Source organism: Ananas comosus, linkage group 4 (genome assembly GCF_001540865.1).
Source record: "Ananas comosus cultivar F153 linkage group 4, ASM154086v1, whole genome shotgun sequence".
Lineage (NCBI taxonomy): Eukaryota > Viridiplantae > Streptophyta > Magnoliopsida > Poales > Bromeliaceae > Ananas > Ananas comosus.
Window position 1 is genome coordinate 9,203,771 of NC_033624.1, and position 66,975 is coordinate 9,270,745.

A 66,975-nucleotide genomic window follows, 5' to 3' on the forward strand; every position below is an offset into this window, starting at 1 on the left:
AAAATTAAGATGACTACTTGAAATTGGAAGAAAGTTCTTCTAGTACAATAATGTCGATTTGAAAAATAAATTTGCGGGCCATTTTAGAATTTTATCAAACAGTCGCCTAGGTCCCTTTTCTTTTATTATTATTATTAGGCTAAATTATAAATTTTTTTAAAAAATATCTATTTTTTTACTTTTCATTCTTGATCTTTAAAAATCTATATTTTATTTCCTTAAAATTTTTAAAAATATTTTTAGAAGAGTACGACATTAATGGAGAGGATAAAATGACCAAATTACCCTTATTATTTCTATAAGAAATTTTTTTGAAATATATTTATATCATTTTGAAAAATATTTTTGATATAAATTATAAAAAATAGACGGAATTGTGATTAAATTCTGATGGTGGAAGACTAGATACAACAACTTAAAATATTTAGGTGGTTGTTTGGTTCGAAATCGGAATCGGTATCGAAATCGGAATGAGAATAAGCTGGAAATAGAATCGGAATGATTTATTATCTCATTCTATTTGGTTCACCAACTGAATCGGAATCGGAATGAGCCATTCTCGTTGTCGATGTTTGGTTTAGATAGATATCAGAAACATAATCAAATTAATATGTCAATTTTATCTTTATAATATATTAGTTTAAAATCAAACTGAAAATTAAATATTCAAAATTTATATACAAATTTTAAAATGATGTCAAAAAATATTCAATTTCAAATTTGAAATTGAATGTATAATTCAAAATATAAAACTAAATTTTAATTTATTCAAATTCAAACTTAAAATTATAATTTCAATTTCAATTTGAATTCATAAATTTAATTTAAAATTTAAATAAAATTTGAATAAAACTTTAGATTTTAAATTAAATTTAAATTTATAAATTAGATTTGAAATGCTTGATTGAATTTTTAATTTTTATTTTAAGTTCAAATTAAATTTAAATTTATAAATATAATTTTTAAATTTAAACTTATGTTTTAATTAAAAAATAAGATTGAAAAAGTTAAATTTAATCCAAATAAATTTATTCCGCCCGGATTAAATTTCCAATCCGACGTCCTAAGCCTGATTTAAAAAAGAGATAATTAGGGGATTTCTATTCACCTCGGAATCAGAATCGAAATGAGAATTACGCATACCAAATACGAACAAATAAATTCGTCTATTCCGATTTCAACTAAACACCTTTTAAAGTTTCTAAAAGTTAGGATAAGAATTTCTTTAATTTATCATTATTATTATTATTATTATTATTTAACTGAATCATGAAGAGCATGATTGTCAATTCGCCATGGGTAGAAACTAGAAAGAACAGGACAAAATTATTGCATGCACGCCATGTGTCATGCACTGGCGCTCTGAAGCCTTACCGAAGAAAAAACAAGCCTTAAAATTAGAATTTAGCGTTTCGTAACATCTAGAAAATCTATAGATTAAAAGTCACAAGTTTGAATATATATATATATATATATACACTATTTATAAGGGGCAATTACTTATATACCTCTAAAAAATTTCTAACTTTCGAATTTACTCCTTTTAGAAAGTTAATATTGAAAATACCTTTTTTACGTTCCAACCTATTTCAAATATACCCCTAGGGCATATTTGGTTCATGATTGGAATAGGAATGGAAAATTAAATTGAATTGCTTAGAAATGAAAAATGGAATGACGAATCATCCAAAAATATTTCGTTTATTATTGGAATGGAAATCAGAATGAAAATTTAAAATTTTTTAGAGAGAATTTTGATTAAGAGACAGAAAAGTGATAAAGAAAGAGGAGGTAGGTGTTGATGAAAAAGAATTTTGAATAGTTTACTTTGGAATGAGCCAATCTGTGATTCAAAGCCGGATTAGATCATAAATGGATTTGGTCATTCTCATTCCGGAGTGGAATGGATCGAAATCGGAATCTGATTTCTATAAAACAAACGGTAACTATTGAAATCAATGAATTCCAATCCGATTTCATAGTCTAAAATAGGTGAACCAAACATGCCTTAATAAACTCTGTTATCTATATAAAATTACTATTTTACCCTTTCCAATATACCCTTCCACCATCTCCAAATTTTCTTATTTGCCCTCCAACCTATTTCAAATATACCCCTATAGTTAAAATTTGTTAATGAACTCTATTATCTGTATAAAATTACTATTTTACCCTTTCAAATATACCCTTCTACCATCACCGACTTTTCTTATTTGCCCTTAAATTAGGGGGCACAAAAAATATTTTGACTTTTTGTCTTTTCAAATATACTCCTCTACCATCACCAACATTTCTTATTTACCCTTAGGGCCCGTTTGGTTCGAGTTATGTAATATTACAAAGTATCTCGACATATTCAGGTATCTTGGATTTCTGCGTGAGATTACTACTAATGCTGCATTAGCGCGTTTGGTTTAATGCAGTAATGTAATACTAGATTACAGTGTTTATAGCATTAATACGTTTGGTTCAGTTTATAAAATTTAGTAATCCTAACATAAAAATATTATTTCTCCAAAATTGCCCTTATTATGGTCATTTGAATATTATTTTTTGCGAAAATGACGAGTGGAGGGAAGGAGATCATGATGATTACTTGGGAGGACGACGCAATAGAAGATGATAGGTGTTCGTGCGCGAGAGAGAGAGAGAGAGAGAGAGAGCGAGAGAAAGTGGCGTGCGAAAGAGAGGGGGAAGGCGAGAGAGAGATGAAAATAATGCTGTTAATTAGATTTGGAGTTGTTAGAGGATAAAATTGTCATTTTACATAATATGTAATATTAACGGGTTTCAGTAATGCAAGATACACGACCCCCCTCCCGTTAATATTTTCGATGTAATCCTGCTCGATTTGTAATGCTACATTAACGACTAGATTACATAGCGGATTAACCAAACACAGTTATCCTGGCAGGATTGTCTGCAATCCTGCCATGATAACTCGAACCAAACGCACCCTTAAGTTAAGGACAAAATTGATATTTTAATTATTTTTAATTGTGGTAAATATTTAACCACGTTTAACCGAAGTTAACTTAACGAGTGGTAACTGTAGCGGTATTTTGGAATAACGGAGGAACATATTAGGGGTATATTGGAAAGAAAAAAAAAGTATGGATAAATGAGATATTTTCAATATTTTGAGGGGTATATAGGCAATTATCCCTATTTATAAATTTGATTAGATTTAAATGTAAAAGGATAGATAATTAGGGAATAATTTTTCCATTATTCTTCGGAAGTCAGTAATAATCTTACACCCACTCCATCCTAAGGTTATTCTTGTCACATTAATTTTTTAAATTTTACTAAAAACTAATTTATTTTTTATGGCAAATTTGCATAAAAAATTTATAAATTTTGAGCTTTTGCAAAACTGTGCCACCTTTTTCTATTTTGCAGATTCGGTCCGAATTTTCAGCGAACTGACCAAAATACCCTCATTGCTTTTTCTCTCTCCTCTTTCTCTCTTCTCTTCTTTTCTCTCATTCATTTTTTTTCTATAGGCAGAGGCGGAGGCGGAAACGGCCCGCCTCGCCTCTCACCCTCATACTCTCGCCCTCGCCCTCGCCCTCGCCCTCGCCCTCGCCCTCGCCCTCGCCGAGGCTACGTTGTGACTCTTTTTNTTTTTTTTTTTTTTCCCTCTCCGACTCTCCTCCACCGTCTCCGACGACCAACGCCTCTCTCACCCTTCCCCGCCCTTCTCGTCCTCTCCTCTACTGCCTCCGACGACGACGCACCTTTGCCGACGCTGACACCGTGGAGGTCGCTGTGGCGCTGCAACCTCGGAGTGGGGGTTCCTGAGCGGCATCGTTCCGGCGCCGTGGCCGTTGGCAAAGAGGAATGACCAAAAAAATTGTAGAAGAAGGAAAAAAAAAATAAAGACAAAAATTATAGAAAAAAAGAGATGAAGATGAAATTGCACCGTTAAAATAAAATTGCATTGTTTTAAAAAAATGTTGTACTATTATGGACATAAGTTGCACTACTTAGATGTAAACTGCACCCTTTAAGATGAAAATTATACTCTTTAAACGAAAATTGCACTCTTTCAGAGATATTTACACTCTTTTTTCTCTTATTGCACTCTTTTAGATGTAAATCGTATCCTTTAATATGAAAGTTACACTCTTTAAACGAAAGTTGCACTCTTTGAGAGATATTTACACTGTTTCTCCTCTTCTTGCACTCTTTGATATATAAACTGCACCCATTTAAGAGATATTTATACTGTTGCTCCACTTGTTGCACTATTTCTCCTTTTGTTATAATATTTTTCTCTTAAAGGGTATAATTTAAGAGGAGCAACAGTGTAACAAGAAAAGAAACAGTGCAACAAGAGAAAAAATAGTGTAACAAGAGTAGAAACAGTGTAATAAGAGAAAAAACATATAAATATCTCTTAAAGGGGTACAGTTTACATCTCAAAGAGTGTAAGAAGAGAAGAAACAGTGTAAATATCTCCCAAAGAGTGCTATTTTTGTTTAAAAAGTATAATTTTCATCTTAAAGGGTGCAGTTTACATCTTAAGTAGTGCAACTTATGTCCATGAAAGTGCAACGCTCTTTTAAAATAGTGCAATTTTATTTTAGCGGTGCAATTTCATCTTCATCTGTATTTTTCTATATTTTTTTGTCTTTATTTTTTTTCTTCCATTTTCTACAATTTTTGTTTGTCATCCCTCTCTACCAACGGCCACGGCGCTGGCGACGACGACGCTAAGGACCCCCCGCTCCAAGGCTGCAGCGTCGCAGCGACCTCCACGGTATCGGCGTCGGCGAAAATGCATCGTCGTCGGAGGCGGCAGAGGAGGATAAAGAGGGAGAGGACGAGAAGGGCGGGAAAGGACGAGAGAGGGCGAGAAAAATATCGTCGTCGAAGATGGTGGAGGAGAATCGGAGAAGGAAAAAAAAAAGAGTCGCGGCGCGGCCTCGGCAGGGTCAGAGGCAAGGAAGGTAGGGGCTGCGCGGGCGAGGGCAAGGACGAGGGCGAGAGCAAGAGGGTGAGAGGCGAGGCGGCCGTTTTCGCCTCCGCATTTGCCTCCGCTGCCTTCTTCGGCGAGAGAAAAAAAAATGAACGAGAGAAAAAAAAAAAAAAAAAAAAAAAAGAGAGAAAAAAGAGAGAGAGAAAGTAATAAGTGTATTTTAGTCAGTTTGCTGAAAATTTGGTTCGAATCTGCAAAATCGAAAAAAGTGGCTCACTTTTGCAAAAGCACAAAACTGGTGGATTTTTTTGCAAATTGGCCATTTTTTATCAACCCTGAAATTACGGGTGTAAAATATACACTTTTTTTGAACTAGTGAAGGCCCGCGCTTCGCGGCGAAAAATTTACGCAATTTCTAAAATATTTTGAATAAACTAATATATTCCTATGTTTCCGTTGTTAGCATTCATTTTTTTTACTTTTTTAATTTTCAAATCTAATTTTAAATTTTAAATTTCAAAAAATTGAAGAGAGAGAAAAAGTAAAAAATTATTTAAATAGCGAGGAATAAAAAAAATTTGAAGATTGAAGTGCAATTTATATGTATTATTAATAAATTAATTAATTATATAATATATAACTAATTATTAATAAATTTAATTAATTAATTAATTTTATAGAGTTTAGAGATTTAAAATTTTAAACTCTGAAGCTTAAAATTGAAATATATATTATAAGTTAACATTAAAATTTAAAAGTGAAATATTTAAATATAAATTGAAATTTAAAATTTTTTATAATTTCTCTTCGCCTCTCCTTCTCTCTCTCTCTCTTTCTCTCATTGGCTCCCTCCTCTCTCTTTTCTCTCTCTACCTCTTCTCTATCTTTCTGCTCTCTCCCCGCATGCCTGCCCCCCCCTCCCCGGTCTCTCTCTCTCTCCCCCCTCTTTCCGCTCTTACTCCCTCTCCCACCCCCTGGGCTTGCGCCGTGCCACCACCTCGCGCGTGCCATCCACACCGTGCACCCGCGCCCGCCCGGCGCGCAACCGCCGCCGGCCCCCGCACACCGCGCCTTGTGCCCTGCCCGCTCCCGCAGCCTCCTTAGCAGAGTACCGCGCGCGTGCTAAGCACGAGATGAGTGCACGGGAAAAGAGGGGGGCTCCGCGCAGATGGGCGCGCGCGGCGTTGCCGCGCCCCGCCCCCGACTGCTGGCGACCGACGCACCGTGCCATGCCGTGGGAGACGCCCTCAGCCCGCCGTGTCCGCCGCAGCGGTCAAAATCCCATATCAATAATATTAGTTATTTCAACAAATGGATCACTTTTAACTTTTAGTTTTAATATTTATCTCCCCATGTCGGATTTGCTGTAAATTTTATACATTTATATAATAAGTTAATGATTTATCAAAAGAAATTTCTATAATATAATAGTGTTGATTCAAGATACATCATATACCTTTTACTACTGAATATGAAACAAAAATTTTTACGTTCTCGAATTTGTTTGTATGAGAGGGTCTATCTATGTGAATATCTTTTCCGATCATACCAAACTGCCTTTCCACCAAAGGTCAGAACATAGTATCGGTGTAGCATCAATACATTTTGCCTAACCCCTTCTCCACTTGACAGCTCAGTTACTCTATATTGATAAACCAATATATCTATATTATAAGGAGATATATTATATATATATATATATATATATATATTTGATGTACATAAAGTTTAAAATTTCAAATTCTGATCTAAACTGCTTCAAGACTAAATTAATGACTAGATTACGTAGCGGATAAACCAAGCATAGTAATTTTGACAGGATTGCCTGTAATCCTACCAGGATAACTTAAACCAAACCCACCCTAAAAATTTATTTTACCGCTTATCAGTGATAGAATAAATTTATGCCGTTCACATATTATGGTAGAATTAACACCACGAATTGTTTCTGTGTGCAGTGCATGTTAACTGGGTATCTAATGAGATACAAGATCAATCCTTGATGAGTGCATTATTTTCTACTAAATTTATATCGAGTACCCAGTTTACGGTATGGACTAGATTTATATGTTACGGACTTAGCAAAATCAGTTGTCAAGTCTGTGCGGTGCTCACCTTCTTTTGCCAATACGATTAAGTGCAAGAGAGAGAGTTTTGAGAAAAATAGTATTATTTTACTTAAAAGTAGAGAACTATAACTAATTTATTCTGAGAGGGTGGAGGCCACAAGTATATAGAGACCATTTGCGGACCAAGAGAGCAAATAGAAAGACCCAAAATGACGCAAAACTACAAGTAAAAAAAAAAAAGATTGCGAGCTCTTAAGAGCCTACATTTATTACATCTCACTTGGTTCCTCGACTTCCACGTCTGCAGTCTCGATATCCGTAGAGATGCTTCTAGTAAATTCTAACAAAACCTCTGGTAACAATCTTCTCCGAAGTAGTTTGGGTGATTACAAAGATGAAAACTGGAGAAAAATTGTACTCTGCTTCATAGCATATACCAGGTCTATGGAACGCATTCTCTCTTTCTCTCTCTAAACCACTTGCTCCTTCCATTGGAAGCACCTTTTTTTCTCAGAGAAGGAACCAAAACTCCGCTCCCTCCCTCTCTCTCCGTACATTATAAAACCTCTTCCCTTTCCCCCGCCATTTTCCTCGTCGTCGTCTCTCTCTCTCTCTCTCTCTCTCTCTTTCTCTCTCATACTACCCAATTGCCATTAATGTCGTCTTCCAAGCTCAAGGTCGACGAGCTCCGCGCCGAGCTCTCTCGCCGCGGCCTCGACACTTCCGGAACCAAACCCACCCTCGTAAATCCCCACTTTCTCTCTCTCTCTCTCTCTCTCTCTCTCTATGATCGAAAACCCTAACCCCGTTCCCCTCTTTCCTGCTTCTTTCTCAGGTGCGGCGCCTCGAGTCGGCGCTCCGCAAGGAGAAGAAAGCGGAGGCGGCGGCGGCAGCGGTGAGTGACGGTGCCGCTGCAAATGCTGGGAAGAAGAGGAAGCGGGACGAGTTAGCGGGGGACGGGGACGTGGACGGGGAAGGGGATGGAGATAGGAATGGGGTGATCGGCGATGTNGAGAGAGGGGGAGCCGAGGAGGGGGTGGGGAGAGAGAGAGAGAAAGACGAAAAAAAGGGGGGGCCCCACCGAAGCCCCCCGCCAAACGCGGGGAGGCTTTGGCAGGAACCCATGATTTAATATATGTATAGATGTGCAAGAAACATTTTTCTTTTTTTATTGCATAGAGACCCATTCAATTATCATTTATTTTGGTTTAAATAATTCATTAAATTAAATTAATTATTTTGTTAAAAATCGAAATGTTCCATTAGCTACTAACTATAAAGTAAATCTATATGATTTCTATTGCCATGTGGTGTGTCCACATTGATGGGTCTTAATCTAACCCAATCCATATAAGATATGGATTGGGATTTATTCTAATAAGTTAAGGATAAGAATGAATTATACGTTTCTTATTAGTTAAGAAACTATCTTCTAGTGGATATCTATTAAGGATATTATAGTGTCTATGGGGTTTAGCTATTGGGGCGGCTGCAGCATCAGTGGTTTATCGACACATCTGTAGAGTGTCGGGACTAGTCAGAGACATTTTGGTGCGAAATAGATGCGAAAACGGACTCAAAGCTGTGAGAGTTGGAGTTCGAACACTGAAATTTGCAAAAGCAGGATTTTGAGTGCTATATACCGGTACCTGAGAGGTGTATCGCTACCCCAGAAGGATTACGCAAAGGGGTGGCACGGGGTCGTGCCGAAAGCTTGCCGGCATGGTACGACACAATACGTGCCGAGCTGTGCCGATGCGTGCCGGTCAAAAAAATTCTTGTGTGCCGACATATAATAGCATGAAATATTTATTTTCTTCAGCAACAAAATTTCTAACTATTTATTATGTAATATACCGAACTCCTAACATTATGAAGTTTTGGTGGGAACAAGTTTAAAAAGCTAGCAGATAAGTTCCGGTGAAATTTGGAGAGCATTTGAGTACTTTCGGCGCAAACCGGATGCGAAAAAGGGCTCCAAAAGCTAAATCTGCCTAAGTTGCAAAATTTGTACTAGGTACCGATACTGGAAACTGGGTATCGATATGCAGTGGTAAAATGAGAAATCTTGCTCTCGGGTTTTGAGGTACTGGAATCGGGTATCGGTACTGGATTGGCCGGGTACCGGTACGCGAACCTGAGTACCGATACTTAGCCTCCCAGAATGCTTGTTTTGAGGGGTATAAGTGTAATTTCAGTTGGGGGCTTATATAAGGGGTCCCCAGCCCCTTCCCTAAGCACAGAACACACAAACGCACACGCGTACACAGTGAGGGAGCGGGAAGAGCTCATCTCTCTCTCTCTCGTTCTTCTTCTTCTTCTTCGACTCGGAGATCGCGGTGGAGATCGAGTTCGGAGAGCTTGGAGGAGCGGTAGATCGAGCTCTCCAGCGCTTAGTGGCTTAGAATGCCTTCGACTCGAGGTTCGTAATTGGGTTGGAAGTTTAGGGTTTGGATTAAATCCCTAGAAATGAGGTTCTAGTGAACCTTAGATAATTCTAAACTAGTATTATCATGATTTCTCCATATATTTTGGGTATTTTGGAGAAATAGAAAACCTAGGGTTATGATTTGGGGGTTTTGGGGTTTTAAGGTTTTGAACCAAGTTGATCTCTTAATTCTCTAATTGAATGATAGGGGAGAGCCCCAAGCAACCATAGGCTGGAAATCGACGAGCGTTCGGTGGTCGATTGCGGGTAGCGAGCCAAACCGGGCGACGTTGGTCGCGGGAGTCTAATTGCAAGTGTCTACAAGCAATTAGAAAGCATTGTGAGATGAGTTGTGCTTCACCGAAGTGACTAGGTCACTTCCTGTCTAAAGAGTGAAGTTTAATATTTACTACTCGTTGATGCATGTATATAATGGTAGGTTTTTTATGTTGTATATATGGATGCATAAAACATATATTGCTAGATGGAATTACCTACAATTGAATGACAAGAACATAGAGATGTGGAACATATAAGATGTATGTATATATAGATATATATATATATATATATATATATATATATATATATAATATTATATATATATATATATATATATATGCCTAGATGTGGCACAAAAGACTAGATGGCACGAAAACTATGAATCCTAGATGTAGACAACTAGGATAGAAAATAATTGATTGGACATTAAACCTAATGTCATTGAACATATGTTGGACATTGAACCTAGAGTCGGGTGAACCTAGGTGGAAGAACATAGGACCTAGTGTTGTTGAACCTAGGTTATGAACATAGTGGTATTGAACCTAGTGTGTGCATGTGGAATGACCACTAGGATATGAATGGCTTGAACCTAGAGAGATTGACATTATAGGATATGTGACCAATCCTTAAGACTTGGAAAGTGGATTCCGAAATCCCAGGACTTGTGAATATCGACAGTTTTTTGCCGTGGGTGCATGTGGCATGTTCCTCTCCCACTGCAAGAACTTCAAGGATTGTGATTAAGGAAGATTCTTGGCCGTGGGTGCATGTGGCATGCTCCTCTCCTACCGGAAAAATCTTCGAGCGCTAGGGTGTATGTGGCATATTCCTCTCCCTATCGGAGATCCCGGCTGCGGGTGCATGTGGCATGTTCCTCTCCCACTGAGAGATCCCTGACCATGAGTGTACGCAGTTCTTCGCTGCCCGTCGGGCGACTTGGTATATAGACTGAAGGCTGAGGTGTATGTGGCATGTTCCTCTCCTCAGGCCTAAATGTGAGCGGTAGTCCGTTGGTGATTGACTCGAGACCGAGTCGGGTGGTACAGCTTGGCTAAGATAAAAAAACCTTAGGAGCGAATGGTAAATAATATGGATTGTGAAATAGTAAGTAGAAACGGTAGATCTACTTGTATTACATTATGTTGCATTATTGCATGTTGTGAGGCACAAGCATAAATTTATTTCTCGCATAAAAACTATATGTTTAATTATTGGACTAACTTGCTTTTGATGCCTCCTTTGGACCTGGTGGGTCGAGCTCTTCCCTTGAGTGGCCGTACGCACTGGGAACTATGTATATAGTTCTCACCTCACGTTTTTTAGGTCCACAAATGTAAGGACTGAGATTTTTTGCAGTGCAACTAAACTCTCTGTTGATGATGTTTATGTGTGTAATTTAATTACATAAGTACTCGTCAAGTTTCAGGAGAAAATGAGCTAAAATGGAGAAGTTACGCGATTATTAGTTTTCACTTAAGTGAATAGTAACTCTGGTTTTTCGGTGAAGCCATGGAGTAGAGTTGGCTTTCTACGCGTATTGGACTCCGTTCATAGCGATCCAATAGCTCGTTTTGATCGGTTCAGCTATTCTGGAACCAATGGCACTGACAGATTTCAGATCTGATGCACGGTTTTCGAGAAAAAGGAATTTTATCGAAAAGAGGATTTTCGCTCTTTGCTGTTCTTGCATAATGAGACTCCTCGTGCTCTACGTTTGTGACCTGGGGTTAGGTGAGAGTTGTTTCTGGTACCTACTGGTGGTAGGGAATTCAAATTTGAATTTGGATTAAAGGTTTTAGGGTTTATACATAGGTCTATGTGTAATTTGTGGATTAGTTGGAGAGCAGTTGGGTTTGGTCGCAAATCGGCAAGTAAATCGGATGAAACGAAATCGTAGTGGTTCGAGGTGCCGTTCGGTCGTAGCTGAACGCGAGATGGTGCAATCCGTTCGGAAATCCGATGAACGGATTGCCGGATATTGCATGAAGTTCGCTAAGGGGTCGAGAGTGGAAAATCGGGAAATTCGCAAAAGTCGTAATATTTTATGCTGCCGAATTGCGTGAGTCGGACATGGAGGTGGTGTATGTGTAAAATACGGCATGCTGTGAGGGACTTGACTGAGAATATTATCCCTGGAGGACTATCTTGCAAATGTGCATATGTAAATGTAGTTGCACTAGGGTTTCGTGAGGAAACCCTAGCTTTTGGCCTTCTCCTCAGCCGAACCGAGCCCTAGCCGCCCCACCTTCTCCCTGCCCAACCCGTGCGCACGCCCCCCGCCGGAAGAGCCACCCGCGACCTCTTCTCTTGCTCTCTCGGCCACCCTCTCCTCCGACTTCGCGAAGTTGCGAAGGAAGCTTCTTTCACCCGAGCTCACCATCCCTGGCCGAGACCATCTCCGGCATCTTCCCCGCCGACTCGGCCATCCGCTGTGCCTGCCGGAGCCCCACGAGTCCCCTGCGGCGATCTGCGGTCAGCCCAGGCGAGCTTGAGTGACCTCGGTCTAGGCGCGCCGCGCGCTCCCATCAGCCGCGCCGCCTTCCGGTGACCCCGGCAACCTCCGCTTGCCGTCCCGCCGTCCCTGCACACTGCGGCCGCCGCTGGAACCTCCTGCGGCCGCCCAGACCCGTGCGGCCCGAGGTCGGGCCCGCTCGCTCCCAGCGCCGCCACTGCCCACCGAGGGGTGCACACCTCCCCTCGGTCTTCGCCGCGGATCCTTGCCGCCCCGACCTCCTCCGACCGCCGCCGCGCCCGCCAGGAAGCTCGAACCCGAGAGGAACTCGGCGCTTTGAGTTGAGCCGCCGCGACGGCCACCTCCGCCGCCGGCCAGCAGGTGCTCGAACCCACCGACCGCGCACCCTTCCCTGCCGGGCCGCCGCCTCCGCGTCGCCGACGACCAACCCTAGCCCTCCTCGATCCGTAAGGCCGTTTTGTGTTCCAGCGCACAGTAGTTTAGCTCCGGCCACCTTCCGGTGATCAATGAACTCCCGACACCCGGGAAGTGAGCACGATGATCTAGGGTTCGTGCTGAACATCGTGCTCACCTCCGACAGCGGCAATGATGCCCTGGTTAGCGAGTTAATCGCAATCTTTGCGCGTGTGCGCGCAGTCTCGCAGAGTTTCGCATTGCTCGTGCGCTTCCCTCTGTGGCCGGAATTGCTCCGAAAGGTGAGCACGGTTTCCGGCATGCCGAGACCTGTCACAGGTGTCTCGGCTTCGCTGTTTCACTTCTGGTTTGTGCAGACGGCACTATAAAAGCGCCGAAATCGCATGAAATAATGCGATTTCGGGTATTCGGACGGGCTTTTATGCAACCTTGTTCGTCGCGGCTGCTGTTGGCAGCATGGATGAGTTGTGGGTGACCTCTGGACTGATTGTCCAAGGCCCGGACCTTTCCGAAGATCGAAAAGGGGCATTCCGGTGCGTTTGTCGGCAAAATCCGCCGACGGAACGCGGTTTCGGTTCGGAATTATTCCGACGGTGTCTCGGATGATTTATTGTGTTGCTGAGCCTAGTTGGCTGGTCACCCGTGTCATTCGAGGGTTCGGAAATGACGGGTTGAGCGACGGTGGGTTCCGGTGTCGAAATAGACACTTCCGGGAACCCGGTTCGGAACGATTATCGACGATAATCGTTTTGGAGTGAGTTAGGTCTTTGCGCCAAGTCACATGTAAATTGTATTTAGTGGAGCGGGTGACTCGTAGTGCGAGTGTCGGTGAGTTCCGGGACTAGTCCGTGGGTCCCGCAGAGTCTCGGTGGGGTTTTCGGGACTTCCGGTTTGTTCGGTAATTGGTTTCGGGAACCGATTCCGAGGGCTATGACTTTGGAATTGTGAGTTAACGATACGGTTTGAGGGTTGTGGATTTAGTGGTTATTAGTTGTGGGTTACATACTAACCCAGTGGACCCTCTGTAGATCCGTTGTCATTCTTTCGCAGTTGGAGAGCAGGCGACATCCTTAAAGGTGGGTACTTCGATCCGACGTTGGTACAGTGGTGCACGCTCGGTGATGGTTTCTTACCCTTGCTCTTTGTAATTATCCATGCATATATTATATGTTGAGCTTTGCACCTCTATCGTTTACATTACACCCACGTTGTTTGATTATACTCTACTCAGACGTTTCCATGCTTAGTATCATGTGTAGGAGTATAATCTATCTGTATGTGATACCATGTTTTCTTGTTACTCTACTTAGCTATTCTGCATACGCTGTTTCATATTTATAGTAGAGCGATTCTGTGATTATCTGTGAGATTAGCGATCTAGTCGGTCGATTCTAGTATCAGTATTTTGACTATTCGGTGAGTTCCTCGACCTTTGTTGTCTGATGACCGTTGAGGTCGGTATACCCTAAGGGGTGGATTGTCGGTTAGTTGCGCGACGGATGATTATACTTTACTCAAATCCTATACTTGTGATCATGATTGGTCGAGTTTCATATCCTATACTTTATGACGTGATTGGTCGAGTTTCATATCTAGTTGATCTGAGTGGTCAGTCCTTGTGGTTCATTGAGCAGTATTTGCATATGTTGTGAGAGGATGTCGATGTTGTCCATCCTAGTTGATTTGAGTGGTCGGTTCTTGTGCTTCTTTACAGTTGACGACTATGCGGTCGATGGGCCTTGTGGGGCAGGATTGTCGGCTGGTTGCCGACGTTTGATCATTGAGCATATTGCATTGATCGCCCGATACTGCGCATTTCACGAACATTGGCGGTCTGATCACCGCAAGGAGTGTTCTTTTCCGGAAAAAGTGGTTTGAATGGTGACAACCGTGAGCCCTAGAGGGGTATATGCACTGGAGAGTAGTAGTGGCACTAGCTTGAGGTCTGCGGTGCTGACCAAAGAGAGCATTGGTTTCAGATTGGGTACTTTGGACTTCTTGACCGGTTTGACGCATATGTCTATAGTAGCAGTCGTTGTATGCATATTTACAGTTCTTACTTTATAGTTATCTTGCTACTATAGTAGATATTCATGTATGTTTTCGGTTCCAGTTACAGTAGCGGTAGCCGTTATTCAGTCTAGTTCTTACTTTCTTCAGTTTATTGCTACTATATTCGGTATATCTGCTCTTTACCTTATTATTGTTGCTACTGTATTCGGTATATCTGCTCTTTACCTTATTATTGTTGCTACTGTATTCGGTATATCTGCTCTTTACCTTATTATTGTTGCTACTGTATTCGTATATCTGCTCTTTACCTTATTATTGTTGCTACTGTATTCGGTATATCTGCTCTTTACCTTATTATTGTTGCTACTATATTTCACTGACCCTTGTTGTTATTTAGCTCTTCCTGATCCGGTGAGTATCCTCGCCTTGCGGTACCCACTGGGAGGGGAGACATGTTTACATGTTCTCACCTCCCACCATTTTTTAGGTATCGCGGGCGATGAATAGGTGGGACGAGATGTGAGGATACGTGTGTAGCGGTCGATAGCGCTTCCTGACTCAGGTTATTTCGATTTAGTTATTACCCTTATTATTTCTGTTGATTTATAGTTTAGTCGGTTTACATGGTTCAGTTTTGTGTTATTATCTGAATATCTGAGTTTTCAGTTGGTTTTGGAATGTAATAAAGGATTTGTGTTTTCTTGAAATAAAAGATTTTCTACCCCTCGTGGTAGCGTTTTTAAAGAATAAAGGTTTCCGTGTAGGAAACAGTTTTCAAAAGGTTTCTGTGGATTTTGCATCTTAGTATTTCAAAACCTATTTCTGTGGTTGGAAATATTTTAACTGATAGGTGTGGATTTATGCATAAATGTGAATCTGTAGTGAATGGTGTATGAATATATATAACGGTTGGTTATTTGTATGTTCGTTTGTTGTGGTTGTGCCTGGATGACTTCTTGTACTTGTGCGACACCGTGCAAATACAGGAGAGACTCTGTCCGTGTGAACAGTGGATTCCCTGTATTTGTGGCGAATCTGGCATACTCTGGGGTCAGGTTTTCAAAAAAAAAATTCAGACGCTTTTCCGCTTTGTTTTAAACTGAAAAGGGACCCCGGGGCGTGACAACACGTGAGCGGAGCGGCAGCGCGAGGAAAGAGCGTAGCTTGGTAGATAGCTCTTCCCTTGGATCTACTCCTTGATTACTAATAGCCCTTGGATTAAACACTATTCCACCTACCACCATCATACCAACCTTATATTTCTCCATCCAAGGGTTAAAAACTCAAAAGCACTAACCTCTTGATGTTTTTGAGAGTATTCTAGCTCAACTCTATATATATGTAGAGAGTTATATATATATATAGAGTTGAGCTGGAATGCTATCGGTAGCAAATGGGCTCCGTTGTCACCCATTTGTTTTTGATTATGGAGCCTCCAAATCGACGATTGGTACCGTTAAATATGATCTATACAACTTGAAGTGTTTAGAAATCAAATTTCATGTATATTCGATATTGTTTTCTTATCCATCAAGTAGACACAAAAATGAACAGCTAAAAATGAATAATCTTTAGAAAGTGATAATAGGAGTCTTGTAATCAAGATCAGGAGTATAGATCTTGTTTTAAATAGTTTAAAGAATTTTCTAACAAAAATTTATTTGATTTGGATATCTTTGCATCGTTAAACGAGAAAATGCATCATATCGACTATTAAAATTATGAATATTGAAACCCTTTGATTATTAGGCAAATGATGTCGAAAGGATTTGAAATTTATTTCTAAACACCTCAAGTGGTATAGATCATATCAAACAGTGCCGATCGTCGATTTGAAGGTTCCATCATCGATAACAAATGGGTGGCAACGGAGCCCGTTTGCTACCGGTAGCATTCCAGCTCAACTATATATATATATATTATAAGATATTATAGAGTGAGGCTACTATGCTATCGAAAGTACGGAGCCTTCGTGCTTCCAGCTCGTTTTCGTATGTGCGACTTTCGAATCGTCGATCGGCCCGTTAAACTTGATCTAGAGTATTTGAAATACTAGAAAATAAATTTTAAGATTTTTCGATATCATTTGCCTAGTGAACGAAGGGGCTCAAAATCAACGGCTGAAAATAAAAATCTTACAAAACGTAATAATATGACATTAAAATTTTAAATCAAAGATATTGATCTTGTTTTATATAATATAAAGAATTTTCTATCAAAATTTCACGTGATTTGGATATTTCTACACCGTTAAACTTGCAAACGGCTCACTACGGCCATTGAAATTTGTTGATTTTGAACCCCTTCGATCACTAAGCAAATGATATCGAAAAATAACAAAATTTATTTTCTAGGTACTCCAAATACTCTAGATCAAGTTTAACGGAGCCGATCGACGATTCGAAAATCGCAACATCGAAAATAAGCTGGAAGCATGGAAGGCACCGTGCTTCCGATAGCATAGTAGCCTCACTCTATATATATATATATATATATTCGAGGGTATAAAAATCGTTAAAATGCTTGAGCAAATTAAGCCCAATTGATTTAAGCAGTAATATTGGGTAATAGTGGTACAATCCATATTTTAATTTTATTAGTAACTTAAAATTAATAATAGTTTAAAAAATTATTAAAATTTATTCGATTTTTTCAAATAAGTGTGACGTGCATTGCTCATGTATACGACTATTTTATATATTATAATAAAGTATTTATTTTATACATTATTATTGAAGCATTTTATATAACAATATTGAAGTATTTTTTATAATAATATGATTATTACAATATTATATAATATATTAATTATTTAATATTTATATAATTTATTAATTTATATGTGCATTATTATTTGTATATTAAAAATATTTTATATATAAGAGATATAGATAAAAACAATCTTGACATTTTATATTTTTTTCACTATCCAAACATTCTCTTAATATTCTAGAAATTTTAAAAAAATTAATCCAAATATAAAATTTTTTATTTTCGCTCTATTCTAAAATAATAAATTATCCTAAAAAATAAAAAATTTATTTTAAAAATATTATTTTATTATCCAACGCAGCCTAAAAATCAGTTATATGGAAACTAACAGCCAGCGTACTTCTCCGTTTTGGCTTACGTTAGCTAAACTATCTGTTCATCATTATATGCATGCTCCCAAATAAGCCGCGTTTAAATTTGCGCTCCACGTCCCAAGGCAGAGACCATACTCTCAACCACATTAAATGTTCTCAACCTCCTAAGATTAAAGTGGTGCTCCATTGCACAATAAATGAACAATTGCTGCAGAGTAAATGCGCTACAACCATTTAAATTTTCGTCCTGTCCTCCATGCCCATCCTGTCTCAACATTAGTCACCTTTAAAAAAAAATGTAGCTAGCTAGCTGCTTCATTCATTAAAAAAATAAACTAGACTTACAAAATGAAAGCAGTCAGGACTTCCGAAAGAAAAAAGAGACGGAAAATGTGAACAAAAGAACAAAAATAAAATAATAAAAGACAACAACAGAACAAGTCAGCAAAGAACAAAACAAAAAGAGTAGGAAGCGGCCAAAAAGGCCGAAAAAGGAGATGAGCCAGTCAGAGGCCGGCACGTGTTCCAGGCTAATGTAAGGAGTAGGCCGAAAAAGGAGACGAGCCAGTCAGAGGCACGTGTTCCAGGCTAATGTAATGAGTCTGACGCGATCAAGAGCTCGGGTAGGGTTGGGGAGCTTCTCTCGGAAAAGAATATCGTTCCTCTCAGTCCATACGACCCACCAAATAGCTGTCAGTAGAGTTAAGGCTTCTAATCTCCTCTGGGCATCTAGTAAACTAAGGAGTCTTGTCCACAGATCTTTCGCCTCCTCCGAGGGCGCCATCAAGTCTTTCGGACCTTCCACGCAGAAGAGTAGATATCGAACGAACACGCAGAAGGTCATAAGGTGAACACAACTTTCCGGGGTGACGGCAAAGAAAACGCAGAGTTGTTCCACAAGCCATCCGCGTTTATGTAATCTGTCGGCGGTCAAAATTCTCTTTCGCAGAAGCAACTATAAAAAGACTTTAATTTTGACCGGAATTTTAAGTTTCCAGATAAATGAACTTGTTACATCCTGTAAACCATCGTCCGTGAGGAACTGGTATAGGGATCTGACGGAGAACTGTTGACTTGAGGTCCATTGCTATTTGATCGTGTCCGGTTTGTGACTTGGACAGGTGAGCTGAAGCATGTCCTTTAGAAGGGTCACTTGTCTGCGACATGCCGCTGCGGGGGGGCCCGTAGCGCCCCGACATACGTAACGCTATCGCCAGCTGTTCGGGTTCCAACATTCGGCCACCCTAGCCTCCTTGTGCCTTATATGGTCAAAGATATCCGGAAAGAGAGTGCGTAATGGGGTTTCGCCAGTCCAGATGTCTAACCACATCCTGATGTCGCTGCAGCCTCCTAGCTCATAACTTACAGTGCATTTGAGAATGTCGCGGCAATGCAACATGCCTCTCCACCATTGTGAGTAAGGTACGAAAGTTCTACCCTCGTGTAAAGGCCTACGCTTGGTGTAATAGAGAGTTCGGATTAACTTGTTCCAAAGTAGGCTTGTCTCATTAAAAAAAAAGCCACCACCATTTGGTTAGTAAAGTCGTATTCATCGAGTTCAACTCCTTGACTCCTAATCCTCCCTCTTTCTTGCTTTTATATATTATTTTCCAGTTGACAAGGCAACATCCCCCCCTCCGGAGATTTTGGTACCCTTCCAGAAGAAGGCTCTCTCCGCAAAGCTTCGATTCGTTGCAAAACCCATTGTGGAGCTTTAAAAATAGAGAGGCAGTGGAGTGGCAGACTAGTAAGGACAGAGTTGACAAGGGTGAACCGCCCTCCTTGGGAGAGGAGCTTTGCCTTCCAGCCTTCAATTCTCGTGTTGATGCGATTAATGATGATAGCCCAGTCCTCTTTTCTCAAACGTTTGTGGTAAAGCGGAAGGCCCAAGTAACAGAAAGGTAGATTGCCTACTGCACAGCCCAGAATAATAGCAAGTCTGGTCGCTCTATGTGGGTTAGAGCCGACGTAATATAGCTCAGACTTGTCCATGTTGATCTTAAGTCCAGAGGCCAATATGAAGGTTTTCCATAAGAATCGCAGGTTTCTCATGCATTGTTTTGTAGATTGACAGAAGAAGATTATGTCATCTACATATTCAATAAGGGCTATTTGGCACTCAGCAGATGGTTCGATTCCACGTAGGAGGTTGTTCTTTCTGGCAGCATCAGTCATTCTTGCCAGGCAGTCAGCCACCAGGAGGAAAAGATAGGGGGAGAGAAGGTCACCCTGTCTGAGCCTCTTCCGAGTTTTTAACCACTTAGTAGGTGTGTCGTTCACCAGGATGACAACTTTGGTGTTACAAATACATTGTTCGATCCAAGACCACCATTTGCCGCTAAAACCAGCCCAAAGCATTATTGCCTTCAGGAAGGTCCACCTAACATTGTCAAAAGCTTTTTCGAAGTCTGCCTTGACACAGACGCAATCCAAGTTAGATTTGGAACACCGGCTAACTATCTCATTGACAGTCACATAAGAATCAGTCAGTAGTCGTCCTTTAAGGAATGCCGATTGAGTTGGCGAGATAATAAAAGGTAAAACATTAGCGAGCCTGTTGACTAGGACTTTGGAAATAATTTTTTGTAATCCGTTGATAAGGCTGATCGGTCGAAGGTCTTTAATTTTACGAGCTCCCTCTTTCTTAGGAATGAGGCAGACGAAGGAGTAATTAATTCGGTCGGTGGATAATTTACCTTCCTGAAGTTTGGTGAAAATCTTGAAGATGTCATCCTTTACTGTTTCCCAAAATTTTTGAAAGAATAAGAGAGGAAACTCGTTCGGTCCGGGAGCTTTATCTCCACCAAGTTGGAAGGTTGCATTCTTGACTTCCTCGATATTGAAGGGGGACGTAAGAACCTCAAGCTGGGGGAGTCTATTGGAGTGATATAGCGAACTCCAATCACTGTGGGATTGAGTTCTCTCCTCCCACTGTCTAAAAAGCCGTCGAAAGTAATGATAGCAGCGTGATCTCTTCAGCTCTTCGTTGCGTAATTGATCCCCAGCCTCATCCTCGATCACAGTGATTGAATTGATGTGTTTCCTTCCGTTAGCCATCGCATGAAAGAATTTGGTGTTTCTATCGCCTTCTTTCAACCAAAGTTGTTTGAACCTGGTTTTCCAAAGTATTTCCTCTTCCACCAGGATTTGTTGAAGTTGTGATTTAAGATCCGTCCTCTTATCCTATGCATCCTTGGTCAGAGTCTGCAGTTCCTCTAAGAAGTCGATTTTTTGTATCTCCTCATGCAAGAGCTTTTTGGTTTTCGCAATACTGTAGAAATTCAACTTGCATCATTCTTTAATTCTGGCTCTACAGTGTCGAAGTTTTGCAGATAAAGTGAGGATCGCAGTTCGCTTAACACTTACTTCATTCCACCAGCGAGGTACGTTTGACAGGAAGTCGTCTTTGGTAAGCCAGACTTTCTTGAACCGAAACCTTCGCGTGGTCGGTTGAAGACCAATGGACAGAAGGATCGAGGTGTGGTCAGAAGTGAGCCTAGGGAGAGCAAAGACCTTGCTATGGGGAAAGATAGATCCCATTCCGTGGAAACAAGGAACCTATCAAGCTTAGCTAAGGTGGGTCTCTGTTGCATGTTCGACCACGTATAGGTTTGGTTTGACAGTGGTAAATCGATGACCTCTAAGTTATTGATGAGGTCAGAGAACAAGGCCATCGCTTTTCTGCTCCAAGGAAGACCTTTCCGTTCTGATTGGTTCTTGATGCAATTGAAATCTCCGCAGATAACCCAGCTGTTAGTGCAGACATCTTTGAGAGATAGGAGCTCCAACCAGAAGGCTTCCTTTCCGTCCCAGTTTGGAGGTCCGTAGACATTTGTGAGGTAGAAGGTCTTGCCACTTGTAAGATGAGTGAGGAGTAGGGTGAGGGAGTATGTTCTCTCGGAAACCTCGTTGCAAGAAAAACGATTTGAGTTCCAGCAAGTGATTAAGTCGCCCGAGGTCCCTGAAGCCGGTAGAAATTAAATGACATTTATCGAAGCTTGATCCGCAACAAGAATGAAAAAATGACTGAGACACAGAATCCACTTTAGTTTCTTGGAGACATACTACAGCGCGATAGTAATTGGACACAACAGACTTAGCCAAACATCTTTTACGGGGGGCGTTAACGCCTCAGACATTCCAACAGAGAATGTCTAACATCGCAAAAAAACAAAACACAAGAAAAGAGCAACAGAGAGACAAGACTAGAAACCAGCAGATAGTGACATCTGAAGCTCCTTCACCTCAGCAGGAGACAGATTCATTCCGCAACGGAGACTTTTTTCTCTGATTTTCTTGACCAATAGTTTGCGTGCGGAGTAGCCAAGCCCCGAAGTCGCACCCTCACGAAGACTTGCTTTCCTGATCATTGCCTGCCCTAAAACACTGTCCTTTGCACTGTTGAAAAGTCTACTGCTGGTCCTGGGGGGGTTGGAGGCGACATCGTTCAGAGGTGTAAGGTCAGAAGAGTCAACGCTAACGAAGATATCCGCAGAGCGTGATTAAGGTTCCGAGGAGGAGAGGTGCGAACTCCCAAGGGAAGGCTTAGGACGAGGCCTAGTCGGAACGGGGGGGTCCGAGCAAGAGAGAATCTGGTGCAATCCTGTTGGGCCCCGCAGCCCAGTCAGCATGCAAAGGGCCCGATAGTGGTCTCCGGAGAGGCAAATGAAAGTGGCCCAATCTGATGGGGCCCGAGCCCGGCACGTGGATAAGAATGGTCCACCATGATTCCATCGTGTTAAGCCCTACTACAGAAGCATTTAAATCTAGGGTCATAGATGGCGTGGGGCCCAAGGGCAAAAGACGACAGTTGAAATTAATATGCGGACGAGGCTCCAAGATCTCGGGCCCCCCAACTTCCCCAATCCTATCTTCAGCAGGTGGGCACGAGTCTCGACATAAGGCTCTACAGGCACGAGGTACTTGAAGGGGGGGCAATTAAGGCGGGACATAGGGGGGTGCAAAAAAGATCGGAGTCAACCGAAATAGGGAAGTTTAATCCTGTCGGTCCAATATTATCACCTTCTATTTGAGCCAGTTTCACAAATAAGGAAAGACCAGGTGGAGAAGCAATTTGAATAGTGTGCAGCAAACTAGCCAGAGCTCCAACGACCAGAGCTCGTCCATCCTTTGCTCCGTCGGCTGGAGAGAGAGCAGTCGAGTGAAAATCCCCAGATTGAGGGGTCCAGCCTGAGGGACAGAGCTCGGACTCAATGGAGGATGAGGTGGCAGAGAGTCGATACATGTCGAGCGGGCGGTAGGGAAAGGACAGCGCCTCCTGTCTCTGATCTCGGAGGAGTCCCAGGTGTCGTTCAAATTGGAGTTGGTGTCGCCCGACACTCTCCTCCCTGAGCAGTCAGCCAAGTTGCGGCGATCGACTTCGAAGGATTCCGCTACAAGGTGGTGATGATCAGATCTCTCGTTCGGAGAGACAGGAGGGTTCCCGCATCCTACGTCGCCATTGCGGGCCCACCTTTCGAGCTGAATCAAGATCGAGATGGAGATATCCCTGAAGGCGATCTCAACGTTCTTGGGGATGTCCGAGAGATGATTGACGGTCATGAGACAACGAAAACTCGACAGATCCACCATCCACGTGGTGAGATCATCCGCTCGGATGAAACGGCCAAAGCCCCCGACAAGGGCCGCGACAAAACGTGAGGACCAACACTCGTACGGGAGGCTGACCAATCGAATCCATGCTTTGTATGGAGGAAGGAATCGTCGGGCACCCCTGTACGGGTTCCACGCGAAGCACCTGAACCTAAGTTCACCCAAACTGATGAGTTCCCTGCGAATGAGGGACTCGGCATAGACCCATTCGGGGAGAAAGACAATAAAGTCTCTCTCCCTGTACCTGGCGACCAAGCTCCAAAACGGTTCGCAAGGCCGTGAGCAATAGTGTCTAGCGGGAAGTGGCCGAGGTACGCCGGGGGTATCACATCCACGAGGATAGCATTGCGACGCCTATTTTGCCTAGCGAAGAAGTCTTCAGATAGGGGAACAAAGGCGCACATGTAGGCTCGGCGCGCACGCATCGCACGATAGGCTTTCAAAGGCAGACGATCCATGGAATCCCGAGCTTTGTGATCCATTTTACATACTGCCAATTTATTAGCAGTTGAGTTAAGCATGTCAAACTATTGACAGAGTTAAAATACATCCAATTTACAAATCGGCTCGCAAGATGTCCCTTGATTGTGACGACATCAAGTGATTCGATTGAGAAAGGATCCGCGTAACTAGGTTCCCTCTCAATGTGTAAAACCTCTTTATAGATGAGATGAAAATTGAATCGGCTGAAACTAGAGCGGAACTACTTATGTTTCATTAAGTGACGTGTTTGAAAATTATAAGAAAAAATGCCAGGACTTGATTACAAAGAACTAAAGGCTAAAAACTTCAAACTAAAAGATAAAAACTTCTAGAATTAGCAACTACTTCTAGAAAAGCGGTAGATGCTAGGAATGAAAAAAGAAGATTAAAATAAGCGGTCTTTGGTCTGGAAAAAAAAAACCTCTTACAAGTAACTTCTCACTATTTATAGCATTCCTGCCAATCTTCAGTTAGTCATGTAGTTATTGAATAATTCATTTTTGTAGGAAGTGTTTCAACCACATCTTTTCGGTTACGAAGTCACTCCCTCGTCTTTCAAACCGTTCCCGCCAAAGTCCATTCGTTTTTGGATTTTCTCTCTCAGCTCTTGGCATACCACGTGTCATCTCCCTATTTGACCACATGAGTCGAGCCGACTACCAGTTGGCACCATATTTTTTTTGTGCCAACAATGTCCTTTATTAACCTTAACTTTTCATTTCACATTAATGTTGTCTTTATCATCAAAAACTTTTTCAAGGCAAAAACCCTTCATTTTCTCCACCATTTTTTCAACCTTAGGTTTCAGAGCACTTTTTCTTTTTCTTCCTATAGACACTTCAATCGATTATTTTCCTTCTTAGTCCACTAGGGCCCTACTCGGATTCCTCCTTTTTGCCTATTAGTATTTGTCTACATTGAGACTTATTTAAAATATTCTTAGTCCACATGTGATAAAAAATAAATTCAAAAAGATAAATCCTACTATTGTAACACCCCATACTTTTAAATCTCTTGTTTTGATTCCTATCTTATTAAGTTTGGACCTTTTCGTAATTTCCAATCATTGAGGGACTCGATGGCATTTTGTTACCTAATTAGTACCTAACTTAATTAATTTACCCTAGACAACCCCACCCAATCGATCTCTCTTTTTCCCTCCCGCACGACTCTTTCTCTCTCCCCCTCACCGCGTCCGTACGACCTCTTCCGTTCCGCACGTGCGCGCGCGACATCATCTGATCGCCGCCGTCATCCGTAGCCGCCTCCGTCGCAATCCTCTTTGACCGTTATTTTTGGTTCGCTATCGTCGGCATCTTGTCGTCATCTTCACCATTTTCGATAAGGTTTTTCTTTTTCTCTCATTTTATCTCTATATCGAATCTTGTGATCATCCAACCTCTTTATTCATCGTTTTATTATTATTTTGAATACTTGCCTCATGATGATTGAAATTTGAAACCATCAAAATCTGAATTCGTTATATCTAATCTTCGTCGTTCGAACCGTTTAATTTTATATCTTGTATCTTCTGTATGATCTAGTTGCATAAAACTTCACATATTGTACACACTTATTGGAATGTCCGCTATATATTCGACAAAATGCCTAAAAGAATGCATATATTGTTTTTTGTTCCCATCTTGATTCTATCTAATTATTGATTTGCATATCAATGTTTCAACATCTGAAAACTCTCTTTTTGAGCATTAGATCCTTCGTTTATTATCTAAAACTTCATTTATGTTATCTTGCTTCTTTAAAAACTTTAATATTTGGAACTCATCATCCTCTTGATTGTTAATTGAGTTTCGTCGAATTTATTATTCTAAATCTCTTTCGTGATCCGTCTCAACCTTTTTGCATGCATTTGTAGCAGACATTGTCGACCTATGTGAACCTATCCGAATTCAAATTTTTGCATAAGCTTGCTTTCTAAATGTATATATGTTCTCTTTGTAAGTTTATTTTAAATAGCTTATAGAGAATAGTGTATCTCTATTTTAGGTTTCGACAATTGATTTCGTGCAATTTTTGACTGGATAGCTTCTCAGCTTAGAAGCCGCTTTTGAGATAAGCGACCGGACACCTGTTAGTTTTTCGTAAAATAATTTAGGAAATACTTTGATTATATGAAAATCTTTATTTTGTAGATTTTAAAAATTAAGGGTTAAGTGTATATTAAATATTTTTGTAAATTGAGTGTCAACTATGATTAAAAGATTCTTTTAACAGAAAATTTTGAAATTTGATAATCTGTTCTGTAAGTTAGTGACTAGATAATTTAAATTATAATGTCTCTTGGTATTCTGCTATGCTAATGTTGGCCATGTCGACATGTATTTTGTTATAGAAGCGAGCTTCATCTTTGTATTGCGCCTTCGGGTGCCTGCGCCTATTTGCGCCTCTGCTTTGTTTGCGCCTTTGGGTGCCTTTGTTTTGTACATGTACCTTCGGTGCCTCTATTCTGTTTGTGCTTTCGGGTGCCTATGTTCTGTTTGCGCCTTCGGGTGTCTCTGGATCTCACCAACGGATCATATGATATAGTGAGTTGCCGGAAACTTAATATTTGTTTTGTTTATTTGCTGAAAGAGAAATGCTTTGTAAATTTATAGTTTCGATTCGATCTAAATTTTAAGTTTTGATAAATTCTTGTTTTCTGAAATTTTGCAAATTAAAAACCAGTCGCTTGAATTAATTTTTTGTATTCAATTATTTATTTGTATTATATGCTTAATCCGACTAATGTGGTGTATGGTTGCTTACCCAGGTACCGAGACTGATTTGCCGGACGGGGCTGAGACCAAGTGAACGTTAGACGTTGCTAGTTTTGATTTTAGTCCCTTTTGTTTTTACATCTAGTATTTTTGGATTATCTATGATCGTTTGTTATCTATTTTGTTTCATTATTTCTTCGTACCCACTTTTATCACTTATGGTACTTTGTAGACCGAATCTCTCTTGTAATTCGTAGTAAGTTTTAGTTTTATAGATGTTAGAATTCCGTTTGATTTTAGTTGAAATTCAATTTTTTAGTCTCAAGTCGTTCAAGCCCCTCTTCATTAGGCTCTCGCGGAATTCCACTTCGATTCGCAATCAAAGTCTTCGGCCAAGTTCGAGCCTACCGGACGCCTTGTCTCTTTTCGCTCGCAACTCGCCATATCCCAACTCTAGGGAAACCACCCTAATAATAATCGCTGAACGGAACTCAGTTCACTCTCTGCTTAGCCTGAACCGCAAGTCTGATTGCCACAGCAATGCCGCCACCCTGCGCGCACCGCCCGATTCTTTAGATTTAGTGGAAAAATTGGTAATCATTTTTTTGCTAGTTTCCGTCGGATTCTGTAGCCTTGCATATTTGCTAGTTTAGCAGGTATACAGCGTCTGTTACGCGCGGCGTCTGTTACGCCTCAGATTTGGGCGTGACAACTATATTTAAATTTCTATCTTTGCGGGATTTAGTTAGAATCAGATCAGGATTAATGTGTCCCCTATGACCTATAAATATATGAGAGATTGGCCACAAAAGATATACAAGAAAAAAAATTAGAATAATCTCTTCGCAGAAATTCTCTCTTCGGGTTCACTTTAGGGTACCATCAGAAATCCTAGGATTTGGGTGGTGTGCTGCGATCAACTCTGATAACCCGGATTGCGACAAGAAAGAACAATATTGAAGACGCAAAAAATGCTAGAGATCAAACAGATTCTAAGCAATTTAAAGAGCTCGTAAAACAAGACGAGATCAGATAATTACAATGTTAATTCTGTGGCGAAAAAGTATGCAAAATCTATGTGATTTTTTTTTTATCATGATTTGATTATTAATTTTCATATGGTATCAGAGCATTCCAGTTCTTATATTCGCTCAATCATCTATTTTGATATCGAATATTTCTTTTAATTTCTTTTGGGCATTAAATTTGGCATTGATTTGTATAAAAAAAAACGAAACCGACATTGTCTCGGGTCGCAATGGGCGAGAACACACATAGGTTTCGCGATTTTAGGCACGCTAAATTGGCGTGTGGATGATGAACGTGAGTCTTCTCAGCCTTTCTCTTAAGCGGTGTAGCACCTAGCCCAATTCTTGGGCCGCCTGCGAGGCCCGCTTATGGATTGCATTGCCGTTGGGCCTACAAGGTTCCATCCTTTTATAAGCCTGCTCACGCATTGGGCTGAGCAAAAAGGTCCCCCCAAGAATTAGGCTGCAGAGCCATTATGCATGATAAGCCAGCCTGGTCACTGGGCCACCGGCACGCTGGGCTAATGGGCCCAATCGTGCAATGGGCCGTGTTGGGCGAGCTTGTGTGTGGGGCCAACTGAGGCCCACTTGCGTTTTTGGGCTGCATGATGGGTTAAGCATAGAGGTCTGGCCCGCGCACACTAGACGGCCTGAGGCCCGCATGCTGGCCCATATACGGAAATAAGCCACGCTCGAGGTCAGGCCGCATACAGGCCAGCCTGCATTATAGGCCCCATCCACCAGCCCTCTATTACTATTACTATATTTTTTTTTAAAAAAAAAAAGAAAAAAAAAAGAGAGAGATTAATTGTTGGTTATGGAATTCAAACCCACAACCTGTTCATACAATGACAAAATTATGCATATCGTTTCCTTATATATTATGTTATGATATGTTATAGTTTCTTGACTAAATTATATTGTGTTTTTTAAGAAATGTATGACGTAGATTTATTCTTGACCAATTTGTTATATTATTTAATCTGCATTAGATGAAGTGATTATTAACATTTTCAGAAGCGAAATTTTGATCCGAAAATACAATGAGAAATTTTATTATCAGATTAAAAATAATTTAAAATTATGTGCATTATTGTGTAGTGATATATATAGCTTTCAAAAAAATTTCCTTCGCTGATTTGCTAAATTAAGATAGATTTGGTGAAACGAATTATGACATGTGGTATAGAAAAATCTAATATCTTCTTAATGAGAAAGGAATGCTAAACCATCCGACCAATACTATGGTTTGGCTTGAGTAAGGTATGACGGCTCAGTATGTACCGTCATGATTTGCTTGAGAAAGATGGGAGTGCACGCTATACGTACGATGACTTAATGAATTTGAAAATTATGAGACTCCTAAAAGTATATGGGAGCAGCTCAAAGTAAAATATAGTAACACATCAGCCACAAAGCTTCATGCCTTTGAATCTCAAATTCAATCAATACATGATGAACCCGAAGCACTCTATGGCAGAGCACTTAAGGGTGATATCTGCTATGATTAGACAGCTTAAAGCAGTCAGTTGCGAGCTACTGACGAACAACAGGTTTATTCAGTTGTAAAGTCGTTACCAAAGTCATTTTGGGATCAAGTCAAGTTAGTGTTGATTCACAATGAGGATATTAAGACTCTCAACGATATAGCTCGACATCAATTCAAATCAAATCTAACTAATTCCTAACACATATACTTAGGATTTGATTAATTTTCACCTTAGGGTCCATACATTGAGCTCTAAAGTATACACTTAGGGTCCAACAAATTAATTTGATTAATCTTTAACACATATATTTAGAGTTTAATCAACCTCAGCACCTTAGAAAATATAATTAGGGTGCAATCAAAATCCAACTCAATTGATCGCAATCCAAATTTAGTTTGACTGCTATGTCATTAAACTGAGCAACTCAAATCCAATTGATCGCCTTGTATTTAAATTGAGCAATCCAAATTTAATCAACTGTTATATCGTTAAACTGAACATGTTTCTGTTGTATTTATACGTTATACATGTATACTAACTGGTTAAGCCATGAAATGCCCCAACAATTTATGTAATAAAATTTATTTTTCAATCTATTTCATCATCAATATTTTGAAAGTCTTTTAATCAAAGGTTCCCAATCTTCTGGGAATAATTAACAGTAGATATTTGTGTCTACTAGAAGCTATGAATCCAGAATACATGATACTTCTATATATGCAAATATTGATATGAATCATAAATACTACCTATAGGAACCAAAATTATTTAACTGTGCGAGATGAGTCATTCGTGGTCACAGACATATATAATGCAATTTAATTTATATAGAAAAAATAGTGCAATATACTCATCTAAATGGTGTAACATTGTTTCCTAATAGTGCAACTTTTAAACAAATAGTGCAATATTTATTTAAATGATGCCGTAATATGCATTGTTTATCTATAGAAATAATAATTCTTAGGTTCCCTCCGGAGCCTCCTCGCGTTTGGCGGGGGGGGGGGGCTCCGCGGACCCCTTTTTTTCGGCCTTCTCTCTCTCTCTCTATCACTCTCCTTCCTCATCCCACTCCGGTCCTTTCTCGCTCTCTCTCTCCTCTCTCTCTCGCCCCCTTGCCTGTCTCTCTCTCTCTTCTCTTTCTCTCCCTCCCTCCTCTCTTTATCCTTCTCTCCTCTGTCCTCTCCTCTCCCTCTCCTCTCTCTCTCTCACTTTCCCTCTCTTCTCTCTTTCATCTGCTGGCGCACGAAGGGTGCCAGGCTGCCGCCATGGACGCCCCCCTCCGGCCTTTATCTTACTCTTTCCCCTCTCTCCCTTTACCCACCCAGGCCCCACGCGGCTCCGCCAACCCTCGTCTTTCTGCTCTTTCTTCGTCTTTCTCGTCTCTCGCGACCGCCATGGCTAGCGACGCAACGGCGGTGTGGCGGCTGCCCACGCCTGCGCGTGAGCCGCTCGCGGGTCGCGCACGTCGCGCCCGCGCGCGACGCGGAGAGTGCGAGAGGAGAGAGGAGCTCTCTCTCTCCGGCACTGCGTTTACCTTCCCCCCCCAGCGCCCGTCGCGGCCGGGTTCTCTATGTTCCCGCCTGGGCCGTCTCGTGCTCCATTTTGTCTGCTTCCTCGGCGCGCGACTCTCCTGCTCTCGGTCTCGTCTCGTCCTCGTTGCCCAGGGCTTGGGCCGCGGCGATCGAGAGAATAGGCGGCTGGTGGGCCTGGGGGCAGGCGCGGCGGCAGGCAGGCGAGCGGGCGGCAGGCAGGCGAGGCCCCCTGGCTCTCTCTCTCTCCTCTCTCTTCCCTCTCCCAGCGGCGACTGCGCGGGGGGGTCGCCGGCGCGGGGGCAATGGAGCGGGACGGCCGCAGGAGCGGGGCGGCCGCAGGCGCGAGCGCAGGCGTAGTCGTAGTCGCAGCCGCGGGCTGGCGCGGGTCCTCTCTCTCTTCTTCCTTTTTTTTCTCTTTTCTAATTTTTTTAAATTATTTTGTATGGCTGTTGATAAAAAAAATAATAATAAAATCTAAATTTCAATTTTAAATTAAAATTTAAATCCGAATCCGAACTCGAATCTGATGGATTTTACAAATCCATATCCAAATCTGAACCCGATCAAGACTCCGAAACTCGGCCCTGAAAATCCTAACCCGCAATAATATTTAAATAATTTTTTTTAATTTCTCTCTCTCTTCAATTTTTTTGAAGCTTAAAATTTAAAATTAGATTTGAAAATTGAAAAAATTAAATTTTTGAAAATATTTTAGGAATTGCGTAAATTTTCTGCCGCGAAGCGCGGGCCTTCACTAGTACACATAATTGCATCATCTGTAATATATTCTCATATATTATCCTATATGTACATGATATATTATATTATTTGCAATTCACTATATAAATTATATAGTATTATGATAAATTGTGTAAATATTGCACCATTAATTCTATACAAAAGTTGCACTTTTATTATACTATTGAAAGAAAATATTGCACTATTAGGAGAGAATGTTGTATTCTTTCGTCTTATCAATTATATTGTGAAGATTGAAATTTTTACGTTGTATTTTCATGTTTTCAGTGGTGTTTTTATAGGTACCTTAATTTTAAATTATCGATTTAATTTCAGAGAAAAATAAGCTTTTATTAAAGGTGTTTGGTGACTAGTACTATTCACTTTAGTGAATAGTAATCGATGTTTTATTTTGAGGCATTACCCTAAGGATGGCTTCGGATGTGAATCGAACTCCGTTTCAAATCATCCAATAAGTCGTTTTTCAATGGTTTGGCTATGCCGAAGGTGATGGCACTGCCCGATTTCATGTTCGATGCATGGTTTTTTAGAAAATTAGAGTTTATCGCAGATTAGCCTTTGATTACTTGATGTTCTTGCATTTTTAGATGTGTTCGATGTTCTGTTTTGCGTGAAAAGGCATGGGTCGGTGCCATTGGGCATATTACACACACTGGTGAGTTTTTGGAACAAAATTCAATGATTGGAGTGCTAAAGTGCTATTTATGCAAAGCGTCAAAATTGAGCACTTTGTAAAGAAGCTATCATTTTATGTAAGAAAGCTTACAGTTTTGGCGTGTGGGGGGATCTATTGATAGTAGACTAAGAGAGGACTTTATGTCTTAAATTTAATGGAATTCAAGTTTACGTGTGCATATTGGCACTATGTGGAAGTCGAGAGAGTGTTTTATGAGCGAGTCATATTTCGGTACAAAATGCGCATTCGTGTAGCAAAACGCACGAAGGAGTAGGACTACTATGTAAACGCAAGTACTTGAGAGGGCTTGGTACAGATTTTAATAAGATTGTTGTATTTCTTGCAGTTTTACATAAGTTTAGAGGGGTATTTACATATATGTATGATATATATAGAGAGAGAGAGTTGAGTTAGAATACTATTGATAACAAACGGGCTCCGTTGCCACCTATTTGTTTTCGATGATAGAGCCTCCAAATCGACGATCGGCACCGTTGAAAATGATCTATACCACTTGAAGTATCAAGAAATCAAATTTCATACTTTTTTGATATTGTTCCCTTGTCCATCAAGTAGGCGTAAAAATGAACAGCTGAAAATGAATATCCTCTAAAAAATGATGATAGGAATTTTGTAATCAAGATCAAGAGGATAGATCTTGTTCTAAATAGTTTAAAGAATTTTCTGACCAAAATTCAATTGATTCGGATAGCTTTACACCATTAAACGGGAAAATGTCTCATATCTACCATTAAAATTATAAATTTTGAAACCCTTTGATCATTAGGCCAATGATGTCGAAAAGATTTGAAATTTGGTTTCTAGATACGTTAAGTGGTGCAGATTATGTTTAACGTTACCGATCGTCGATTTGAAGGCTCCATCATAAAAAACAAATGGGTGGCAATGGAGCCTATTTGCTACCGATATCATTCCAGCTCAACTATATATATATATATATATCATGTGCAATGTACAAGTTTGGAGGGTTGAAGAAACCCTAGCCAACCACCCCCTTCCTCCTCTATGTACGGCAGTCGCACCGTCGCCTTCATCACCATCGGTTCCCTTCCGGCGAGCGAGGGAGTATCAAGATCCTTCTCTCTCCCTCTCCATTTCGCTTTTTTTCGCGCTTGCTCCCCAAGTTGGCTTATACCTGCCGCCCCGCCGCAGCTGATCGGGATTGCCACCGCCATTCCCCTCGGACCCCCGGCGACTCTTCCTGAGCTGCCCTTGGTGCTGTCGTGCGCTAGGAGTAGCTGCAACCTGAGGCGGAGCTCTGGGAGCTCTTGTGGCCGCGGGGAACCACCCAGCCTCCTCCGACGTGCCGCACCGCCGGTCCCGAGGAACCCATCGGCGCCGCCCCCACCCATCCCCAAGCCGCCGTAGTGGCGCTTGCAGATACCCTAGTCGCGGATCTATTTTGGTGCTCTGCAGCCGGGCCACGCTGCTGCTGCCTCCCGCCATTGACTAGGGCCGCCGATCACCTTCCATAGGTGCGGCGACCCTACCTTGGTCGGAGCCCGCCCTGCCATGCCGCCGGCCGCTGGATTTGAGGTGCCCTAGCCCTGCGAGTTAGGTCCTATAGGACAAAATTTTTTGGTGGGCTTGATTTTTTGGCCACGGACGACGTTGGTGAGCTCCCGAATCATGAGCACCGCACTCCAGGGGTTCTGTGGAGTGTCGTGCTCACTTTCGTTGCGATTAGCGAGGTCCAGTGAGTGCGACAAACTCGGTTGCTTCTAGGATTAACCATTTGGAGGGTTTTTTCACTATTTCACAGCCTTCCGTAGTCGAATTCACTCCGGATAGTAAGCACGGTGTTCGGCATGTCGAGACCTTCTGGATCTTGCATTTGTTTGGATTCCGAAGTGCGGAATCGGTGGTATGCCTCTATGTATTTTATAAGTATAGTATTTACCACGCACCGGGTGTTCGTTGGAGTGCTACTGTGATGCTTTTCGAATCAGTACTGTTCTGGACAGTATGGTTCAGCTTTGGGATGTTTGACCTTGATGTTCGAGATTTGAGAATCTTACAAATGGGATTTTGTGGTGAGTGGCACCTTAAATGTGGATTTAAGTGTGCATTGTGGGCATTTTCAGCTTTATTTTCGCAGAGTGGGTTGTCGTTGCTGGTTGCAGCAGTACGGTAGCCTCGTTGGCTGGCTGGGACCTCGCTGGTGCGGAGTGCGGATCACCAGTGGACCCTAGGTGGGTTCGGAAACCGCAAATAATAATTTTCAGGACCCTGTATGGTTGATTTTGGGGTTTTCATACTTGGATAGCACCACTCAGTGTGCGACTGTCCTAAAAAAGTGATTGTTTCGGGATAGCGAGGATGGTTGATTAAATTTCAGAGTGTTTTGGAACACTTTCAGAGTGATTTGGTAAATCACTTTGTACTCAATTTTTCATAGTGGATTGTTTTGTGTGATTGGTCCCGCGGATTTTTTACTCCGAGTTGGAGTTTTTCTATGTAAAATCTTGGTGTGTTGATTTTATTCTTTCGCAGTTAGTTTTAATTTGCATCAAGACGCATCAAGACTTCTGTTTTGTCGTTTACACCTATTCAATCCCCTCTCTCTATGTGTTATTTTATCTTTTAGATTTTTGGGATCCATTACAGCTGCAACCCTCACTGCCCGCATCACTTGAAAAATGGTAGGGGGTGAGAACATGCACACATGTCTTCCCTCCCAGTGGGTACCGCAAGCCGACGAAGGCAATGAATACTCACCGATATAGAAAGAGATAATCAAAGTCATGAGCAGATATCACAAATACAGTAGCAATAATACCGAAAGAAAAGAGAACAATAATAGAATATATAACTACCGCTACTGTAAAGTAGAATAGATGCATACATGGATATCGTAACTACAGTAGCAATGATGCAGGGAGTAAACAGCAGTACAGAGGAATATAACTAGCCGCTACTATAATACAGAACAAAGTACACGTATGCATCAACCGGACTATCAGTCCCAAAGACACCCAATCCAGAAGTTGCCATATCGATCTGAAAACCTCAGGCTATGCCACTACCGCTCTAGCAGGGATTGACCCGAGCAAATGACTACTGAGGTCTTCCTGGCATATAACCCAGCAAATGACTGTTGAGCTCACGGGTCGGATGTACGGTCACTTTTTCGAAAAAGAACACCTTCCTGCGGTGGATCAGACCACTAGTGTATGTGAAACACATATGAGCAGTGGCGATCAATGTAATATGCTCAATAGCCCACTATCCGCGGATAGCCGAAGTAAAGTCTAACAAAGAGTAACCGACCAGCCAGGACAACCTCTATCTCAAGGATAGAACAATATCAGAGCAACCGATCAATCAGGTCAACCTCTATCTCAAGGATAGAACAATATCAGTAACCAATCAGATCAAATAGAGCAAGTCATGCAATAGGCCACTAGAAATGTCACCAACCACGAAGTCAACTAATGTAAAATAATGTCATGTAATGATACGAGTGTCACCGACTATAAAGTCAACTAATGTCAAATCATGTCACGTATAAATACGTGTGTTACTGACTTTAAAGTCAACTAATGTAAAATAATGTCATGTAAGGATACGAGTGTCACTGACTATGAAGTCAACTAATGTCAAATCATGTCATGTAAGAATATGAGTGTCACCGACTATAAGGTCACTAAAGTCAAGATCGTCTATTATAAACATGTCATTGATGAGTCAATCATCAGGAATACCGCTCTACTATAAGATCATAACCATAAGAAATAGAAGTACCCGTAGAGCAACGAACAATGAAGACAAGTGGTATACGAAAGCTCAATCAACATCAAGTAGATGATGTCTGCCACCACGAATGACGCACCTTGCACGGTCGATGGAATTTTCGGCCGTGGGGTAGTATTCATGATTTAGATGAGTATTTATATGTATGTGTGGGTATCAGGTATTGCGAGTCCATGGCTTCCAATAGATGCAAGCATCTATTGTTAATTACCCCCTGTAGATTGGGGCACCTTCGATTAAGAGACCTTTATAGATTGGATGAAATGGATCGTATCTCGGTTTATTGAATCCTAAGTATATGTATTAGGATTCAGTTGGATTTGAGGTTGATTAGGCCCTAAGTATATGTGTTAAGACCTAATCGATATTAAACTCTATGTATTAGAGTCTAATTGGTTCATGAGATATGGGTTTGAGATCTGGTCATTGGTTCATGAGATTTGGGTATTGGTTTATGAGATTTGGGTATTGGTTCATGGGATATGGGTATTAGGTTGGATGTATGGTTCATGGGATTTGGTCCATGAGGTTTAGTTGTGGTTCATGGGATTTGGTCCATGAGGTTTGGTTTTGGCTCATGGGATTTGGTCCATGAGATTTGGTTTTGGCTCATGGAATTTGGCCCATGAGATTTGGTTTATGGTTTATGGAATTTGATCCATGAGGTTTAGTTGTGGTTCATGGGATTTGGTCTATGAACTTGGTTTTGGTTCATGGGATTTGGTCCATGAGATTTGGTTTTGGCTCATGGGATTTGGTCCATGAGATTTGGTTTTGGTTCATAGAATTTGGTCCATGAACTTGGTTTTCGCTCATGGGATTTGGTCCATGAGGTTTGGTTTTGGTTCATGGGATTTGGTCCATGAGATTTGATTATGGTTCATGGGATTTGGTCCATGAGATTTGGTTGGTTCATGGAATTTGGTCCATGAGATTTGGTTTTGGTTCATGGGATTTGGTCCATGAGGTTTGGTTTTGGCTCATGGGATTTGGTCCATGAGATTTGGTTTTGGCTCATGGATTTGGCCCATGAGATTTGGTTTTGGTTTATGGAATTTGATCCATGAGGTTTAGTTGTGGTTCATGGGATTTGGTCTATGAACTTGGTTTTGGTTCATGGGATTTGGTCCATGAGATTTGGTTTTGGCTCATGGATTTGGTCCATGAGATTTGGTTGGTTCATAGAATTTGGTCCATGAACTTGGTTTTCGCTCATGGGATTTGGTCCATGAGGTTTGGTTCTGTTTCATGGGATTTGGTCCATGAGATTTGATTATGGTTCATGGATTTGGTCTATGAGATTTGGTTGGTTCATGGGATTTGGTCTATGAGATTTGATTTTGGTTCATAGGATTTGGTCCATGAGATTTAGTTCTGTTTCATGGGATTTGGTCCATGAGATTTGGTTCATGGGATTTGGTCCATGAACTGGGTTTTGGTTCATGGGATTTGGGTTTTGGTTTTATGTGTGGAATGGGTTCGGATTTTATTTGTGGACTTGATTTGTGTTGGGTTTGCGTTTGATTTGAGTTTGGGTTTTGGTTTTATTTGGGGAATGGGTTTGGGTTTTATTTGTGGACTTGATTTGCTTTGGATTTGGATTTTATTTGGATTTGGGTTCATATGTGAACTTGATTCGGATTTGCAACTTGATTTGGAGTCGGAATTTGATTTTCCCGTTTGATTTTGATTTGATTTCGGGTCCGAAGAAATTCCCGTTTGATCTTGATTTGATTTGGGGTCCGAAGAAATCCCTGTTTGATTTTGATTTGGATTTGATTTTTCAATTCGATTTGGGGTCCGAAGAAATCCCCGTTTGATTCAATTTGATTTGGGGTCTGAATAAATCCCCGTTTGATTTTGATTTGGATTTGATTTTCCAATTCGATTTGGGGTCTGAAGAAATCCCCGTTTGATTTCGATTTGGATTTGATTTTTCAATTCGATTTGGGGTCCGAAGAAATCCCCGTTTGATTCGATTTAATTTGGGGTCCGAAGAAATCCTCGTTTGATTTGCAATTAGATTTGGGGTCCGAAGAAGTCCCCGTTTGATTTGAATTTGAATTTGATCTTCAAATTTGGTTCTGATTTGGGGTCCGAAAAAATCCCCGTTTTGATTCCAATTCGGGGTCCGAAGAAATCTCCGTTTTAATTTTGATTTGGGGTCCGAAGAAACGGGGAATCAAAGATTCCCCTCCCCTCTTCTTGCGATGCTGCGGATGACGTCGACGAAGTTGATGACGGTGGCGTGGATCTGTTCGGCCATCGGATTTGATTTGACATTTTCGAATAAGTATTGAAGGGTCCGAAGAAACGGGGAATCAAAAATTCCCCTCCCCTCTTCTTTCGAAAGTATCAAACCGGCGATGCTGTAGATGTCGTTGGTGATGGTGGCGTGGATTTGTTCGGTCGGCAAATTTGATTCAATATTTTCAAAATGTTTTGAAGGGTCCGAAGAAACGGGGAATCAAAGATTCCCCTCCCCTCTTCTTTTCGAAAAGATCAAAACGGCGATTGTAGATGTCGTCGACGGAGTTGTTAACAGTGGCATGGATCTGTTCGGCCAACAAATTTGATTCGATATTTATCGAAGAAATGTTGAAGGGTCCGAAGAAACAAGGAATCAAAGATCCCCCTCCCCTCTTCTTTCGAAAGTATCAAACCAAACATGCTGGAGATGGTCGCGGCAATGTAGATCATCCATTCCATCATCAACGACTTCGAATGGGGTATTGAGAGGTCCGAAGAAACGGGGAATCAAAGATTCCCCTCCACTCTCCCACCGAAGCCATCTAGATGATATGGATGGCTACGATCGTCGGACAAAAGAAAAAAAAAAAAGAGAGGGGGAAGAAAAGAGATCTTTTTTTTTTGTTTTATTATTATTTTTACTTTCTTTCTTTTTTTCTTTCTTTTTTACTACCTGTTGATGGATTCGATGAAGCGGCTCAACGATCTCTCTTTCTTTCTGCGGCTCGGCGATTTCTCCTTCTTTCCGCGGCTCGAGTGATCTCTCCTCCTTTCCGCGGCTCGGCAATGTCTCCTCCTTTCAGCAGCTCGGCAATATCTCCTCCTTTGAATATTTTGAACTTGGAAGTGTGTAGCAATCTATCTATCGTGTCGTCTCTCTCCAAAAAAAAATTCCCTGAATTTGATTTCGGTTCCCGTATTTATAATGGGAGGGGAGGAGTTAGTTAAGAATTCAAAATTCGAAATTCGAATTTTGAATTATTTGTTGGATGGTTGGAGGATATTTGGGGAGTGGTTGGGAATTCAAAATTCGAATTCGAAATCGAATGAGTTGTTGGATAGTTGGAAGATATTTTGGGAGTTGGTTAGGGAATTCAAAATTCGAAATCGAATTTTGAATGGGTTGTTGGATGATATTTTGGGAATTCAAAATTCGAAATTCGAATTTTGAATGGATTATTGGAGGATACTTTGGTAATTTGTTGGGGGTTCAAAATTCAAAATTCGAATTTTGAATAGATTATTAGATGGTATTTTGGGAATTCAAAATTCGAAATTCGAATTTTGAATGGATTATGATTTGAAATCGGATTTCGACTAGATACTTTATAAGGTGTGGGTGTGGGCCGTCGTTGATCAGACCCACCTTAATTTATTGGGCTCAAATTATAACGGGCTGAAATAAAGGCCCCCCCTCATTTTTTCTTTTTTTTTTTTATTTTTTATTTATTTGTTTAGGTTTTCGTAAGGGCTCACCCACTCACATTTTTTTTTTTATTTGTTTGGGCTTTCGTAAGGGCCCACCCACTCACATTTTTAAATGAACTTATTGTATATTATAATTATTGACCCGAAAAAATTAATGATTAATACGAGACCTATTAGGATTGTATAAACTCGAATCTAATCATTTTTAGGATTAGGATTGTTTCAACCTATATATATGTATGACAAGTATTATTTTACTTCAAACAGATGAAAAGAGGTAAAAAGGGTAGAAATCACCGAGCATGCACCATTTTACCAACTTCGGATCGAAGTACCCACCTGTCAAAGTTGCGTCAGAATCCTGGAAGCGCAAGAAGTCAACCGGACCTACGATGGGTCTACCAAGTCAGAGACAAACTTAAAAGACTCAAACTAAAGATTCACACACTCAATCCCAAATCCCAAGATTAGGCTTCCCAATAATCGGTCTTTGTAAACTGCCGGAAGTCCCAAAATCACACCGGGACGACCTCGGGACCCACAAAAAGTCCCAGAAGGCACCGACTCGCCCTACGAGTCAACCGCTGCCCCGAAACACATCCATTTGGATGTTCCAACAAGAACCACTACATTCCACGCCGAAATGGTTATCGTCGGATAACAGTCCCGATCCGGGTTCCCGAAAGGGTCGTTTTCGACATCGGAATCCACCGTCGCTCACCCATCATCTCCGGGCTTTCGGAACGACATAAGTGACCAGCCAAAAAGGCTCAGCAGCAAAACATAACTCACTTTAGCACCGTGAGAAGAAATCCAAACCAAAATGGTGTTCCGTCGGCGAATTTTGCCGAAAAACGTATCGAAAATCGATACACGATTTCCGCGAAGACTTTGGATAATCAGTCCAAAGGTCACCTGTAGCACACACGTACTACCCATAGCACCCACGGAGTGCACAATTGACAAAAGCCCTTACTATTCCTTAAAATCATATTATTTTATTTGATTTACCGGGTTTTATGGGTCGTTACAGCAAACTGAGGGCTTTCGAGGTCTGCTGAGACATGTACTGACAAGTCTCAACGTGCCAGAGGCCGTGCTTATGATTCAGAGCACAACTGCCCATTGTGGAGAGTGCGGGAGCAACTCGAAAATCTGCGAAACCTGCGGGCTGAAAACTAAAACGCGACTAATTCACCAATCCGGGGCTCATTGACCCTAAATGAGGTGAGCACTGTGATCAGCGCTGACCAACGATCACTGTGCTGTCCTTCAGAGGCATTGGAATAGCCCCGAGTTACCGAAACAGTGATCCCAATCTGAAACACTGTACAAATACACTAAAATAAAGCTCACTAGGCAAAAGAGGCTAGGGCATGGCCGGCGTGGCTCGGTGGTGGGCGAGTCGGCGAAAGACGGGTGCAGCTGGCAAGGAGAGGTAGGGGCACGCGTCGGCCGGTGACGGAAGGGCGACGGCGGCGGCGAGCAATGATGCCCTAGCCGCACGGGATGACGAAGAGCTCGGCTCAAGTCCGACCGGCAGGGGGCTCCGGCGTCGGAAGCGCCGACGGCAGGCGGGTGCAGCCAACCATGCAGGGAGAGCCAGTGCGCACGTCAGCCGGCGGCAGGAGGCAACGGGAGGGGTGAGCGACGATGCCTTAGCTTGCACGAGGCGAGGAGAGCTAGGGCTCGGCTTCTCCTACAGCGATGGCCAAGGGGCAGCGCCGATCGGCTGCGGGGGTCTCCCGGGGTTGCGAGGAGGGGACGCAGGGCACCGAGTGACGGTGCGTGACCACACACAGACACCAGAGCTTAGCTCGGTCAGAGGGTGGCTGCGGTGGCGCCCTAGGTGCGCGGCGGCCACGGCGGCCACTCCGGTCGTGCGCGGGGAAGACCGAGGACCGAGAAGACGGTGGGGCAAGCTTCGGGACACACGGGGGAAGTCAGCGCAAGCTCCTGCCACGCGCACACTGCTTTAGCTGCTCCCTGCAGGCCGCAAATGCAGCGGCAACACACGACGGGGATGCGGCGGCCGCGGAGCCTAGACGGAGGTCCGGCGACGCCAACATTGTCGAGAGAGGGAGGGAGAGGTGCTGGATTAGGGTTGTATGAAGAGAAACCCTAGAAACTCTCATATATGGCAACGAGTAAATCGTGCGTAACTCCCTCAAACCGCGACGTTTGCAGCCAAGACCCTGACCATGAATGTATGACTGCCTCGCGCCACGATCCACCGAGTTCCATGAAATTTCGCGCATAAAATATAGGGTGTTTCGCACAAAATACGAAAATAATCAATTTGACCCTTCCTCGATAAACGCGTGATATCTAGCGACCAGTCCGTCAGATTTTCGAACGGGTTGTGCCAACATATTCAGCACGATTGAGTCATCGAACCCACAATTTTGTTTTGTTCGATTTGGTCGCTGATTCGCGGCGAAAGCCATTCTCTCTTTGATTCTCCAAAACCCTCTTTGCGATACAATCCCTTTTTTCTCGAAAATCGTGCATCAAAGCCAAATCCGTCAGTGCCATTGGGTCCAAGACAGTCGAACCATTGAAAACAAGCTATTGTATCACTATAAACGGAGTCCAATACGCACCAGACGCCATCACTACTCACAGGCCTCTTCGGAAAATCCGAGTTACTATTCACTTTAAATGATTAGTAAAGATCGCGTAACTTCTCTACCCTAACTCGTTTTCTCTCGGAACTTGACGAGTCCTTATGTAATTTAATTACACACAAAAATATCGTTAACAAGAAATTTAGCTATATAGCAAAATTCTCAGTTTTCACACATTGGTGGTGCGGTAGCTCTTTTGTGTGACCTACTGGGGCTGACCATCCCAAGGGTAGTGCAATGGTGGTAGGATGGTGTAGGCTTGACCGAACATGATAGGCGGTCATTCGGATTGGATTTGAATAGTTAGTAACCGATAGTTAGTTGATACATTCATTATACCTTATAGTTGCATTTTGAGCACTAGTATTAAAGATGCATAGTAGCTATAATTTTTTTTTTTCCAGCTTTTATTATTTTTGGCTCTTTTACTTACCCAGCTCTTTAACTTTCACTTTTGTGGACCTAGTAGGTAGCCCTTTGTTACTATCTGTTCTTGCAGAGCCTTCCGTCCCTATCGTTGCTACTGATCGAGGTAAGAGAGTCGCGAGTTAGTTTCCTATTTTCTTGTGTTGGTTGGTTAGAAGATCACCTATTTAGCTGGTTTTGAAGAGTAGTTTATTGTATATACTTTTAGCTTATGTTTTTTACTTTCAATTTTCAGAGGTGATTTTATACTTGATGGATAAACACCGATTGTTCTATTTTGAGACTTGTATGTACAGTGGATTACTTTTTAGCTTTTAGCAATTTTATTTCGTCTCTAATATTTGCTTGTAATAGCTCTTGTATTATTTACAAATACTTTTTTTGGTTCGTGTGCATAAGATTTTTTGTATAAGCGGTGGTCTGTTGACGAGTCCGGATTTGGCTGCAATTCGGGACGTGACAATAAATTTTAAATTATTTTAAAATAAACTTAAGCAAAAAAAAAAAATTATTTGTAAATAGCAAAAAAATTTTGCCAAATAATTTTATAAAATTATTTAACAAAAATTACTTTTTTATCTAAATTTTATCACACGCTTTACAGCTTTTTGATTAAAATCAATTCTTCAGATTAAAATTAATTATTATGCAAAAATCACGTTTTGACATAAATAGTCTACCCGCAATGGGGAACTAAATTTACCTTCCCTGGTCGTCCAGTTTGCGGTAAACTTTGTGAATCAATCGCACGAGTGGAAAGGAATGGGCATTTCGACGAGCACCAGCGAGGCGCCGCTGCAACAACCCTCCTCCTCCTCCTCCTCCTCTTCCTCCTCAGTTTCTCCTCATCCTCCGTCGCCGTCGCCGTCGCCGTCGCCGACGCCGTCGCCGACTCTCCATCAGACGGACGCCGACGAAGAGGACGAGAACGTGAAGCAGCTCAAAGAGTGCTCCTCCATCTACCTCTCTCTTCAGGCAACTTTAACCCCTCTCCCTCTTAATTCGCACTCCCATTCCCCTCTCTTTTGTATATTCATCATTTGTTTCTCTATTCTCTGTATCTTCTTTCCCTCTCCCAATCTCATTTCAGGAATGCCTCGCTGAAACCAACAGGAACTGGAAGGCCTGCCAGCGAGGTACTTAACCAACACACTCTTCCCCCCTTCTTCTCTCTCTCTGTTATAATATACATACCCATGATTTAATTTACTTAGATATGCTGGAGGGCTCCAATGAATTGGTAGATCATGTCATTCTTCTTCCAATGCTGCTAAAAATTTACATGAGAATTGTCCCGCACCGAATAAATTAATAAAAGAATAAAAGCCTCATGTACACTAATTAGGCTCAAGTTTTTAGGTCGAACAAATTATATTAGATATGTCGCTTCCTCCGAATCATAAAAGCTGATGATCTAGCAATCCTGGGCTACTCATCTACCAATGGACCTAGAACTGAAAGGCTTAAGCATCATTGCAACACATGGGACTGGGCTAATCTCGGGGATGTTATTTGAGAGTTCGCATATGTGCAATTTCACTTAGGAAATTGCTATAGGATTGATATATTCTAGTGGAGCTACACACAACAAGCTTAAGCTTTTAGATTAAATGGATTTCATTAGATATGTCACATCTCTAGAACAATGTGGTACTGGGCTGAACCCAAAATTCCTTAACAACCTCTATAGTAAATGAGCCATAAAATTTCTTGCTACAATTGTTGGGTGAAGATGTCTTTGTCGCTGCAACAGTAGGGCAAAGATGACAAGTCTGATGGGTACAAAATCCAAGGAGAATTAAGAAAAGAAAGAAGAATTTAAAGAGCATAAGTGCACAGCTGATCTAGGTGGTCCCTGTATATATATATATATATATATATATAGAGTGAGGCTACTATGCTATCGGAAGCACGGAGCCTTCCGTGCTTCCAGCTCGTTTTCGATGTTGCGACTTTCGAATCGTCGATCAGCTCCGTTAAACTTGATCTAGAGTATTTGAAATACCTAGAAAATAAATTTTATGATTTTACGATATCATTTGCCTAGTGAACGAAGGGGCTTAAAATCAACGGCTGAAAATAAAAATCTTACAAAATGTGATAATATGATATTAAAATTTTAAATCAAAAATATTGATCTTGTTTTATATAGTATAAATAATTTTCTATCAAAATTTCACGTGATTTGGATGTTTCTACACCGTTAAACTCGCAAACGGCTTACTACGACCATTAAAATTTGTTGATTTGAGCACATTCGATCACTAGGCAAATGATATCGAAAAATAATAAAATTTATTTTCTAGGTACTTCAAATACTCTAGATCAAGTTTAACGGAGCCGATCGACGATTCGAAAGTCGCAACATCGAAAACGACCTGGAAGCCACGAAGGCTCCGTGCTTCCGATAGCATAGTAGCCTCACTCTATATATATATATATATATATATTATATATATATAATATATATAATATTTTTTTTTTTTTTTCTCTTTTTGCTAAATTTGCGGGAGGGTAACTTGGAGCTGATAATCCAAGAATTTGAGATTCAATTAGCATTTGTATTTTTTTTTATTTTTCTTCTTGTACATACTAAGTAAGAAAAGATAAGTAAAAGTAGGAAAGTGAATCATGGACCTAGGTCTTAGGCTTTTTGTCATACTGCGGTGCTTAAGTGTCTCTCTAGATGGAAGTAAATTTAGAGAAAAATATGAAACAATGAAATCTTGATCCCACGAACAATACTTCTATGCTATGTGTTATTCATATAGAAGTGAAAAGAACCATTTGTTTTCATTTGTTAGGTACGATGAAATTCTTTGAAATAGAAAATTCGAGTGAAAAGATCTTCCTAACACAAATAAATTGATTGTAGAAAAAGAGTCCCCAAGCTTTAGATTTCATTCTGATGGCTTAGGATACTAATTTCGGGGGCTTGTTGAGATAAACACTGTTTTTGAAGACTAAAAAAGTGTATAGATATTTGAAGGACATTCTTATATCCTCTATGGCTAGATAGCCGTTGTATAGAGAGACATAACATTTAATTTTTGAAGAATACAGTCCATCTTAAGAAACAGTTTTTTGCACTTGCAAAGAAGTGTTCACATGTGCTTGAATGAAGTTTTCTTGAATTAGTTTAGTACAGGAAATTGAAAGTGGGGTTTCACAAATCTCAAAGGATAACAATTATGAAACTTGACATAGTTATTTGTGAAATAACAAAATTGCTTGAACAATGTGGACCTTTAAAGTTGCATCCCAATTCACATTCACAGGTTCATTCAGTAAAAGCTGTGTAAGTTGACCGGGTTTAAATGTACGGAAACATTTATATTTCTAAGATCATTAAAAAGTGTAGAAAAAGTTGTCAATTGCCTGTTAGTTATTTTGATTGCTTTTTTTATGTTTGTTAAGGCGGTTCTTAATAATAAATGTCTATGTTAATACATTATGCGATCTGTTATTTTATCTTATTTGAGCTTATGTACTGTTAGTCAAATACTAAACTCTTAGTTTTATTATATCATCTCTTTCTTACTTCTCAAATCTCTTATTCTGCATTAGAAGGAAAGTTTCAAAATGTCCACATTCAATTTATTCTATTTCTGAATCATCCATGCAGAGGCAATATATTTTGCTTAATGTTCTGTTTCTCTAGCAAATCATGTGCTAATAGTAATAATATATTTTGACATTGTAGTATATTTCGTTAGCTTCCAATTAAGAGGTTCATTTTATTCTTTCTGGAAAAGCAGAAGTGCAAGCCTTAAAAGCCTGTCATGCTAGGAGAAACAAGAGTAGAGAGAAGTGAAAAGCATTGCAAGCTGCTTGCTGCATATCTTGTAAGTGATTGCAGTTGATATATCCACTTATTTAACTTTTTTGGTGACGTTTGACATCTTTCATTTTTCATTTTACATAATGTCAAATGTTGTTTGCTTCCTGACATATATTTATTATCTTATATCCTCTCTTGGCAATGAAGAACATTTAGTTACAAGCATGTCTGTGTGGTGCTCAGAAAGCAAGGGAACCCTTTCCTTGAGTCACACAGAAAGCAAGGGAACCCTTTCCTTGGATGACTCAAATTGGTTGATTATAGTAATAATGATTTTTCTGAATAGTAGTAGTTTCTTTTTGAAATATTAACGAGTCTAGAAAGAAGTATTTATCAATTTCATAGATTAGTTCATTAGGGATACACAATTGTGGGTGGGCATAACATGTCTCAAAGAACATTCATATTATATCAGTGAGATTGGTCCGAAGTGATATAACTAGTTTGCTGGTAAACCAATGATGTGGCTATATAATTCAAATGCTTGTGGATTGAAATTTTCTACAGAGATATTATCTCTTTGGCAAGCCTGCAGCACACATTCAGTTTTAACCATTGATGCTCTGGAAAAGCGCGTGTGAAGCATTTTGGCTGTTTTTCATGGTTTTGAATTTTATGTGAACCCTGTGTTAGGTTTCGTGTGCTTTCAAAAGAACAAGCTGACAATCACTTTAGGAAGGCATTCTCAACAAGCAAATCAAGTTTCGTGGTTTCTATCTTAAAATAAATTCATTTGGTAGAAGTTATTGTGTGTCTTTGACATCTAAATTTCATCAACTCTGCAGAGAAGAACAGCTGTTAGTCAATAATTTCCACTTTTTTTTTGGAAGGTGAGAGGTGCATTTCTTGTTTGAATAATCTCTTTTTTGTCCTGTGTCGTGTAGTTTCCGAATGTTAGATATTAATTCAGCTAAACCTGATGGAACTTGGAAGATATCTTATTTTTCAGGTGCATGTTACATCAATGCATTGTTTGAGAATAGGAAGAAAATTGAGGTTTAGCAAGTTGTCTGCAAGTCATTTAACCATCTATAAATTAAGTGGTTTATGTCAGTGTCAGATACTTTTTTTTTTTTGTATACAATATGAATGTTAATGGCAGTGTCGCAAAAATAGTAATAGTAGCAGCCTAAAAGTAGTGATCTAATTTATCTAACGGGGTTAAAATTACAGAGTAAAAATACTTGAAATCAATTCCAGCATACTTATTTGGTGGTGTTGTACAAAAATTTGAAATTTATATAACTAGTCCTGTCATCCAAATCTACTCTTCAATGTCATCATCACATATAGAACAAGTTAATATTATAGAATTGTGTATCTATCACCGCTAGGCCGAGTTTGGATTGCTTTGCTTGCTGCAGCCACTCTGAATGCTCTAGAAATCCATGGAAACACAAAGTCTCTAGAGCTCCACTGATTTTGTGTGCCTGATCAAAGTGGAAGGGTGATGGAACCTTGGGTTGAGGAAGCACTGGCTCAGGGGCTTTTTCAATAAAAGGGCCAACCACCTTCTAATTGTGATCTGACATATAAGTAGAACGGATCTCTAGGGACTTTTAGACTTTTTAGTGAGCAAGAGAACCCTTAAAGCTATTGCTGTAGACAAAGCCTCTTTTAGCATCGTAGATAATACTCATGCTCCGGCTGATCCAAATTGGCACAAACTGGCGTGGCATCTAGGTTACAGTTACACAGACTCCTCTCCAAGGAAGCTCCATCCACGTCCGAGGGGATGCGCAGCGGATGCGCATCTGCTGCGCAACGACGTGCGTCCGCTACGTATCCGAGAATTTGAAAAAGAAAAAAAGACCTAGAGAGGACTCATGTGTGTCACATGAATCCTCTCTGCACAAGTTCCCAAGACGTTCAAAGCGGGAAATATTTTTGCTCGCTCCCGGTGTATCTTTTATTCATAATACACCACAATCAATTTGCTTAATGCTTTGGAGTTAAAATCTAAATTAACATATATGATGTACAATATCTAAGAGATATATATATATATATATATATATATATATATATATAGAGAGAGAGAGAGAGAGAGAGAGAGAGAGAGAGAGAGAGAGAGAGAGAGAGAGAGAGAGTGCAGCTACTATACTTTACTGAGTATAGTAGCTGCACTACTCATAAGTTCTCCTCTATCAGATCTGTTTTTAGATCCGTGACAGATTTGATGGAAAAGAGAGATAACGGATGGCTCTATTAAACCCATCCCGTTTCTCTGCTACCCATATTTTTTCCTTTTTTTTTTTCTTCCCCCCAAATTAGACCTTCCATTTTCCCAATGCAACTCTTCCTCCTCCCTCATCCCTCACCCTTATCACAGATAGCCTCGCCCTACCAGGCCTCACCACCTCTAACCTCCACGGGTGAAGTAGTAGCAGCGTGCGGCCGAGTCGGAGCTGGCCCCCCCCCCCAACCCCCCTATGTGCTTAGCCACCTGGTTTGGTATTTTGTTCAGACATATAGAACCAGGCGGCTAATTCCCTGAACAAAACCCTAATTGGGAACAAGAACAAGAACAAAACTCGTAAGATTTTTCTGGATTTTTTGGTATTTTTTCTGTCTGGAAATGTTGCTGTCGAAAATTAATGAAGTTACTATGCACGATAACTATGCATACAGTAGCTTCACGTGGGATTTTTTTTTTTTTTTTTTTTTTTTTTAACTTTTTAAGTTTAGTATGCAAGAGAGAGAGAGGCACTAATATGTCGGCTACTCTGACAAAGGGAGGTTCAAAACTCGGAGAGCGTGGGAATATTTCTGATTTTTAAGATTTTATATAAATGTTATACAACAAGAGAGGTCGAGAGAGGGAGAGATGCGTATTAGTCAAGTGACTATGCACGGTGTTTTCTTTTTTTGTGTTTTTATCTTTTTAAACTTTCGTTTAAGAGAAAGGCTTTAAAAACTTAAGTAAAGTGTTTTTGAAGGCGCGGAAACAATGATGTAACGTGGGTGTTAAATACAATAAATAGGGGAAAGATGTTTAAGATAGAGATTGTTAATAAATAGACAGTTGCAAGTAGACATAAAGGATAGAAGAAATAGATAGTATGTCGTTAATAGATAATTTTAGTATTAACATAAATAGAGAAGTGCAAATTAATACAATGATATTAATAAGAAAAAAACTGTATACAACTCTTTTTAAAGTAGGTCCCCGTCTGGCTAGCACAAACTTCTAAGAAATCACGATAAGAAATCTTCTCAGATGTTTTTATATTTCTAAAGGGACTCTTTATCTCAGTAAATCTTCTGATGACTGTGCAATTATTTCTAAAAAACTGCGAACTACTATTGATGAAATTTAATGTTTCTAATGATAACACCACTCAAGATACAGTGTTTGGTGTGGGCAATCAAGACCCTCTTGGCGTACAGTTTTCAGAGAATCTCTCCATAATGCCGGTGGCTGGGCAAAAGCAGCGTCTGCTAACAAGAGCGGGAAATTTTAGAGCAGAGCATTTTATCCTCCTTATCAAAATCTGCCAAGGCCATATAGCTTTAGGCGCGTGAGGCTGAAAGAGAGAGAGGGAAGAAACGAGAAATTTTCATTCATAGTCCAAGGAAAGGAATCATGGCAAAGAACATGGCCATGGATAGAGAGAGTGCGAGAATGAGAATAATTAGAGAAATACGAAACTTACCATTGTCAAGGCGCGAACGCCTTATAAAGAAGGTTTCCTCTTCCAGGGACTGTCCGGGGGCGAAAGAAGAAGGCACTTGGTTTGTACAGGACCTTCACTAGGTCCAGATAGTGCAGCGTCTGAGAATAAGATAGAAGTTTACATAAGGAAGGGACAGGAAAAATAAAGGCTGGAATTATTTGAGAAAGGAAGCTAAGAGGGTACCTCATACAAGAGGCTTGGCTTCATTCTTACACTTGATCGTCGAATGATCTTCCCTTTACAAGCTTCAGCGCGAATTTTTTACATAGGTAAGATGGCAAGGGAATGTGGAAATCCGGCTCTTTCTTTGGATGCGTTTTTCAACGCATGCTTAAGAGAGGAGAAGGCTTCCTTTATAGCCGATATAGGAAGGAGGTTTTTGGAGGAAAAACATGGCCGGGCCGCGAGAGGCCAGGGGATGTCGCGTAGGGTTAAAAAACGCTAAGCGGGGCTCGGCAGGTTTAGGTAATGGATGGAATGATACCACGGCACTGATGACGGTGGGCCCTACTGTTTTGAAAAACCTCAGGCGTAGGGTTATTGGAGGTCATACATTGGCGAGACACATTTGGTATACCGGTGCATATGGACTTGGTGCATGAGTGATGTCCAATGTGAATAGCTTTCGAAAAAATGGAGCTACGTGTCGGAGTTTTATCTTTCATTTTGCTTGATTGGGCTGCAAGTAGGGAGGAGAGCGAGGAGAATCATTGCTGGGGAGGGAGAAAGGAGGGGACTGAGCAACGAGGGCAGTAGGGGAGCCAAAATTGGCGTCTAGAGAGTGGAGTCACTGACTGGTGTCTGTTTGGGGCAACAGACTTTAGACACGCTTTTTTTTGGTGGAGATGGATGCACGATAGGTGAATTACGCGGCGAAAAGATTTAAAAAGCGAAAATAAAGACTGATTAGCGAAAAAACCCTGAACTAAAAACCTATTTTTGCCTGTGAAAGAATCAAGGCACGCGGGTCTAATTCTTATTCCTTTTTTCTTTTTCTGATTTTTCTCTTTCTTTCTTTCGATTTTACATCCGCCAGTCCTTTTCTTTTTTTTCTTTTTCCAATTTTTTTCTTTTGATTTTTCATTTCGCAGATCTTTCTTCTTTTTCATATTTCCCGACTTTCTCTGGAATTTCTTTTTTTTATTTTTCTCTTGCTTTTTTCTGAATTTTCGTAGTTTCTTTTTTTTTTTAGCGCAGTGTCCAATACAGGACTAGATGAAAAAGCCGCAACGGAAAATAGCAGAATTGAAGAAAATATATAACAAATTATGATAGCAATATATCAGAACCAGGTGGCTAAGCATTTTTTCCCTAAATTGTGCACATTTGGCGAGATTAGATGCTTCTAGTATCATGGGATCTCCTGTCCTTGTTTTTCTTCAGTGTTTCGCTATACTAGAGTGTGGTATGTTTTCTGAAGAGGGTTCAATTTCGGAAAAGCGTTTGGACATTGGCTGTGATATCTTTTGAGGAAGGCACTTTGGGTGGAAAAGGTGGCTGAGGATAAAAAGGATGGTTTTACTGAGATAGACGGATGGACTACTGGGGATAGTAGTTGGAAATGGGTATTTTATGTTTGTAATAGAGGAAAGACCAAACTTGTAGTATTGGTCAGTATCAGAGAGGATACTTATGGAGGAGGATAAGAGGAGATTAGGTACGAGATAACCGATACCTTGTTGTAGGGATGCATGAGCTTTGATGGCTGTTGTTCCCAGAATAGCAATCTTTGGAGATTTTCTCTGCATCCTTTGTTCGGCATGCATGTCACAAATATGTTCGCTTTGAAGGCCGTGTGCCATTGTTGAGCAGTTTCAAGAGAAATGTGTTTCTCGGATTGTGGGTGATGTAAAGCTTGAATATGTGAGCAAAGCGAACATTTGAGACGATATAATTTATAAGTTTGGACCGCAAGTATGTACGTCGCAGTGTCTAAGGCTTCGTTGAGAGATAGAATGAAAATCTTTGTAGCGAGGTTTGGGCGAAAATTTTATAAGCGGGATAATAACATCAATCCAACGAATCAAATTTCATCTGGTTTTAAAACCTTGAGTACCACATCTACGAAAGGGAAAGAGTCTTTGGGCTGAACAGTCTGGAATATTCTATTAAGGAATTTATGCAGCAACAAACCAAATATTTTTGTCTGGCTCTGATGATATTGGACTGTCCTAAATGAAGCATAACCTATCAAGATTGTCAATGCAACATTTTTGTTCGCTGTAATAAAATTAGATTCTCGAGGACGAAAAGTAACTTTGGGAAAAATAAAGTGAGATTTTCTTGTGCCATCAAGCTACCGAGGTTGTCTTATACTCAGGTTGGGTTTATAGGGAAATTTAGAAGCTTTTTGGATACCATGTCTGTGTCTGACCTGAATATTGTCTGAATCGAAAATAGAACAACTCCAATGTTAAACTGCCTGCTTCATCATTCCAATCCATTACCTTTAAACCTGCGTAGTGCTCGGGGCTGGTTTTTTTTTATAAACTGATGTTTTTTTCTTGTTGATTTTTGTCGTTTTTTGTCAAGGTGGCGCCGCAGTTTTCTCCATGCCAAACCCTCCGCTTACTTCGGCCTATATAAAAAGGAAGCCTTCCTCCTCTCTTAAAAGCATGGTGAAAAAAGCATCCAAAGGAAAGAGCCTTACTCCATAAAAAAGCATTGCCTCTGTGCGCCTATGTAAAATTCCGCTGAACTTAAAGGAAACATTTCGACACCAAGTGAAGAATGAAGCAAGCCTCTTGTTAGATATAGCATCTAGCTCCACAAATAATTCCTAATGATTTTATTTTCCTGTCCTTCCTGTAACAATTATCTTTTCTCACTGCATTCTGGAGTGAAGAGTTCTGTACAAACAATCCTTTCTTATCCCCCGCCGGGAAGTCCCCCGGAAGGGAAACCTTCTAGCAGTGTGATGTAAGTTAATAATAAAATCTCTTTTAATATTATAGTCTCGAACTTTCTATCGCATGCCATTTTCTTTGGCCGCCATGATTCCTTTCCTTGACTCTCTAAGAAATTTAATCGGGTTTTTCTCTGCGATAATTATTCAGGGCTTAAGAAGTGTAAAGATATATGCTTGGGCAGAATTTGATAAAGAAAAAATGCTCTGTAAATTCTCCATTGATAGCAGATGCAGAGATAGAATGGTCTCTGAAAACTGATCGCCAAGAGGGTTGTGTGGCCGCAACATGTGTCTTTAAGTGATGTTATCCCAGCATTAGAAATTAAAATTTTCATCAATAAGTTCGCTGACTTTTAGGAATGGGCATCATCGAAATTTAATGAGATAAAGAGTTTTAGAAATATAAAAACTCTGAAAAAATTTTATCGTGATTAGAAGGGAGTAACGGCAAGACTTACTTTAAAAAAGATTTGGAAACTTAGTATTTCGTAAAACGGAAGAGTTTTAAATTTGCCACTTCATCCTATTTTTGTTCATACCTACAATACTCTTTCAGACATATATTATTTTCTAGTCCTTTCCTTTTTTACTGGCGAACCTGTCTAATCAAACAATCTCATCAAACATCCAACCTATCCATCCGCCATTAAATTAATATTAATAACACGCACATCGTTTCGCCTTCCAACACGGAACTTTAATTTATAAGTTTAAAAGCTTCTCTTAAAAGACCAGTTTCAAAGATCAAAAAAAGAAAAGAGAAAAAACAACGTGCATGTCACTTGGGCGTAATAGGCACTAATTTACGTGCCACTCTAGATTTTAGACCGGAAAAATTTATAAAAAATCTTAAAAAATCAGAAATATTCCCACGAGTCTTTTGCTACCCTTGTCCAGAGTAGCCGACATATAGTTTCCCCTTTGCATTTTTCTGTTTGCATAGTAAACTTAAAAAGTTAAAAAAAAAAAAAAAAAAATTTCCACGTGAAGCCACTGTATGCATAGTTATCGTGCATAGTAACTTCACTAGTTTTCGACAGCAACATTTCCAGACAGAAAAAATACCAAAAAATTCAGAAAAATCTTACGAGTATTTTGCCACCATTCTTCAGAATAGCCGACATACGGTCTCTCCTGTAAAAATCTTTCTTTCTTTCAAATCACTATTTGCATAGTAACTTGCATAGTAATTTATTTACGTACGCACTATTTCTACTTAGTATCCTACGCTAATTAAGCTTTTTCTAGCTATATCAGAAAAATTCTCCAAAAATACCCAAAAAATTGTTAAAAATCCAACTTTCTCTTTCTTGCCCTTATCTTTTTCAACCGGTATTTTCTAATACTTACTTTTCAATATATTACATAATCTGACCCAACTCTACTATTTCCGCATTTCTCTAAAAAACCCAAAAATATTTGTAAAATCCCTTTTTAGGTTTTTTGCTTCTTTCAAAGGTTTGTTTTCCTCATACCTTAGGGTTTTCTTAAATAGACAAGGGTTTTCTCCATAAATCCTAGGGTTTTTATTTTAAGGGTTTTTATAACAACAGTCTTGTAGTTTGTGTTTAACATGGACCTTTCATAGACAAATCCCGTGTTACTTAACTTCTCCTAAACCCTAAACCCTAAAACCTAAACCCTAAACCCTAAACCCTAAACCAGAAAAATAGTTTCTGTGAAAACTGCTCAACAATGGCAACACAGCTTCAAAAGCTGAACACTATTTGTGATGACTTGAGAACAAAGGATCAGAAAAACATTCAAAGAATTGCTATTCTGGAACAGCAGATCAAAGACCTCAAGCATCCCTCACAACAAGGTATTGTATCTCTACCTCAATCTTCCTCTTATCCTCCTCCAAAGTATCCTCCTATAATGACAACTACACCAAGTTTGGTCTTTCCTCCTATTACCAACATAAATACCCCGTTTCAAAATTCACTAATCCCAGTAGTCCATCCCTCTATCTCAGTAAAACCTCTTTTATCCTCAGCACCTTTTCCACCGCAAAGGCCTTCCCTCAAAAGATATCCACAGCCAATTGCCAAACCTTTCCGAAAAATTGAACCCTCTTCAGAACCATTACCACACTCTAGTATAGGAAACACTGAAGAAAAACAAGGAGATCCCATGATACTAGAAGCATCTTCTCCCAAATGTGACAATTTAGGGAAAAATGCTTAGCCACCTGGTTCTGATATTTTGTACATATTTGTATATATTTCCTTCAATTCTGTATTTTCAGTTGCGCTTTTTCATCTAGTCCTTGTATTGGACACTGCTAAAAAAAAAAAAAAATAAAAATTCAGAAAAAAGCAAAGAGAAAAATGAAAAAAGAATTTCCAGAGAAAAGTGGAAATATGAAAAAGAAGAAAGAATCTGGAAATGAAAAAATCAAAGAAAAAATTGGAAAAAGAAAAAGAAGAAAAAAGGGAAAATCAAGAAAAGAAAGAAAAAATCAGAAAAAGAAAAAAGAAAAAAGAATTAACCCGCTGTGATTCTTTCACAGGCAAAAATAAGGGTTTTTAGTTAGGGCTTTTTCGCTAATCAGTTTTATTTTTCAGCTTTTTAAATCTTTTCGCTAATCACCTTGTGATCCATCTCCACCACCAAAAACAAGGTTCTAAAGTCTGTTCCCAAACAGACACCATCAGTGACCTTCCAAAATTTTAGAGCAAATTTTGGCCCCCATCAAGCAAATGAAGAATCGACACGTGGCCTCCATTTTTTCGAAGCATCACATGGACATCACTCATGCACCAAGTCCATGCACCAGGTCTACCAAATTGTCTCGCCAATGATGACCATCCAAAACCACTACGCCTGAGGTTTTTTAAAAATTAGTGGGCCCACGTCATCATGCCGCGTCATCATTCCATCCATTACCTAAACCTGCGTAGCCGCGGTTTTTTTGAAAACCAGGTGCCGCCGCAGTTTTCTCCTCCAAAACCTCCCTTCCTTCGGCTATAAAAGGAAGCCTTCCTCCTCCTCTTAAAAGCATGGTGAAAAAAGCATCCAAAGGAAAGAGCCATTCTCCACATTCCCTCTGCCCTATGTAAAATTCCGCTGAAGCTTAAAGGAAGATCATTTCGACGACAAGTGAAGAATGAAGCAAGCCTCTTGTTAGATATAGCATCCTAGCTCCACAAATAATTCCCTAATGACCTTTATTTTCCTGTCCTTCCTGTAAAATTTATCTTTTTCTCAACTGCATTCTGGAGTGAAGAGTCTGTACAAACAAGTCCTTTCTTTCCCCCCGGGAAGTCCCGGAAGGGAAACCTTCTAGCGTTGTGATGTAAGTTTTATCTCTTGTTAATATTATATTTCTCGAACTCTTCTATCCATGGCATTTTCTTTGCCCCATGATTCCCTTTCCTTGGACTCTTAATGAAAATTTATGGGTTTTCTCTGGATAATTATTTCAGCTTAAGCAAGTGTAAAGCATATATGCTTGGCAGATTTGATAAGAGAAAAAATGCTCTGTAAATTTCGCCATTGATAGCCAGAAGTGCTTTGCGGCGTTAGAGCGAGGTTCTCTGAAAACTGTACGCCAAGAGGGTCTTGTGCACCAACACTGTGTCTTAAGTGATGTTATCCACATTAGAAAATTAAATTTCATCATAAGTCCGACTTTTAGGAAAATTGCATCATCGAAAATTTAATGAGATAAAGAGTTTTAGAAATATAAAAAACATCTGAAAAAATTTTTATCGTGATTTCTAGAAGGGAGTACCAGACGGGACCTACTTTAAAAAAGATTTGGAAACTTAGTTTATTTTCTAAAACGGAGATTTTAAATTTGCACTTCATCCTATTTTTGTTCATACTACAAATATCTTTCAAGACATATATTATTTTCTGTCCGTTCCTTTTTTACTGCGAACTGTCTATCAAACAATCTCATCTAAACATCCACCTATCCATCCCAATTAAATTAATATTTAATAACGACCAACATCGTTTCCGCCTTCAAACACACTTTAATTTAAGTTTTTAAAAGCTTTCTCTTAAAGAAAAGTTTAAAAAGATAAAAAAAAAAAAGAGAAAAGACAACGTGCATGTCACTTTGCGTAATTAGCACTAATTACGCCACTTAAATTTTAGACCGGAAAAATTTATAAAAAATCTTAAAAAATCAGAAATATTCCCACGAGTCTTTTGCTACCCTTGTCCAGAGTAGCCGACATATAGTTTCCCCTTTGCATTTTTCTGTTTGCATAGTAAACTTAAAAAGTTTAAAAAAAAAAAAAAAAAAATTTCCACGTGAAGCCACTGTATGCATAGTTATCGTGCATAGTAACTTCACTAGTTTTCGACAGCAACATTTCCAGACAGAAAAAATACCAAAAAATTCAGAAAAATCTTACGAGTATTTTGCCACCATTCTTCAGAATAGCCGACATACGGTCTCTCCCCCCCTCTCTGCAGCAGGCAAGTAGCAGTAGTGCTTGGCCCCGTAATACAGGGCAAGTAGCAGCAGTTTGCAGCAACCCCCCGCGGTGGCGCGCGTGTTTTGTGTGGAAAACAATTACAATCAACTACTTAAAAAGACTAATAAAAACTATGTCACGTGGTGCAAAGTGAATATGCTAATGGATGAATATTATTTACTGTATTCAAGTGTCGGAGAGGTTTTCCATCAATTGAAAAGATTAAATGTTTTAAGAAAAGAGCAGGGGAATTGATAAGAGAAGAATAATTGATAAAAAGAGATGAAGCAGACTGACAAATTTTCTGTTTTCCAAATAGCCAATGCATATGGCAGACTATCTCAGTTTGACCATTTTCACTTCAATTTGTATTATAGCTTTATTAGTTAAGTCTTGAAATTGAAAAACTCCATATCAACCCCATGAAATGCTAATAAAGAAAATAGGATTTTGGAAGTTGAATCAACACTACAAGCGAAAATAGTTTCTTGAATAAATGAAAAAAATTATCATATATAGCATGTGTCCAAAACATGGAGTTATTTATTTTCCATCTCTGCTGATAGTAATGGGGCTATTTCTCCACTTATATTCCCACCATATTTTCAGTACCTTTACATAAATTAGTTTCTTAAAGATACTGCATGTCTTTGATCTAGGTATTTGAAGTTCCTCCTTATAACAATAGGAAAGGCTTTCTTGATGTTAAGTGACAGTGTACAAAATGTGCAAAGGTTTTACTTTGAAGAGAAAATGCAAGCCTTTAGCTTTTCTTTGAATACTCATACCTTACTCATGCAATAACAGCCTTCGAATTGGACGTCAAAATAGATAGATTGTCCAACAATTTATCTGAAAATAGAGGGGTTAAGAACTTAAGATCTAGTAGAGGAAAGGCCATGAAGCTGAATCTTCATTATATCAAGTCGTCCCAATAATTTATGCATCTTAATCTGTTGTAGCTTCTAGTCTTATATTGATTCTCTTGATAAGCTTTCTCTTAATGTTGGATCCCTTTTGAGGAAAAGACTTCAATTCACTCTGCCAGATTTGATAATGTGCTCATACAATAAGGAAATGAGAATGACAAAAATATGAGAAGATTAGAAGGTACAATAGAATTAGACAAAAGCTGATCATTACGAGTTAAAAGCAGGGATAAAAAATACAAAAGTCATTTTCCAAACTCAATAGTGTAATACACAATTTATTTCTATTTTTCAACTATCCACTTCACCCTCCCTTAGAATCTCTATATGTCCCTCCACCTTATCCTGTTCCGACTTGGCCGCACGCCGCCTGCGGGCTGCTATTGCTTCGCCCGTGGAGGTTGGGGGCGGTGAGGCCTGGTGGGATGAGGCTATCTGTGATGAGGAAATGTGAGGGAGGAGAGAGGAGGGAGGAGAGAGGGTTGCATTGGGAAAGGGAAGGGCTGATTTGGGGGGGAGAAAAAAAAGGAAAAAAGGTGGGTAGCAGAGAAATGGGATGGGTTTAACGGAGCCATCCATTATCTCTCTTCTCCATCAGATTTGGTACGGATCTAAAAGTAAATCTGATGGAGGAGAACTTATGAGTAGTGCAGGTACTATACTTATAAGAGTATAGTAGCTGCACTCTCTCTCTCTCCATATATATATCAGTCCGGCTACTATACTATCGATAGTACGAAGCGCTTGATGCTATCAAGTTTTCGGCCGTTAGATCTATCCCTTTGACCATTTTCATCTGTTAGATCATACTATTCAACCAACCACCCACTCAACCCTAGAGAACCAGTATCATCATAACCGCACATCTCTTCATCCAAGGGCTGAAAACCTAATAGTACCAAACGCTTGGTACTATTAATAATATAGTAACCTAATTATATATATACGAAGGGCTCTATACTCATAAGAGTATAGTAGCCCTACTATATATATATATGTAATATATTTAAAAAGAATCTAATATTTAGTCGTTATATAGCCCCAAAATCAACAGTATTAGAAAGGACCATTGTTCAATTTATAAAAAGTTACTATCCAAAATTTTGTAGTATTTTATATAATATGTTTTCTAGTGCCATATAATACATGATGTATTTTACATTTTATAAATTAGTTCGAAAATTTTGTTCTGTTGTGTTCAGTGAATAAGATTTACTTATGAACTTGGTTTAGGTAATATGTTTTTGGTTCATGCACCAAATTTGTAGGGCATATAATTAGAATTTATTTACTATTTTAAAATATTATAATATTTTATACATAATATATTATAGAATATTATATTTAAAAAATAATATTTACTGTTGTTCTTGCCGTGTCTATGTCCTAATCTTTTGAAATTTCCCGAGTCACCATGTTCGAGTTGTGTCGTATCTCGTGTTCTCTGTGTCCGTGTCTGTATTCATGTAACATAATGTGGCAGTCCTTTAACAACATGACTGGAAAGTGCTATTGATGGGTCATGCATCAAATACCATGTTACCCAATTGCGTTGGTGTCTTATTGTTAACCTCTGCTTGTATCTCAACAACAGCATACGATGGTTTATGGTGAGTAGCCTAATGTTCTAAGAGACATTTTTGTATTTTCCACTTTTGTACATAGTGATGTTAGTAGCAATCTGGTTCTTTCCAAATTAATATAAGTTTCCAAATTAATACGAGTTTAGTCAGCCGATGGACTAAGCTTATTTATCTCTCCGACGGACTAATGTTCCCATTAAAAGCTTTATGTTTCAAACTACTGCGAATTTAGTCAGAGGTGCCCCATTCGCATTTCATCATTAGGATGATAAAGAGGTTTTGGAGTGTGCTCTAACTACTCGCTAACTTGTTGAGTTTTGACCCTTTTCATGTTGTACAAGAGCTGCTGAAAAGTGCTGTAACTAGCTTCTTTGTTGTGATATGCAGATATTTGCTGTTTACATCAACTTTCTGAAGAATTAGGATTACGTTTTGTCTCATTTTAACTCTGTTTCCTAAATCTGATTTCAAGTTTGACATGAGCTCTCCCGGTAGATTTGCTGGCAACAAGTGCTGCAGTTACACACTGTTAAGTCCCTGTTTTTATCTTTTCTTGGGAATAGATTGCGTCATGCAAATTTGTTGCTACAATTGTTTCTTCATTGCAAAAGTATTCTGGAAAAAGGAAAGGCGGTATTAAGCCCTACTTATCCCTCAATTTCTGAACCCCGGGGGGTCTTTGCTCCTTCTTTGTAGTTTTTATTTGTAATGGAAAATCCATGTTGAATTTATTTCTGTAAAAAAAAAAAAAAGGATTAAGGTTTAGACAACTATTGCTTTATATTCAGAACTCCATCTACTGTTTTGAAGAAGCATACCAGGCCTGTGATTTTGAGGTTTGTGATATTATTGCATGGTGTAACGTTGCAAGAGAGAGTTCATATTCCCTGACAAAGAAACTCCATCGCATGTTTCCTTAGCTTGAAGCTTCTACTACAAAGAGAGCAGGAGATCCCAGTGAGGATCCTCATCGCATGTAAATACCAAAAGTTAAGTGACTGATGTATTATCAAGTATCAAATTTAGATGTTCCAAATGTCTTTGTTGACGAAAAAATAAAAAAATAAAAAAATAAAATCCTTTATTGATCAAAAGGTAAAGAATTACAATGGTAGGGACCTCAAGCATTTTGGCCTGAGTTTTCTGCTGGGAGTTGCTCTTTTAAAACGCATTATGTTCGGCTGCTTGCTTTGGACCGAACTTGATGGATGAATTCAAATGGTCTCTTAGCTGTTACCGAAGAAATTCAAGAACTCGCGGTTTTAACCTCAGTCTCAAGAATGGCTGAAACATCAAGATGATATGCTACCGAAACTATTGTTACTGAAACTACTACTAAAACTATCGAAAAACTACTACCATCGGAAGTTATTAAAGCTACATCTACATACATGTTGTTGTATTAAAGACAGTGCCACTTTCTTTGGTCCCCTGCGCCATATTTATAGTCTCCACAATCCTAATCAGAATTCGAGCTTATTTAGAAACAGAATCCCGAGAATTTCGTCAGAATCCTAAAATTCCGGAATGGTTATCTCCTGCCAAATTTCAAATGGCTAAGATCGTTCATTGCTCCTTTAATCCCATGGCCAAAATTTAGTGTCCACAGTTTCAACATGAAATTGCAATGTCTGCAACCATTTTTAGTCCAAAAGGGCACCGTATTTTTTGTAGGAGTCTAATTATTTATGTATTTACGTGATTAGCGTTATTGCCAATTATACTTTATTTGTACATGGTCTAGTTTAACACAACCTATACTATAAGGTGTTTTTGGTAATTGTTTTCACTATATATTCAATAACAATACTAAGAGAGGGTCTTTACGATTTTATCTAATCTTTCATAGTATCAGAACCACAAAGTCTTTAGAAAAAATCAACATGAGTCATGATCCTTCTTTCTTTCTTGCCACAGTAGCACTGTGTCATTCTTTCACTATTTATTACGACAATCTCAGTACAACAATACATTGCAACCAATACGGTATTACATGCACGGATAAATCATATTAAACTAGACCATTATTTTTTGCATGATATGAGAAAGTACAATAGGTGATCTCTCTTTAATTCACATTCCTTCCAATAAAAATTGGCTGATATCTCACAAAGCCTTTATCTACTGCTCTTTAGCGTGTTGTATCAATCTCACATTCAGTCTTGGGATACTTAGATTGCGGGAAATGATAGAGTCTAATCATTTATACATTTATGTGATAAGTACTGTTGCTAGTTGTACTTGTACAGGATCTTGTTTAACAATATAAGGTGTTTTTCGTAATTGTGTTCACTATATATTCAATGAAAATTCTAGAAGAGGATTTTACAGTTTTATCTAATCTTTTTTTTATTTAAATCAGAAAATAATTTAAAACTGAAGAAAATTCAAAAGAATCCCATTTGAGAAAACTTAAATATATTAAACTTCCAAACATTGAAGAATAGTGAAAGATTAAGGTGTTGTTTGGTTGCAAGAAAAAGAGCCCAAAAAATGGGCCCTTTTTGCAATTGACCCCCTGAAAAAAAATTAATTTTAAAAATAGCTCCAGTAAATTTATATTTACAAAAATGGCCCTGTCCTTGCTATGCAAGCCACGTCAGTGCCACACGAACAGGGCTGGAGCCAGGTGGTTAAGTTGAACACGGTGAATCGTTCTCCGTGTTTACTGTGTGCCTTACAGCATAGGACTTAGGACTTGGGGACTTGGACTTGGGTGTGGGTAATACATTAACACGGGAAACTGTTCACCGTGTCTAGACACGGTGAACATTTCCCTGTGTTCAGTAGAGGTACAACACACTTACAATTAATTTTGCACAATAAACCACTGAAATACAACATCAACAACACAACAACAAATTCAATACAACAACACAAGAAATTCAAGATTAATAATACAATAACAAATCCAACACAATAATAAATCCAACAGAAGATCAATAGAACATCGATACCATATCATCACAACAGAATATCAAAAATTAAAGCAAGTTTTTCAATAATATAGAAAGTTCGGTGTAATTTAAAATTTACAAAAATATAATGTCATGTTCTTCTCCTAATCCCTCGACCACGTCTACCTGCACGTCTCCTACCACGACCGCGACCACGATCAACACTATGCTCATCAAAGGGCTCTATGACCTCCAACTGGTCGAGATGTTTGATAGTAGCACCCTCAATAACTGTCTGAGTGTCCTGCGTCTCGATCACCCGTTTGATCTTGTGCTCAATCATAGCAGGTGTCGGTAGTATGTCTGGCCGTGGAGGAGCTGAAGAGGAGGGTTGATCTATATGGAAAGAATGCAATTGTCGTCGGTGCCTACGATAAACAATATCGACTGGTCGAGGTGGATCCTCTGGTACTGGTGCTGGTACTGTATCTGGATGATAAGGTGGCTCCTCTATCGATGAAGATGGCCTCGGTGGACTATACAATGGTACATGGCCCGACGTCGATGGTCCACCTGTTCTGTTAGCCGTGGAGGTACAGTGTGTGGAAGTGTAGGTAAAGTCTCCAAAACTGCTTCTATTTGATCGGCAACTTGTGATAGGGCGTCTAATACTCCACCATATGGAATATCTGGCAGGACACATCTAATCGTATAATATGATCTCTGCATGATATCGACCTGAAATAAAAACATCATCATAAAGATTACACTAAACTTTCTTTATATATAAAAATAAATATAAAGAGATATTATATATTAAAATCATACCAATACTCTCTCGACGTAATCATGTGGCTGATACGCGAGGGGTGGCCGCTGTACTAGCCTAGATATCCACCTCCTGGTGATCCTCCAATACCACTGCATGTAAGCAGTGATAGCTCCTATAGGATCTGGATTTACCTCAAGGTTCATCTCTAGTATATCCATCAATCTATCATCCCAATGCTGAATATATGAAGCATGATACGCCGCCCAATTCTCATCTGCTCTACCCGTGAAGTGATGCGAGATATGGCAACCACTGCTTCAGGTATATGTTGTAACAGACCAAACTGTCGAAGCACACGAGCACACGATCTGGAAGATGCAGCTTAATAATGTGGAAGCAGATTAAGGTGGTCCTAGATCGCCAAACCTGGGACCCCGCTAGACAAAAAGGTGGGAGCGTCTCCAATGCTCTATTTGTATAAGTCCTCCATATAATCTATTATGAAAAATACATATGGTTGCTTATCCAAATGTTTAAAATATAATGTGCAATTATAATAAGATTGAGTTACTTTCATTTACTTGAGACTCTGGCTGTTGATCAAGCTGATCATGATAAAACTCAATGTCAGTAGTCATGACATTCTCTTGAAAAGCCAGCCTAGTATTCCACTTTATTCATTTATATCATATTAGTCACGATTAAATAGTATATAGAAATATTAAAATAAAAAAATACTTACATACACCCTAGTGGCATGTCGACAAGCTCAAGCTGCGGTCCAACTATCTTAGGGCGGCCAATGTGCAGGTGGTCCCATGCCCATATCTATACAAAAAGATAGTTAGAAATTACAACAAAAATCATGACTTATATAATGCTAGTAAGGCAATGTACCTGAAGTAATGTCCTAAAACAACAGCACTCTACGTTCCCCCTCATGCAAGCATTTCCTAATGCCCGACAGAGATGACCTAGCGCAGCTGCACCCCATGCCAACTCACCGCAGACGTCAAAATTCTCTAACAGTGGCAACCATTTCAAATGCACTCTATTCCCGCTTGGATTTGGCACTACAATAAGGATTGATCTAGCTGTAGGTGCCGCAATCGCGATACATAATAAAATCCTACACGTCGCAATAGGTCCAAAACTGTAGGACGCTCAATTTGCCATCGGTTCATTTTATGGCCATGCTCCGTGAATTGAACAGGAGAATAACCCCGCATGATTGTGAATGTAGATCAATATTAGTACATAGTTTATAAGTAAATATGAAAAAAACATCACCTCCTCTCTAATCAAAGTGGATCTATGGTGTGGCTGCTCAGTCAGTACGGATGTATTGATCGGTCCCGACTCCTCGTAATCGTCCATATGAAATAGTCAAATAAAATTAGTGAGAAACAAAAGGATGAAACATAAGTGCATAAGCATAAAATAAAAAGAAAGTTAAGTGTAATTTTCATATAAAAAAACCAAGCGACGACGTCTCTCGGTCCTTTGCTGATTTTCAAGATATGTGCTTTTATAATGACCAGGCTGTTTACACATACTACACTTGCCCCTTCTATTCCCAGCGCTTTCGTCCATAACATTACAGATACGCGTAGATTTGGGTCGTTCCTTTTTCCTTCTCCCGCGTGGTGGAAGTATAGGTGAATCATATGATTCGATCCAATAACGACGATCGGGAACGGGGTGGAACTGTGGTTTATAAGTCTTACGATAGGATACGGCAGTATACCAAGGAGAACATAAACCATAATAATCTATGTTCATGTGTGAAGAACTACAACATGACAAAATATGTGAGCAAGGGATTCCTATGAGTTGCAAACACAAACATGAATAAGTAGAAGCTCTTCCATTGATAATCACTTGGTATTAATCGTCCCCGCTAGTAAGTACGTCGAACTCGTGAGCTCCAAATCGTCGAACTGTATATGCTCTAACACATTTCATTCGGCTATTGATGGTGTTTTTAACAGTCGATACAAATTGTATAGACATTGCAGCGCCCTCTGCACGATGTTTTAGGAAAAATTTTACCACTCGATGAAACATTGCCATCACAAAAGTTGTAATCGGTAAGGCACGAACTGCACTCAACACCCCATTTAAACTTTTCGATCGGTTCGTTCTCATAATACTGAATCGACGACCACCATCAAAAGCTTTAGCCCAGTATGTCCTATCGACATGAATATTGTCAACCCAAAACCAAGTTTCTTCATCCATAGCCTTTAATTCTTTCTTTAATGCATAATATTCTCATTCTTCTGAAGATTCCCAATTCTCCAAAACATCTTAAGTAAGTGTTTTGCTTTGAAATGAATATTCATATTGGCCTTCATATATCGCAAACACCATCGATGAGCATGACCTTCTGATGGTGGGAATACAAGTGCAACGAGATTCGCTAGCCCTTTAAAATGATCTGAAATGAGTGGAATAACTCGAGATCATGTTATATACCTTCTTAGGCAACTTAGAAACCACTCCCAACTTAAGTCATTCTCCCCCTCACAAATTACAAACGCTAGCGAAAATAAACCACTATTGGCATTGGCACCTGTGGCAATTAATACGTGGCCTTCGTATTTTCCATACAAATAGATAACATCGATACTAAGTAATGGGCGCAATACTCCCAACCATGAATCGACCGTCCAAAAGCCCAAAAGGCTAATGAAAATATCTTGTAGTGCTCGTCACCCTAATAAAATCAATCTTCGTAATAGTTTTAGGATTTGTTGCTTCCGACATAGAGAAGTATCAAGGAAGGTCGCAATATGATTGCTCCCAACTACCGTATATAATTTGTAGTGCTTTATTCTGGGCCCGCCAAGCTTTGCTATATGATATACTAATGTGCATCTCACTCTGAACTCGAGATTGAATTTTCATAGGACTCATAGTAAGCCTTGCCTTCAGTGTAGGTAGTATAAATTGACATATAAAAGAGGATGTACAGTTTCGATGCGTTGTATTCAGAATTGGAATCATACATGTGTGCGGATGTCTATAAGGTTTTACTTTAAAAAATGAACTACTTTTCGGTTGAGAGGCATGTAATCTCCATGGCAAGAATCGACCACACATCTCACAATGTATCTAGTTGTATTTGACTTAATAACTTGGGGCAATTGCTTATATACCCCTGAAAAGTTTCTGACTTTCCAATTTACCTTTCTTAGAAGGCTAATATTGAAAATACCCTATTTACGTTCCAACCTATTTCTAATATACCCCTAGAGTTAAAATCTATTAATTAATTCTGTTAACTCTGTAAAATTACTATTTTGCCCTTTCAAATATACCCTTCCATCATCACTGGCTTTCTTATTTGCCCCTAAAGTCAGGGGCACAAAAAGTATTTTAACTTTTGATCTTTTCCAATATACCCCTCTACCGTCACCAACATTTCTTATTTG

General features: G+C 39.9%; 2 protein-coding genes and 1 long non-coding RNA gene across 5 annotated transcripts; 2 read left to right on the plus strand and 1 right to left on the minus strand.

Annotated features, from left to right (window-relative positions):
* On the plus strand, positions 7,490-8,125 carry LOC109709073 (poly [ADP-ribose] polymerase 2-A-like). Its single transcript, XM_020231144.1, has 2 exons — positions 7,490-7,736; positions 7,829-8,125. Exons 1-2 carry the CDS (start codon positions 7,650-7,652, stop codon positions 8,123-8,125), a joined length of 384 nt encoding a protein of 127 aa, XP_020086733.1. The 5' UTR covers positions 7,490-7,649.
* Positions 30,848-60,708, plus strand: LOC109709696 (putative uncharacterized protein DDB_G0290521). 3 transcript variants are annotated; one of them, XM_020232022.1, is made up of 6 exons: positions 30,848-30,943; positions 42,542-42,604; positions 43,219-43,473; positions 43,589-43,634; positions 46,257-46,343; positions 60,257-60,708. In XM_020232022.1, the coding sequence occupies exons 3-5, from the start codon at positions 43,261-43,263 to the stop codon at positions 46,310-46,312; spliced, it is 315 nt and encodes a 104-aa protein (XP_020087611.1). In that variant the 5' UTR covers positions 30,848-30,943; positions 42,542-42,604; positions 43,219-43,260; the 3' UTR covers positions 46,313-46,343; positions 60,257-60,708. The 3 variants fall into 3 exon arrangements, with proteins under 3 accessions (XP_020087611.1, XP_020087613.1, XP_020087612.1); XM_020232024.1 differs by lacking the exon at positions 60,257-60,708 and adding an exon at positions 46,487-46,962; XM_020232023.1 differs by lacking the exon at positions 42,542-42,604.
* LOC109709697 lies at positions 62,845-64,027 on the minus strand. The gene is made up of 2 exons (XR_002216194.1): positions 63,595-64,027; positions 62,845-63,504 (listed from the first exon to the last, which is right to left on the minus strand). It is a non-coding gene; the product is annotated as an uncharacterized LOC109709697 (long non-coding RNA).

Bases quoted from the DNA above. Each gene is read 5' to 3' on its own strand.
- LOC109709696 (XM_020232022.1), top strand. From the start codon at position 43,261: ATGGGCATTTCGACGAGCACCAGCGAGGCGCCGCTGCAACAACCCTCC. The intron at 43,474-43,588 runs GCAACTTTAACC...ATCTCATTTCAG, and splicing joins CCATCTACCTCTCTCTTCAG to GAATGCCTCGCTGAAACCAA. The intron at 43,635-46,256 runs GTACTTAACCAA...CTGGAAAAGCAG, and splicing joins CTGGAAGGCCTGCCAGCGAG to AAGTGCAAGCCTTAAAAGCC.